We start from the raw sequence: 72,089 nt of genomic DNA, 5'->3' as shown, positions 1-72,089 counted from the left end.
TAGCAGTGATTTTGGAGTTCATGAGTTGTGCCAACGCTCCTGGCTTTACGTATGTATAATACGACGACATTGAAGATCTCAAATTCCTGCTTCTTATCTTAGATTTCATATTTCTATTTTGGAACTTGGGTTGGAATTGGAGAAGAGTGATTTTTAGATGAAGGATGGGATTGTGCTTGCGTGATAGTTGAGTCGGTGGCTAGCCTTTTAATTAGTTTTGGGCTATAAAATGCAGCGACTGATATTAGTTTCTAGCGGCTGGCCACGAATGAAGTTTGCTCTAAATGATTTGGGTCTGAACCCAACGAGTAAATTGCACGGGGCGTCCTATTTGGTTGCTCCCATTTAATCTATACCCATTTTTTAAAAAACTTTTAATTTGTACCTACTTTTTAAATAACTTCAGACTCCTTTATCCTCTTCCTTCTCCTCCTTCGTTCTTCTTCTTCTTCTTCTTCTTCTTCTTCTTCTTCTTCTTCTTCTTCTTCTTCTTCTTCTTCTTCTTCTTCTTCTTCTTCTTCTTCTTTCTTCTGCTACTGTTGGTGCTGCTATGGAACTTCAGTTCATGGGATGATTGCCATAAATATGGTAATATTTTTTTCTTTTTTGGGCAAAGGACTAACATTCTCATATAGTGCGCATAGTCTTTTTAATCTTAATCTCCTTACTAGTGCCTTTTAATTTTCTTTTAGACAGTGATATCATGATTTCTTCTCTTTTTCTTCTATTTGAGTCAAAAAAATTACTGCAAATTCTGGAGTGATTTTATTAGCAGATTCGAACTATATTGGATTTTAGATCGATAAGCAATGTTAATTAAGCATGATTTTCTCGTCAGCAGCTTTGACCACATTGGATTTTAGATTGATAGGCTTAGTTGATTTAGCATCGCCAGTTCTAGAGCTGAAGTTCGCCAGTTACAAAACAAAAACTTCAGCTCTAGAGCTGAAGTTCGCCAGTTACAAAACAAAAACTTCAGCTCTAGAGCTGAAGTTCACCAGTTACAAAACAAAGCTGAAGTTCGCCAGTTACAAAAACAAAAACTTTCGGGAGTTACAAAACAAAAACTTCAGCTCTAGAGTTGAAGTTCGCCAATTACAAAAATAAAAACTTCAGCACACTTGGTTCAGCACACTTGCTACTTCAGGCCTGTCTACTAGAATGCTGAAGTTTTGCGTGATTGCCTTTGCTACTTCAGTCCTGTATGCTGAAGTTATGCGAAAAAACGGGTACGCTTGCAATTTTTTTGGCAAAGCGGACATAAGTTAAAACGTGGCATAAAAAACGAGTATAGATGCAAATAACTAATCACAAGTTTATATATTAGTGGTTAGAAGTTCCTTTTTAGTGGAAAATTAAATGATAATTTGCAAAGATGAAGCTTAGTAAAACATTTCATCATATCGAGCAATACTCGTAATGTAAATATAAAAATAAAACATGTCAATCGAGCGCGTTTATGAATCATCACTTCATCGACAACATATTTGATAGTAAATTATGGATCAAATTTTGTATCTTGGTAATAATTTTTGTAGAAAAAGATAACGGTGATGTTCGAGCCAACTTGCGTGTTTCAATATTTCATTGGATACCTATTACGTCCCAGTATCACGTATAATCGATTTTTTTTTTGCTTAACAGTAGTGCTTAGTTAGATTTGTAAATATTGCTGATTATCAATACACATATTAATTACTTGAATGGAATACTTCGTGTATTTAACTTTTTAAAAGGGGTTGCATCTATGTTTAGTTCTCTACCTCAGATAAGTTTGTAAAATACAAAAGAAACATTTACATATATAATTATGTTTCTTTGCATAATTAATAACGAGTAAAGACGACCTAAGTGAATATTAATATTTTAATGATATTCAAAATGTGCACCGCAAATTGATTTACAACATTTTGACTGGTGAACAATTGCGTTTTGGTAATAGACATTTTTTGAAGATTAATACGGATAGTGTCATGCATTATATAGTTTAACTTGTTTTAATATCTTATTTTCAAGTTATTATTTCTTTCAATTGACTTAATAACATAAAAATTTGGGATTTTTACACAAATAAGTGGCTAAATTCATTATTTACTTTTCTAGCCAATATATATAAATTATATATAATTATTATATTTGCTGGTGGGAATGGCTATTTATGATACCAAATTAGTATCAAGTCGAGCAATTGAACAATGATTTGAAAATAAGAGAAGAGAATCAGAAGAAGAGAAATCAGATTTGTATTATGATAATTGCATAAGGTCTCTACTAAAATCACTCCACCTATACTAATTGACAATTGAAAAGAATTCAAAATAGCAAGTACATAAAGTGTGACTCTCTTAACTAACTTTCCCGTCAAACTGAAATGTGAAAGAAGAGGTCCAGCTGCCGTTTGAATTTGTCTAGTAAGTTGCCTAATCAGCTATCCACGTCACTTACATCTGATACCAAATTGGTAGATGGAACAGTGATTTGAAAATAAGAGAAGAAGAAGAAGAGGAGAGAAGAGAATCAGAAGAAGAAAAATTAAATTTATTTTATGATAATTGCATAAGGTCTGTATTACTTATACTAATTGACAATTGAAAGGAATTTAAAATAACAAGTGCATAAAGTGTGACTCTCTTAACTAACTTTTCCGCCAAACTGAAATGTAAAAGAAGAGGTCTAGCTGCCGTTTAAATTTGTCTACTCAGCTGCCTAATTAGCTATCCACGTCACTTGCAACTGCTATTTTATATCAATACCCCTCTGATGAGCAACACCCTTATCCTCGAAGGTGAAAAAAGGAAACCTGGTCTTCAAAGCAGAGACAACTTTCCATGTTGCATATGAACAATCTAGATACTTTTATTTGACCAAGCATTGGGAAACAACCTTGTTGCCCTTTTTTTAAGAGTCTTCTGGCAAGTATAGCTTCCGGGAATGGACATAAGGGATTGGAAAGATCAATGAAGAGTAGTTTATAGGCAACAGAGCCAACTCTTTCCACAATTGGATAAGGGCCAAGGTGGATTGCCTGTAGGGTTGTAGTTTAACTAAAACCCAATCGCCAATAGCAAACTGTTTATCAGTTCTATGAGCATTGGCCTGGCTTTGCATCCTCTGTTGTGCTCTAGCTAAATGAAACTTTTCTAGCTGCAATTTGAATTCCCTAAGCAAGGCAACTTCTTCAATAGAATCTAAGGAGGAATCACCGGGAAGATACGTCAGATGTAATGGAGGAGGATATCCATATAGCAACTCAAAAGGGGAAGTTTGAATGGAACTATTAGTGCTAGAATTATACCACCATTCTGCTAAGGGTAGGAAAGAGGACCAATCAGAGGGAGTGTCTCCGCAGATGCATCTTAGATAGGTCTCCAAACATCTAATCAGGACCTCTATTTGCCTATCAGTTTGAAGATGATTAGCAGTGGAAGCCTGCAATGTAACACCATGGACTGACATGAATACTTTCCCAAAAGAGCTGATGAAAATGGGATCCCTATCACTGGTGATTGTGGTAGGGAAGCCATGAAGCTTATAGATATGATCCAAGAATATAGGCACCAATGATTGTGCATAGCAAGGATGATTTAGGGCAATGAAATGACCATATTTAGTTAACTTATCCATAATGACCCAAATAACAGTTCTGCCCTTGGACTTGGGTAATCCTTCAATGAAATCCATATTAATATCAGTCCAAGGTAGGGAAGGAATAGGCAAGGGTTGAAAAAGGCCAGGATAAGCACTGGTGTCATATTTGTTCCTTTGTCAAACTGAACATTTATGTACAAAATTAGGGATATCATTCTGATCCCTTTCTAATAAAAGTTAAGCTAGGACCTTTCTGGTAGTAGTATCAATGTATGAGTGTCCTCCGGCTGGTGTAGAGTGCCATAAGGTCAAGATTTTGGTTCTCAAAATGTTGTGATTACCAATAACTAGCTTGCCCTTTCTCCTGAGTTGGTTATTAAGCTAAGTGTAATGTTTTAGGGGGTAGTCTGCAAGGTGCTGATAAGAGCTTGCAGCTCAAGATCAGTGTTCCAGCTGCCTTCAATTTCCTTCTATAAATTTTCATGTACTGCAGTTATCATTACGGTCATAAGCTCCGTACCTGGGACCCTAGATAGAGAATCAGCTGCCACATTTTCCTTGCCCTTTTTGTACTGAATTTCAAAGTCAAATGGCAGAAGTTTGGCAAGCCATCTGATTTGAGAATCAATATGCGGCTTCTGCTCCAGGAGATACTTAAGAGATTTTTTATCAGTCCCTGCAATAAAATGTTATCCTAGGAGATAGTGTGACCACTTAGTCACTAAAAAGACTAAGGCCAACAACTTCCTTTCATAAACTGAGAGAATAGTGCGCCTAGGAGCAAGTTATTTACTGATAAAGGCAATTGGGTGATCATTCTGCATAAGGATAGCCCCAATACCTGTACCACGGGCATCTGTATCTACTATAAATGGAATGCTATAGTCAGGTAAAGCCAAGACAGGAGCAGAAGTGAGAGCAATGTTCAGTTCCTTGAAAGCCTGGTCTGCAGCTTCAGACCAATGGAAATTATCCTTTTTGAGCAGCTCAGTCAAGGGTCTACTGATGAGTCCATAACTTTTAATAAACTTCATGTAGTAGCCAGCCAATCCAAGGAAACCTCTCAATTATTTAACACTGGTAGGAGTAGGCCATTGCTGCAATGCACCAATCTTTTTAAGATAAGTGGAAACACATTCAACAGAGATGAAATGGCCTAAGTATTCCACTCTAGAAACTCCAAAAGTACACTTGGACTATCTGGCCAACAAGCTGTGTTGTACCATGGTACCAAAGACCTACTGGAGATACATAACATGATCTTGCAAGTTAGAATATCATCAAAGAACACCAGGACAAATCTCTTTAAGAAATGCTGAAATAGGTGATTTATTAAGCATTGGAAGGTCGAGTAAGCATTGGTTAGCCCAAAAGGCATTACCAAGTATTCATAGTGACCCATGTGTGTTTTCAAAGTTGTTTTTAGAATGTCCTCCTTTACCATTCTAATCTAATGATAGCTAGACCTCAAGTCTATTTTAGAGAAAATTATTGCACTTGCCAATTCATCTAGTAAGTCATCTATGATTGGTATAGGAAATTTGTCCTTGATAGTATGCTGATTCAATTCCTTGTAATCTACACATAGCCTCCAGGATTCATCTTTTTTGCCTACAAGGACCACAGGGGAAGAAAAGGGATTGCTGCTGTATTGAATGATCCCTTGTTGTAGCATTTCTTGAACACGCTTTTCTATAATATTTTTTTTCATGGATGAATGCCTGTAGGGCTTGATGTTAACATATTTAGATTTTGGTTGCAAGGGTATCTAATGATCAAATGGACTCCTGATAAGAGGTAGTGAAGTAGGTTCAACAAAGATCTGGGAGTACCTTCTAAGTAGGTGCTCGTGAGGAGCTGGAATACTATGCTCGTTAGCCAAATGAAGAGCATTAAGTTGAGTTTTGTTTGTTGATGTAGGCTAAGTTGTGACCACATGTAACATGAAGAGTTGGACCTCCTCACTTTTCAGTTTACTTATTCCTTTAGAACTGAGCACCTTATATTCATCAGTGACACCTTTCAATAAATGGAACTTGCCTGGGTAGTTGAATGCCATAGTGAGCTTAGAATAATCCATAGTGACAGGCCCCAAGGTGTTCATCCATAAAGAACCCAACCAAGTCATACTTACCTACTAGAAACACAATCAAATCAGAATTGAAGGTAGTACCCTGCTGGACCAATTCAAAGTTCCTCACCACTCCCGAAGTAGCTTCCAAAGTATTGTTTCCCAGGCTCACATATCCTACCTTAGTAGGGTGAATTGTGCATCCCAATCTCTTAGGAAACTTTTCATCAATGAAGTTGTGGGTGCTTCCACCATCCAATAAAATTTGAATTAGTCGCCTATCACTGTATCCAGTCACATAGATGGTCTGAGCGTCCTGTAACCCATTAAGAGCACACAAGGAAATCATATGAGTGTCACCTTCAGAGTTGAATCATCCTTCTTTAGGTGAATCATACTCAGATTTAGACAAGTCTTCCTCCACCAGTTCTTCCTCAAGGAATTCTAAATCTATAACAAACATTTGCTTGGAAAGGTTACATTTATAACCTGGAGTATACTTTTCATCACAAAAATAGCAAAGGCCTTTAGCTCTCCTAGGTTGCATCTCAGCAGGAGATATGGTTCTTATAGTTCTAGGAATGTTGGTAGTGTTTGATGCTAGTAAGGCTAATTTGGGCATAGGAGTTGGAATAAGGTAGCTAGGTTTATGTGGAGGTGGTACATAGGTTGGTTTCTTCATAGGCAAAGGAAAGCCAGTTGAGGAATAGTGTTTGTGAGCTTTGGCATTAGCTGCTAAGGTTGCCTCAAACAATCTAGATAACCTATAAGTTTTAGAGAGTGTTTGAGGTTCATGCATATTCACAGGATTCACCAATTCTTCCTTTAAACCTCCTAGAAAGCAGGAAATAGCTTGACTAACAGATAGATCACATTAGGGGTATGCATTCGATTTATCGATTCGATTTTGACCCTCATCGATAATTACTTATCGATTATCGATTTGTACATATGCTTATCGTTATCGTTTCAATAAGGTTTCGATTTTTTCGATTTCGATTTATTGATTTTTGGGGCTTATCGATTCGGTTATCGATTACACCAATAAGAAAATTTGCGGGATTCTACGGAAAGTATATTGCTATAAACACGCCTAACTAATATGGACAAAAAGAAGCTAAAATAAGACGAACACCGTTTATAACATAAAACTTATGTCAACAAGAACATGCAACGAAACTAAAGTAAGGTATCAAATGTATGCCACTAACACTCCAACGGTATAAAAAAATAAAAATACATCATTACGGCTAATTCTATTTTCCATTAATTTGAACTTCATTCCCTTGAGATTTAAATATGATCATTCCTTAAATGTGGTAGATGAAATAATAGGGTTAGGGACTTAGGGTAAAGGAAAGGGTATTATAGAATAAGGGTAAAAAAAAATTTAGTATATCTTATCGATTTATCGATAAACCGATAACCGAAGAGGACAAAATCGAAATCGAAATCGATAACTCGATAAGAAAAATTTCGAAATCAAAATCGAAATCGATAAATCGATAAACTGATATCAATAAACCGATAACAAATAAGCGATTCGATTTATCGATAAACCGATTCGAATGCACACCCCTAGATCACATGAGCAAGCAATCGTGCAAAAGCTAGTTGGAATTCCCTCACAGATCCAATTTGCTTTAACTGTTTTAGTTCTAACATTGGATTTGCAAATTCTTCACTGAATGTTTCCACTAAAGCAGCCAAATATTCCTCCCAATTAGGTGAAATTACCGAGTCTCTACATTTGTGATATGATTGGTACTAAACTAATGCCTCATCATCAAAATTCATTGCAACCAAGTCGACCTTTAGGTTATTAGGTGTATTATCAACAGTAAAGTATTGTTCACTCTATACAACTATGTTTTTAGATTTTTTCCATTGAATCGAGAAAATAACATATTATTTTCATGACCATTGAAATTAGTGCAGTAAGGGTTAGGACCTAAGGTACCTTTTGAGCTCCCTGATCTCTGTTATTGGAAGTTGGTGCATTCTCTCGAGGTTGTTGCAGTAACTGCACTCCATCAATGGAGCTTTTGAGTGCTGACCATCTGAATCATCTCTATGTGCCTGCGATCCATGTAATCCCTTAAATCCTGTGTTTTTTGATCAATTATAGCTCGCAAATCCACCTGTTGTGCTGCCAGGACTTCATTCAGCTCTTGTAAATCAAATATTGGATTCTTACTGACAACATCTACTACTTTGCGAGGACCCATTGCTTACGCAAGCTCTAATACCAATTGATACCAAATTGGTATCAAGTCGAGCAATGGAACAGTGATTTAAAAATAAGAGAAGAAGAAAGAAGAGCATCAGAAGAAGAGAAATCAGATTTGTATTATGATAACTGCATAAGGTCTCTATTACAATCACCCTACTTATACTAATTGAAAATTAAAAGGAATTCAAAATAACAAGTGCATAAAATGTGACTCTCTTAACTAACTTTCCCGCCAAACTGAAATGTGAAAGAAGAGGTCTATATGCCGTTTGAATTGTCGAGCCAACTGCCTAATAAGCCATCCACGTCACTTGCAGTTCTTATTTGTGTATCAATTTATGTTAATTCTGTAAGTACGTAATTTTTGACCCATCACGTTTTTGAGTTATTTTTAGTGTTTAAAATATTTATTTAACTTAATTTTAATTTTTATGGAGTTTTAGTCAATTTTTTACTTCAAATTACAATTTAAAAATACAAAAAATATTTCATCTTTAGTTTAAGGTCAAGTAGTATATTTATATTTATAGTATTTTACCATGACTTTAGCCTATTTTCTCTACTTTTTACTTTATTATAAAATTTGAAAATACAAAAATAGTTTTAATTTTAATATTTAATTTTATTTTAGTAGTTTATTTTAATTAATTTAGAGTGATTTTTATATTTTTATAAATACATTATGTTATTTTAGTCTTCTTAACACAAATTTAAACCCAACAAGAAATGGGCCCAACCCAATTTTCCTAAATCCAAGCCCAAATCCCCCCTACATCTTCTCATTCTTGAAGGGGAGGGACGGAAAAAGAAAAGAAAAAGGAAAAAAGGACATGAAAGACGGAAAAAAAAGGAAAAAAAATGAAAAGCAAAGAACGCCCAGCGACGGAGGGTGGAGATCCCCTCTAGTGATAATTTGTCCATTATTGGTCAATACACTTACTGATTTGTGCCATGTGTCTACCCAATCAATTCATGACTAAGATTAAATAGGTCACTAAACAACTAAAAATAGTAATGCAATTTCATATAAATAAAATAACAAAAAGTTTAATGCTAACGGTGTCAGTCTAGTTTCACCTTACTTGCACTTTTCTCTCACTCAATACAACATGCAGGCCCCACCATGATGTCATAACTAGTAAAATGATCTCCATAAAATAAGTGTAAGAAAAGTAAAAAAAATTAAAGTGGCAGGAATTCATCTTACCAGTTATTTAACCGCCAAAAAACAGTCCATCATCTCATTCCTTTTATAAAAGATTATGAATAAGAAATCAAAGATCTGCATTTATCTTTCTAACTAATTATATATTGTAGATTTATAAGAATATTGCTTTCTATTCTTTTCCTAAGAAACCAAAAGCGCCATTGTTATTAAGATCAACTTCGTAGCAGTTGAAGAATTTTTGAAAGACAAGGTTCTACTCTTTTTTTTTACTAGACTTATTTAGTCTTATTAAATTTGATTAATTAAGGTACTGTACTTATTTTATATTCTTTGGAAGATGCATTACATCTGTTCTAGTATAATATTTTTTCCTTTACATATTAGAATTCAAATGCAACACGTTTAAATAATTTTTTTAAATAAATTTATAACAAGTTTATATATTTCTAGTTAAACTATTCAAAACTTAATGATATTTCTATGTTTTGTATTCTTTTTCTTTTGAAGTATAATGGACAATTGTGGAGAAAGCAAGTGTGAAGCTACTGCCGAAGAAGTTTTAAAAATAATTTTCAAGGGTCAATAGATCGTGAGCCTGCACTTGGTCTTGAGTTTGACGATGATGAGAGTGCATTTAATTATTACAATGAGTATGCAAGAAGGATTGGTTTTAGTGTTCGCAAAGAGTACGTGAACATAAATAAGAAATTGGGTTATGTAACATCACAAAAGCTTACATGTTTCAAGGAGGGTTTCCGTGGAGATGATAAACGAAAATATCAAGCTAAAAATCCACAAAAAGAGACTAGAACAAGATGTCAAGCTCATATTGTTGTTACTCGCGAATCTGTTAGAAAGTACCATATTACTAAGGTTGAGTTAGAACATAACCATCCTCTCGTTTCATCGACAATGATTCACATGTTGCCATCACACAGAAATTTGAACGACGTACAAACTCATGAAATCGATTTGGCGGAGGATGCTGGATTATTTTCTAAAGGAACTTTTGATTTTATGAGTCTTCAAGCTGGTGGCCGAGCAAATTTGGGCTATACTAAGTTAAATCATAAGAACTACCTTCGAACCAAAAGGCAAAAAGCTATGGGACAAGGAGAAGCAGGCAAATTACTTGTTCAAATTGCCTAATAATTTTTTATTTAGTCTTTGGAATGTGATTTTCTCATATTAAAAATAGCACATACATACTTATTTTTGGTATTTTCTTCCGGGAGTACTATTAGAATATTTTGAGAAAAAAAGAGTTGAAGATCCATCTTTCTTTTTTGCGGTACAGTTGGATGTTAATGATATGATCACAAACATATTTTGGGCAGATTCTAAGATGATAATAGATTATGAGATTTTTGGAGATGTGCTTTCATTTGATAGTACGTACCAGACAAATAAAGAGCATAGACCTTTGGATAGTTTCGTTGGATTTAATAACCATAGAAAAATGATTATTTTTGGAGGTGCACTAATGTATGATGAGATTTCAGAATCTTTTCAGTGGTTGTTCGAAACATTTCTTAGAGCAATGTCTGGAAAAACACCAAAAACTCTTTTTACAGATCAACATGCTGCTATGAGTAAGGCCATCTCATTCGCCATTCCTGTAGTTCATCATAGGTTGTGTGTTTGGCACATGGAACAAAATGCTGCAAAACACCTCAATCAAGTTTAGAAAAGTACGCTTCTTTCCGTGGTGATTTTAGAAAATGCATTTACGAGTATAAGGATGAAGGAGAATTTATAAATGCTTGGACTGCTATGCTTGATGAATATAATCTTCATGAAAATGAATGGTTGCAAGGAATATATGCTTTGAGAGAAAAATTATTTGCAACATATAGAAAGCAAACCTTTTCCGGTGGCATGAGTAGCACACAATTAAATGAGAGTTTGAATAGTGAATTAAAGAATTATTTGCAGTCTGATTATAATTTGGTATAGTTTTTTAAACATTATGATAGAGCAATTGAGGACAAAAGATATAATGAGCTGCAAGATACATGTGATGCATCACAACGGTTGCCAGTATTAAAAGCAAAGGTGCTAATTTTGTTTCATGCTAGAGAGGTATATACACCAAATATGTTTTCGAAGTTTCAAGATGAATATATGAAGTCTTTAATAATTAAAGAGAATGGATGTGAGGAAAATAACTTTCCCATCATGTATAAGGTTAGCAAGTATGGGCACACTCGAGAGCATATTGTCAAGGTGACAGAGGCAGATCATATATCTTGTACTTGAATGAAGTATGAGTCTATGGGTATACTTTGTTGTCATATAATAAGAATTCTTGATGTGATAAGAGAAGTGGATAAAATTCTATATGAGTATATTTTGAAAAGATGGACAAAAACTGCAAAAGCCGTAAATATTAAAGAAATTGATGGGCAAGATATAGAGATCAAGGATTCAAAGCTAATCGTTGTAAATCGTTATAGAATCATTTGTCCTATATTTGTTAGAATGACAGCTAAAGCTTCTGAAACAGATGAAGGCTATAAGCTAGCGGCAACATGTGCAAATGAGTTAAGTGCAAGATTGAAACAAATTATGGAGGTGACATCTCCATCTCTCCATACTACTGGTTTAATGAGAGATTTACCAGAAGAAAATAATGACAGAGATCTCCTCTCACGAGCCAAAAGTTTTAAAAAGAAAGATAACACAAAACATCTGAAAAAGAGGATCAAAACTTCTCTTGAAGTGAACTCAAAGAGTAAGAAAGCTCGAGGAAAGAAGTCAGATTCTATTAATCAAGATGGATCTACAGTTAATGATAGAACTAAAATTGATTAACGAAATTGTATCAACCAGGTATATCATATTTTATTTCAGTTCATAATTCGAATATTTGATATTTACCAACTATTATAATGTTACACAATTATAATATTTCTTATATTTATTCGTAGGATTTAACAAGAGATGAAAACTTTTTTTACAATTCTAATTTAAGTGTCTCTCAAAGTATGGCCTGTGCCAACTTATCCCAGCACTCCAAGTTTTCAAGGAGGGTTTCCGTGGAGATGATAAACGAAAATATCAAGCTAAAAATTTACGAAAAGAGACTAGAACAGGATGTCAAGCTCATATTGTTGTTACTCGCCAATCTGTTGGAAAGTACCATATTATTAAGGTTGAGTTAGAACATAACCATCCTCTCGTTCCACCGACAATGATTCACATGTTGCCATCTCACAGAAATTTAAACGACGTACAAACTCATGAAATCGATTTGGCGGAGGATGCTGGATTATTTTCTAAAGGAACTATTGATTTTATGAGTCTTCAAGCTGGTGGCCAAGAAAATTTGGGCTATACTAAGTTAGATCATAAGAACTACCTTCGAACCAAAAGGCAAAAAGCTATGGGACAAGGAGAAGCAGGTAAATTACTTGATCAAATTGCCTAATAATTTTTTATTTAGTCTTTGGAATGTGATTTTCTCATATTAAAAATAGCACATACATACTTATTTTTGGTATTTTCTTCCAGGAGTACTATTAGAATATTTTGAGAAAAAAAGAGTTGAAGATCCATCTTTCTTTTTTGCGGTACAGTTGGATGCTAGTGATATGATCACGAACATATTTTGGACAGATTCTAAGTTGATAACAGATTATGAGATTTTTGGAGATGTGCTTTCATTTGATACTACGTACCAGACAAATAAAGAGCATAGACCTTTGGATAGTTTCGTTGGATTTAATAACCATAGAAAAATGATTATTTTTGGAGGTACACTGATGTATGATGAGATTTCAGAATCTTTTCAGTGGTTGTTCGAAATATTTCTTAGAGCAATGTCTGGAAAAACACCAAAAACTCTTTTTACAGATCAACATGCTGCTATGAGTAAGGCCATCTCATTCGCCATGCCTGTAGTTCATCATAGGTTGTGTGTTTGGCACATGAAACAAAATGCTGCAAAACACCTCAATCAAGTTTAGAAAAGTTACGCTTCTTTCTGTGGTGATTTTAGAAAATGCATTTACGAGTATAAGGATGAAGGAGAATTTTTAAATGCTTGGAATGCTATGCTTGATGAATATAATCTTCATGAAAATGAATGGTTTCAAGGAATATACGCTTTGAGAGAAAAATTATTTGCAACATATAGAAAGCAAACCTTTTCCGGTGGCATGAATAGCACACAATTAAGTGAGAGTTTGAATAGTGAATTAAAGGATTATTTGCAGTCTGATTATAATTTGGTACAGTTTTTTAAGCATTATGATAGAGCAATTGAAGATAAAAGATATAATGAGCTGCAAGATACATGTGATGCATCACAACGGTTGCCAGTACTAAAAGCAAAGGTGCTAATTTTGTTTCATGCTAGAGAGGTATATACACCAAATATGTTTTCGAAGTTTCAAGATGAATATATGATGTCTTTAATAATTAAAGAGAATGGATGTGAGGAAAATAACTTTCCCATCATGTATAAGGTTAGCAAGTATGGGCACACTCGAGAGCATATTGTCAAGGTGACAGAGGCAGATCATATATCTTGTACTTGAATGAAGTTTGAGTCTATGGGTATACTTTGTTGTCATATAATAAGAATTCTTGATGTGATAAGAGAAGTGGATAAAATTCTATATGAGTATATTTTGAAAAGATGGACAAAAACTGCAAAAGCCGTAAATATTAAAGAAATTGATGGGCAAGATATAGAGATAAAGGATTCAAAGCTAATCATTGTAAATCGTTATAGAATCATTTGTCCTATATTTGTTAGAATGACAGCTAAAGCTTCTGAAACAGATGAAGGCTATAAGCTAGCGGCAACATGTGCAAATGAGTTAAGTGCAAGATTGAAACAAATTATGGAGGTGACATCTCCATCTCTCCATCTCTCCATACTACTGGTTTAACGAGAGATTTACCAGAAGAAAATAATGACAGAGATCTCCTCTCACGAGCCAAAAGTTTTAAAAAGAAAGATAACACAAAACATTTGAAAAAGAAGATCAAAACTTCTCTTGAAGCGAACTCAAAGAGTAAGAAAGCTCGAGGAAAGAAGTCAGATTCTATTAATCAAGATGGATCTACAGTTAATGATAGAACTAAAATTGATTAACGAAATTGTATCAACCAGGTATATCATATTTTATTTCAGTTCATAATTCGAATATTTGATATTTACCAACTATTATAATGTTACACAATTATAATATTTCTTATATTTATTCGTAGGATTCAACAAGAGATGAAAACTTTTTTTACAATTCTAATTTAAGTGCCTCTCAAAGTATGGCCTGTGCCAACTTATCCCAGTACTCCAAGTTTTCAAGGAGGGTTTCCGTGGAGATGATAAACGAAAATATCAAGCTAAAAATTTACGAAAAAAGACTAGAACAGGATGTCAAGCTCATATTGTTGTTACTCGCCAATCTGTTGGAAAGTACCATATTATTAAGGTTGAGTTAGAACATAACTATCCTCTCGTTCCACCGACAATGATTCACATGTTGCCATCTCACAGAAATTTAAACGACGTACAAACTCATGAAATCGATTTGGCGAAGGATGCTGGATTATTTTTTAAAGGAACTTTTGATTATATGAATCTTCAAGCTGGTGGTCAAGCAAATTTGGGCTATACTAAGTTAGATCATAAGAACTACCTTCGAACCAAAAGGCAAAAAGCTATGGGACAAGGAGAAGCAGGTAAATTACTTGATCAAATTGCCTAATAATTTTTTATTTAGTCTTTGGAATGTGATTTTCTCATATTAAAAATAGCACATACATACTTATTTTTGGTATTTTCTTCCAGGAGTACTATTAGAATATTTTGAGAAAAAAAGAGTTGAAGATCCATCTTTCTTTTTTGCGGTACAGTTGGATGTTAATGATATGATCACGAACATATTTTGGGCAGATTCTAAGTTGATAACAGATTATGAGATTTTTGGAGATGTGATTTCATTTGATACTACGTACCAGACAAATAAAGAGCATAGACCTTTGGATAGTTTCGTTGGATTTAATAACCGTAGAAAAATGATTATTTTTGGAGGTGCACTGATGTATGATGAGATTTCAGAATTTTTCAGTGGTTGTTCGAAACATTTCTTAGAGCAATGTCTGGAAAAACACCAAAAACTCTTTTTACAGATCAACATGCTGCTATGAGTAAGGCCATCTCATTCGCCATGCCTGTAGTTCATCATAGGTTGTGTGTTTGGTACATGGAACAAAATGCTGCAAAAACACCTCAATCAAGTTTAGAAAAGGTACGCTTCTTTCCGTGGTGATTTTAGAAAATGCATTTACGAGTATAAGGATGAAGGAGAATTTATAAATGCTTGGACTGCTATGCTTGATGAATATAATCTTCATGAAAATGAATGGTTGCAAGGAATATATGCTTTGAGAGAAAAATTATTTGCAACATATAGAAAGCAAACCTTTTCCGGTGGCATGAGTAGCACACAATTAAATGAGAGTTTGAATAGTGAATTAAAGAATTATTTGCAGTCTGATTATAATTTGGTACAGTTTTTTAAGCATTATAATAGAGCAATTGAGGACAAAAGATATAATGAGCTGCAAGATACATGTGATGCATCACAACGGTTGCCAGTATTAAAAGCAAAGGTGCCAATTTTGTTTCATGCTAGAGAGGTATATACACCAAATATTTTTTCGAAGTTTCAAGATGAATATATGAAATCTTTAATAATTAAAGAGAATAGATGTGAGGAAAATAACTTTCCCATCATGTATAAGGTTAGCAAGTATGGGCACACTCGAGAGCATATTGTCATGGTGACAGAGGCAGATCATATATCTTGTACTTGCATGAAGTTTGAGTCTATGGGTAAAATTTGTTGCCATACAATAAAAATTCTTGATGTGACAAGAGGAGTGAATAAAATTCCAGATGAGTATATTTTGAAAAGATGGACAAAAACTGCAAAAACCGTAAATATTAAAGAAATTGATGGGCAAGATATACAGATCAAGGATTCAAAGCTAATCGTTGTGAATCGTTATATAATCCTTTGTCCTATATTTGTTAAAATGATAGCTAAATCTTCTGAAACATATGAAGGCTATAAGCTAGCGGCAACATGTGTAAATGAGTTAAGTGCAAGATTGAAACAAATTATGGAGGTGACAGCTCCATCTCTCCATACTACTGGTTTAACGAGAGATTTACCAGAAGAAAATATTGATAGAGATCTCCTCTCACGAGCCAAAAGTTTTAAAAAGAAAGATAATACAAAACGTCTGAAAAAGAGGATCAAAACTTCTCTTGAAGAGAACTCAAAGAGTAAAAAAGCTTGAGGAAAGAAGTCAGATTCTATTAATCAAGATGGATCTACAGTTAATGATATAACTAAAATTGATTAACGAAATTGTATCAACCAGGTATATCATATTTTATTTCAGTTCATAATTCGAATATTTTATATTAACCAACTATTATAATGTTACACAATTATAATATTTCTTATATTTATTCGTAGGATTCAACAAGAGATGAGAATTTCTTTTACAATTCTAATTTAAGTGCCTCTCAAAGTATGGCTTGTGCCAACTTATCCCAGCATTCCGAGTTTTCAAGGAGGGTTTCCGTGGAGATGATAAACGAAAACATCAAGCTAAAAATTCACGAAAAGAGACTAGAAGAGGATATCAAGCTCATATTGTTGTTACTCGCCAATCTGTTGGAAAGTACCATATTACTAAGGTTGAGTTAGAACATAACCATCCTCTCGTTCCACCGACAATGATTCACATGTTGCCATCTCACAGAAATTTGAACGACGTACAAACTCATGAAATCGATTTGGCGGAGGATGCTGGATTATTTTCTAAAGGAACTTTTGATTTTATGAGTCTTCAAGCTGGTGGTCAAGCAAATTTGGGCTATACTAAGTTAGATCATAAGAACTACCTTCGAACCAAAAGGCAAAAAGCTATGGGACAAGGAGAAGCAGGTAAATTACTTGTTCAAATTGCCTAATAATTTTTTATTTAGTCTTTGGAATGTGATTTTCTCATATTAAAAATAGCACATACATACTTATTTTGGATATTTTCTTCCGGGAGTACTATTAGAATATTTTGAGAAAAAAAGAGTTGAAGATCCATCTTTCTTTTTTGTGGTACAGTTGGATGTTAATGATATGATCACACACATATTTTGGGCAGATTCTAAGATGATAATAGATTATGAGATTTTTGGAGATGTGCTTTCATTTGATACTACGTACCAGACAAATAAAGAGCATAGACCTTTGGCTAGTTTCGTTGGATTTAATAACCATAGAAAAATTATTATTTTTGGAGGTGCACTGATGTATGATGATACTTCAGAATCTTTTCAGTGGTTGTTCGAAACATTTCTTAGAGCAATGTCTGGAAAAACACCAAAAACTATTTTTACAGATCAGGATGCTGCTATGAGTAAGGCCATCTTATTCGTCATGCCTGAAGTTTATTATAGGTTGTGTGTTTGGCACATAGAACAAAATGCTGTAAAACACCTCAATCAAGTTTATAAAAGGTACGCTTCTTTCCATGGTGATTTTAGAAAATGCATTTACGAGTATGAGGATGAAGGAGAATTTATAAATGTTTGGACTGCTATGCTTGATGAATATAATCTTCATGAAAATGAATGGTTGCAAGGAATATATGCTTTGAGAGAAAAATTATTTGCAACATATAGAAAGCAAACCTTTTCCGGTTGCATGAATAGCACACAATTAAGTGAGAGTTTGAATAGTGAATTAAAGGATTATTTGCAGTCTGATTATAATTTGGTACAGTTTTTTAAACATTATGATAGAGCAATTGAGGACAAAAGATATAAAGAGCTGCAAGATACATGTGATGCATCACAACGGTTGCCATTATAAAAAGCAAAGGTGCCAATTTTGTTTCATGCTAGAGAGGTATATACACCAAATATTTTTTCGAAGTTTCAAGATGAATATATGAAGTCTTTAATAATTAAAGAGATTGGATGTGAGGAAAATCATTTTCCCATCATGTATTAGGTTAGCAAGTATGTGCACACTCGAGAGCATATTGTTAAGGTGACAGAGGCAGATCATATATCTTGTACTTGCATGAAGTTTGAGTCTATGGGTATACTTTGTTGTAATACAGTAAGAATTCTTGATGTGATAAGAGAAATGGATAAAATTCCACATGAGTATATTTTGAAAAGATGGACAAAAATTGCAAAAGTCGTAAATATTAAAGAAATTGATGGGCAAGATATAGAGATCAAAGATTCACGTTGTGAATCGTTATAGAATCCTTTGTCCTATATTTGTTAGAATGACAGCTAAAGCTTCTGAAACAGATGAAGGCTATAAGCTAGCAGCAACATGTGTAAATGAGTTAAGTGCAAGATTGAAACAAATTATGGAGGTGACAGCTCCATCTCTCCATACTACTAGTTCAACGAGAGATTTGCCAGAAGAAAATAATGACAGAGATCTCCTCTCATGAGCCAAAAGTTTTAAAAAGAAAGATAACACAAAACGTTTGAAAAAGAGGATCAAAACTTCTCTTGAAGCGAACTCAAAGAGTAAGAAAGCTCGAGGAAAGAAGTCAGATTCTATTAATCAAGATGGATCTACAGTTAATGATAGAACTAAAATTGATTAACGAAATTGTATCAACCAGGTATATCATATTTTATTTCAGTTCATAATTCGAATATTTGATATTGACCAACTATTATAATGTTACACAATTATAATATTTCTTATATTTATTCGTAGGATTCAACAAGAGATGAGAACTTTTTTTACAATTCTAATTTAAATGCCTCTCAAAGTATGGCATGTGCCAACTTATCCCAGCATTCCGAGTTTTCACTTTCGACGGCATCTTATAGCTTTACTCAAATGCTAACGGTAATATTAACACACTTTTTTTGGTAATTTTTTTTATCAAAGATATATATATATATATATATATATATATATATAATTGACTTAGTTTATATTATTGGTGTTGGAACTTTCTTATTTTGATGCTCTTGCACATACACAAAATTCTTGTTCTCTTCCTCATGATCAAGTTTATATTAAAAGAAGCTTTTATATTTATTTTTAACACAGTATTATTTTATTGACGTATATAATTTATCATTATTTGGCAGGCAAGCTTTTTCGAGAGTCAAGGGGCACAAGAGTTTCGTGATAATAATTTACTGTGATCTATGTTAATTTTATTTCTAATTGATTTTTATTATTTTATTTAAGAAACTGGACATATTATTTAAGTACTTCCATAGCTTCTTTGGACTTTAGAAGTAATTGGATAATTATAAAAGGTTGTTTATTGCATTTTAACAACTTCAGTTAAATCTATTATTCAAATGCTTTTGTGTCAACATGAAAGAGATAATTTTTTATTGTGTTATTTGTCAAGTCTCTTTTAAGAAGAATAAAATAAATAGAAAAGGCCAATTCCAAAAGTTAAGAAATCACTTGTAGCAGTTAAAATGGATTCGGAAACATCATTTTACTAGTTATGACATCAGTGGGGCCTCATGTTGTGTTGAGCGAGAGAAAAGTGCAAGTAAGGTGAAACTAGACTAACATCGTTAGCATTAAACTTTTTGTTATTTTATTTATATAAAATTGCATTACCATTTTTAGTTGTTTAGTGACCTATTTAATCGCAGCCTTGAAAAATCAAGAAGTGTATTGAACAATAATGGATAAATTATCAATAGAGGGGATCTCCACCCAGCGAAGGGAACCCCCCCTTCACCTTCTGATCGCCGCCGGACAACCACACTCCTTCCTCTCCATCGCCTAAGCTTCAGCCCAACGACCCCAACAACAACAACAACAACCCAGTATAATCCTACAAGTGGGGTCTGGGGAGGGTAATATGTACGCAGACTTTACCCCTACCCCGAAGGGTAGAGAGGCTGTTTCCGGGAGACCTCGGCTCAAAAAAAAAAAAAAAAAAATCAGCACCCACCCTAGCTCCCAACGACATCATCCGCCCCTCCCTTCCCTGAAGACGAAGCTTTGATCTCTCTTTCTCTACTCGAAGAACGGCATCAAGCAGAAATTTTTGAAGAAAAAATTGGTTGAAATTTTCGATATTCTTTCTTCTGTTTTTTTTTTCCGCTTAAAATTCCACACAAAAAAATCAGTTCTATTTAGTTTCAATTGTTCCTTCAAAAACTCAGAAAATACAAGAAAACATTCCATTTTTTTCTGGATTTTTGCTCGAAATGGAGTAAAGCCGAGGGGGTGTCAAATTTTGGAGTCGCCGTTCGTGTTTCCGGTCGTGGCTCATTGTTTTTGTTTAAAGATCCTGTTGAATTCCTCCATTCCGGATTCGCTCGATTTCGCTCGACTCAGTGCTGTTAATCGCTGAAATTTCCTTATCGGAGAGCTAATCTCAGGTCATATTAATCTCCCCTGCTTTAGTTTTTTTTGTGTTGATTTGAGTATTGAAGCTTTCTTTAATTCACACTTGTTTTTCATATCGTGTGCTATCATGGTTAGTGCTTTTATGTTTCCAGTGGTTGGCTTCACTTAGTCGTCTTAAATTGATTTAATTATATCATCCTTGTGCCCTACTGAGTTAGATTAATGAATGTTGTGATAGGAAGTTCATTGAGCTCAATTTGCTATTTTGTCTCATGCTATCATTTTATTAGTGTCTTCTATTTGCTAGCACGTAATATTACATGTATTTCTCTTCTTGAACGCCTATTCTGGATATTTTATCATTTGAGATTGGTTTTGCCCGGTTTGAAATTTGTTTGAATGATTATGGGGTCGTGGGGAGTGGCAGAAAGGCAGAAGCCCATTAGCAATTAATTTGTTCCATGTTTTAGGTATCGGGCTCGGCCTAATAAAAATGAAAAGTTAAAAACAAAATATGAGCATGAATTGAATTGTTCTTTTATTTAGTTCTTTTTATTTACTTTATGATGATATTATTCGTTAGGAGCATGTTTAGGCCGACAATATCTGGGTAGGCAATTTTAGGACGTTTAATTAGTTTTGAGGCGAGAGGTCGTTCCTTTAGTTAAATTTATCCGGGAATGCCCCGAAGGACTTGTTGATATTTTATTCCGGGGAATGCCCCGTGGTATTCTGTAATAGGAGGCCAAAGTAGAATTTGTAGTATTCTATTCTTATTTTTATTTTTTTATTAGGTGGGAACGATCTCGGGCCTCTTTTGTGTTTATTTTCCTATTTCTGTGCTTTCAGCTCAATTTGAATATCTCAAAAGCTGACTAGATCATGTACGCAACCGTGATTTTCAAGGGACTCGGGGAATGCCTAATACCTTCTCCCCAAGTCAAATGAATTCCCTTACCTAGAATCTCGGGTGCAAACTAGTTTAAGAGTCAAATGTGTTTTGAAGGGAAATTGTTATTTTAAAATGGTGACCTGGCACACCTAAACCAAATGTCAGGTGGCGAATCTGAAAAATCCTTCGAAACGCAATCTTTGTCACTTTCAAAATTCAAAACTCTTTTGAGCTTTAAAAATCACTTTTTATATTTTAAAGCGGTTAGTGAGATTAAAAAAAGGGTGTGACTGCTTTGACGACTCTGTTGGGGACCCCATTTTGCAAAACAGTCGAGGTGGCCAAAAGCGGCTAGACCTGCAAATTCAACAAGGGTGGACCTTAAAATTAGGAGCAAGCTGATTGTGGATTCAAGACTCTCTAGACACGGTTCAACAAGCCACTTTGCAAAATGGCCGATTGTCGCGCCCTCTTTTTCCCTCTTATGCAATCGGGAGATCAGGTTATGACATTTTTGGGTGTAGGACAACTCGTTCCTTTTGGGAACTGGGTTTTGCATTTGAAGAGTCGCCACCTAATGATTTAAGGTGCATTATGACACCTACAAGGGTTCACTTCTAAGTTTGTTTGATAACCAGAGATAGGGTAAGAGCTTGAAATTATCCCAAGGGGAAAGTGTTAGGCACCCCTCAGGATCCACTAGTGTGGTTCCCGGCCAGACAGTTCTGTGAATTTGTGCAATTTAGCAAATAGTCAAGTATATACTCAAATAGTAGGGGATTTAAATTTAAACACAAAAGAGTTCGAAAGAACAATTAAAGAAGAGTTTTAAAAAGAAATTTGCAAACAAAAGAGGAAGGGGGTCCTAGGTTTATATTTAATATGGATCACATCAATGCGATATCCGGTATAACACTCCTCAAAAGAGGGAATACACGTGGTATTAGCGCATTGGTCATCATATCCATATCTACCCTTCCCACCCCGTCAAGGTATTAAAGCGCGGATTGGTCTCGATCTCTATTGCATGCTATTACCCGTCCCATTCCTATCAGTCCCTGAGGAACTTAGGACTGCTATTCCTAAAGGAGATGGATATTAGGCTGACTTGGATTTCAAAAGGTAAAAATCTAAGGCGACATACAAAACACATAATACTGCACGTTAGGGGAAGCATGTAAACAAATAAAAGGCTCATGTATACCTCCTCAAACAAACACATAAATAGCATGGCTTGAACATATATTTAGGGTTTGAAATTTAAAATACTAAGGCAAAAGGCAGCCAATAGGATATTTGCATTTCCTCCCATATAGTGCCTTATAAGGTGTCATCTGAATATCGGCGTGATTGTGAGCACGTGATTTTTGTTTCGCACGACAATCGCTCCAAAAGAAATAAAAAATAATAATAATTGGCCCCGCTGTACAAATTTTGGATTTTTACATGGCACTTTGTTGGTTATTTGCGATTTTTGCCCATTTTTACTTTATTAAAACAAAATACAAAAACAAATGTACATGTCATGCATAATCTGAACCGTAACATGGTTGTTAAATAGAAAAGCATAAACATGCATCTTTGTCCGTGATTTTGTTTTGTTTGATTTTACCTGTCTTGAAATATCTTAGTGTGTGTGCAAATAATTGTGTTGAGTGTGTATTTAATTTTTAATTTGATTTTTGCTTAGTTTTTGTTTTTAAAAAAATAAAAAAAATAAAAAAGAAGAAAAAAAAAAGATCAGCAATTATTCCGGATTGGGCCAATTTATTAAAATTGGCCCAAACAAACAACGTTCAAACCAGGCCTGCCTGGTCCAGTCCAGCTGATGCCTAGAGAGTCCAAACGACGTCGTATTGACACAGGTTGATCTGGGCCGTTGATCTCAGATTGATCAACGGCCAAGATCACATTTCCCATACCCACGAACAGAACCTGACCCGTTTCCACCCGGACCAACCCAAACCCTTTACCCTCGAAACGACACTGTTCCACTTAAGCCATCAGATCCAGACCGTAGATCTAGATTGATCTAACGGTTGAGATCCGCCTACCCACTAACTATATAAGCCCATAATCTTACCCTGCCCCCCTATCCGAACCCCAGCCTCGTCGTCTTCACCAGAACCCCTAAACCCTAGAGCCGCCCCTGTACTCTTCACCATGAAAACCGGCGGCACGGACGCCGGTGACCTCCACTTGAACACCATAGAACCCCCTCACCACCCTGAATATGGACCTGTTGACCGTTTAGGTCGAATCATCCTCTAGGTCCTCGAATCTTCATTTGAAGATTCGAGTCAAAACTCGATTTACACCAACCGACCCCAGCTTCACACCAGACACTCCCCAGACCCTCCTCGTGACCAAACCATACTTGGTTTGGTCCGAATCTGATCAGGGAAGCATGAATCCCAGATCTGAGTTTTGGAACTTTGTAGTTCTTCGTCACTGTTTCAACCGAAGAGATTAAGGTCTAATGGACTTTAATCAAAGTGTTTCTCATCTGAGAAACACTTCGATTAAAGTCCGTTCAGCCTTAAGAAAGGTCTGTTCGAATCCAAGTCAAGACTTTTGATTTTTCGAGTTTTAAGGTGAGTCTGCTTTTTTTTCTTTACTTGTTTTAGTCAGTGTGATTTATTTTTAAAAGCTGTTCATGATTATTGAAATCTGTTGTCCTTGACTTTCATCAACTGTGCCTTGACCACTTTGCCTGAACTTCTGTTGTTTGATTAAGCCCTTCCATTTGTTCTGATAATGTGTGTGTAAGTGTTGTGCAAGTAGCTGATTTTCAAATTTGGACTGACTAGTTGACTCCTCGAGTGCAATTCTGTTTAGTCAGTATAATTCGAATCATGCATCGATACTGTTTAAATGTCTGATTTTTGGCTACGATTGTGTATGTTAATGCTAATATAGTCGAGTCGACATGTGTCGTCAATTAGTTTCAACTGCCTGAACAAAATAAATCGATTTGCTTCTGTTGAACATTTGCCTGAATCAATTAGGAACCAAGTTCAGTTACTTATAGTTGTTAATATGATTTCAGAAACCTAAGGCTTGATCTGTAATTGAAATCTGAGTTGATGGCATGTGCACTTGTGCACAGCATGTGCATGGTGCACAGCCTGTTTCCTGCATAAAAGGGTTTTTGAGTTAAAAATGGTTTGACAGCATATGCTGTCAGATATATTCTACTGCCCATACTTTGCTTTAGTTTAAAAGTATTAAACCTTTTAAAAGTTAAGTCTGCCAGGGAATGTTGATGGGGGTTAATACTTAAATAACTAATTGGAATCTGAAAATGTGAAGGCACATGTGAGGGTACTGTGATATTCTAAAACAGGCTGTTAAAAGGGGTAGTGTTAAGGCTTATAAAGGGGGACAGACATCTGAAAAAAAAAAGGGACAGAGGATTGGAGAGGATAAAAATACACACACTGTGAGGGATTTTAAAAAAAAAAAAAAGTTGAAATACATACAGATATATATACATACAGACAGAGCATATAGGGAGAGACACTGAGAGGGAACATCTGAGAGTTCAATTTCTGAAAACAGGAACTGGAAAAGATTTCTTTTAGTAACTTCAGTATAATTTCAAAACTGAAGATTGGTTTTAGATTTTGGAAAGAAATGAGATAGAGGGTGGATATACAGAAAGCAGAAACTGTCTTTTCTTCCTGTTGTTTGTTCGATTCCCAGTCTGTTTACCCTGTTTCAAATAAGTGCTGATTTCCTCTCAAGTATCAGTTAGGATTTTGTTGTTTGGTTCTTATTGGTTTGCTCTCTTTTGGAATTGGACCACTTGAATTCTGAGCCCACTCCTCTGCTTTTGCTGTCATTTTGTTGCCTCTTCCCATTGGCCATAACTGCATCTTGCTTTGGGATTTTTGTTACCTGCTGTTACTGCTGCTGCACTTGTTGTCATTGTTACTCTGCTGATTGCCCTCTTCTTCAATTGTCAAATATTTCCAGGTACACAACCTCTGAACCATGTATTGTTGAAGGTTTGAAGTTGAAGCAGAAATAAAGAAATGAACATCTGTTTATGTTATAACATTGGTGTTGAAAATAGGTTGAATGTTAGTTGGGCCTATATTTGTTTAATTGCAAACTGCAAACATTCTGTATAAACTAACATACATTCTGTTTGAGATGAACTATTAGATAGCATTGTTCAATAATAATGACAGTATGACATAGACAGTATGTTTGATTTAGTATACATTCAGTTCAGTATAACACTCTGTTTGACTTAGTTATGACTGTATAACATAGAGTCATTGGCAAGCACTTGTATGTATTTTGCCTAGACCACTGAATTGACAAATCGGTGGTACTAGGTCTGGGATAAATGTATCCCAAACAAACTCTCATGCAGTCACGTTAAGAGTCTGGCTATGAATGCCAGCTCTCCTGTCAGATTATTTGTTCCAATATAGGTTCGATATCGGGTCTCGGTATAGATTCCTTGTTTCGAAATAATGTGATGATTGTTGAGGAAAACTAATAGTCATTTTGAGTTCAATTAGTAGTAATTTTCCTAATAAACAGCCAATTTCGTTTATCAATTTCAAATAGGTTAGAGTTTAAAATAAAACTTGGAGGTCGTTAAATATAACTCAGTATATGTTGTTAGTTTGCTTGCAATCTCACTTAGCAAATTAATAGGCGTATTCACTCGATGAAGACAAAGCATGAGGTAACTCTCACCTCATAAACAATCAATCAGGTAATCAAACAAATTTAGGTTCGGCAAACATAATAAAGATTCAGTTTGTATTTGTTCAAACAAGCAAAGTTCGGTATCATCTTTCTTTTTAAAGACAAACGTAGTAGAAATGTAGTCACTGTAGGATACCCTTCTAAAATAATGAGACGAGCCTCGCCAAATAAAATGCAAATTGCGGGGCCCTCAATAATTGATCATGATAAATACTTAGAATTGGGGATGGACTGTTTAGTGAATTCCACTGCCTTCCCCAAAGATAATAACGCGTTAGATTCTTTAGGCGCGACTTTAAGTAAATTATATTCTTAAATTCGGGTGCGCATTGATGTGACCCGAATCCAAATCTCAACGGAGTCGAAATGTGTTGACAACCACGGGTGCATTGATTGTGACATGGTTCGAGATGCATTTTCACGACGTTGCAATTCTATAAAAATAAATGATAATAATAAAAGCGGTTTAAACTTAATAAAAGCACGTAAGTCATAACATGTATTTAAATCAGATATTTAGCCATTATAACAATTTAAGCGACCGTGCTAGAACCACAGGATTCGAGGGTGCCTAACACCTTCCCTCGGGTCAACAGAATTCCTTACTTAGAATTTCTGGTTCGCAGACTTCATTTGGAAAAGTCGAAAATTTCCTCGATTTGGGATTCAAGATAAACCGGTGACTTGGGACACCAAAAGCCAAACCTTTCCCAAGTGGCGACTCTGAATTAAATAAATAATCTCATTTCGAATATTGTCACTTAAATTGGAAAAACCCACCCGCGCATCTTACCCTTCGGGGCCGGGCGCGCAAAAAGGAGGTGTAACAGCTCTGGCGACTCCGCTGGGGATTTAACCCAGAACCACTGGTTCAGGGTTCAAGAATTCGAGCTTAGAATAATTATTATATTTGGCTTTATTATCTGATCTTTATTACATGTTTTTGCACAACGTGCTAAATGTTGTCTTTTACCGCTTTGATATTATCTGAACTGTATATAAACTGTGCCGAAACCCTTCTCTTCTTACCTCCGGGGAGAAGCTCGCTGGTCGAGACTCCCTATTCTGTTAGTGTCAATACTTGAAATAAGAAAGAGGTCGGACAAGTTACAAAGCCGGACGATCTCGCGGGTCCCCGGTACGTAGCCCCTCCTCGACTCGAGTTGTCCGCTACGGGTACACAGTCTAGAACAAATACCCAGGTTACGAACCTAGAATAACTTGACTTCATGCCGGATCCCTAGTAGGAACGCTTATTTGCATCATGTTGCATTTGACTTAGGGGACTCAACACAGGGGTTGGGTCCGTCTAGGACAGGCAACCTGAAATGAAAAGACCATCATGCTGCATTCCTATCTGTGTTGTGCATTTATTTGCTTCGGTTCCGCATGTCGACCGGTTCCTAAAAAAAGAGGGGGAAAATAGCAGCGTAGGGGAGATAATTACTTATTTTGGAAAATAAAACCAATGTCCAAGTAGTGTCAAAACCTCGCCGGAATTTTTCTAAAAAAATATTGTCTTTTTTATTGAGAGTTAAAAAAAAATATAAAAATTTTCTTTTATCACTTTCAAAATCAAAAAAAAGAGAAGGTATTTATTTTAAAAGTAAAAAAAAAACGGAAAATTCATAATTCAAAAAATGTGTTGTTTCTTTCGTAGTACCCCTTTTATGAATTCAGACTAATAGTCCAAATTTTTCCTAAAAAAAATAATAATTAGTAATGTATATTTTCTTTAATCTTTATCTCTTTTCAAAAATAAAAAAATAAAAATACGTATTCTTGATTTTTAGGTTTATTTGATTTTCTCTATTCACGATAGCCCGAACTACGCCGGTTTGATTCTCACCGGATGTGAGATACGTAGGCAACCCTCGTCGGGTTCAACCCCATTTTGCTAAAATAGCCAAAATCAATAAATGAATAAAAAAAATGTGTGTCAATTTTTTAAAGAGTCATAAATAAGTCAGGTGACGTTGTTTTGTCATAAATAGCCGAATGTTCCCAAAAGGGACGCCGGAAGGCTGACTTTGCATAAACAGCCACCTTTGGGTCTTGTTTAGCATTTTTATCTAATAGACCCACACAGCCTTAAAATCTTCGTCCCCGAAGTGTTTAAGGGCCGTGTTCAAAACTTGATCTCCTCTGTAAAAATATTTTTGAGTCAGTCATTTTTGTTAAAATCACTTTAATAAATGTGCAGGATGAGCACGATGCAAAATAAACATTTTTCAATAATGACCAAAATCCCTGTCAAGTTACGGCTATGGTGGAATGATCTAGGTGTTGAAGGACAAAATGAGGTTAAGAAATATCTGAAAGGTCTTGTGGGTCTGTTGGAAAACCAACCTCGGGGAGATATCATAAGGGCTTTGATCACCTACTGGGACCCGGCGTACAATGTTTTCCATTTCTCTGATTTTGAACTCACCCCGACTTTGGAAGAAATGGCCGGATACATCGGGAATACCGAACTTCCTTTGAAGGAAAAATACTTGGTCGCCCCAAGAGTCGTCACGGTACATCGGTTCCTAGATTCATTGAAGATACCTAGAACAGTCCACAACCCGGATCTGGCAGCCGGATTTTGTACTCCATGCTTCATATATGATAGGTACGGTCATGAGGGGGGATTCAATAATCCAATCAACAAACTGTGCAGCAAAGGAGTTCGTCAGAAGTGGGACAAGCACAGACGGGTAGCTTTCATGGTGATGTTCCTAGGCCTTCTGGTATTTCCAAGGAAAGACGGAAACATTGATCTGAAGATATCCGGGGTCGTCAGCACTTTACTCACGCAAAGTGACAGTACTCTAGCGCCTATGGTGGTATCTGACATCTTTCGAGCTCTTACAGCTTGTAAAGCTGGGGGAGATTTCTTCGAAGGTTGCAACTTGCTCCTACAACTATGGATGACCGAGCACCTCTGCCGTCATTCCGGGATTTTGAGCCATGGTTCCCCGGAAAAGACCTGCATAGAAGAATCTTACACGAGAACCAAAGAGATCAGTTTGCCCAAAGGAGTCCTGGCATGGACCTCGTTCTTTCAAGCTCTTACTGCCAGCCAAATACAATGGACGTTGGGATGGTTGCCTGTTGATGAGATCCTGTATATGTCTGCAGCTAAAACTCATTTCTTACTAATGGGGCTTAAGAGCATTCAACCTTACGCACCCTGCCGAGTTTTGAGACAGTTCGGAAGATGCCAAACAGTACCTCATGAGGAAGATCTTAGCACTCAAGCAATTGAGATAAGTCCTAACGGACAATTCCCAGAAGCAAAGATTCGCCAAATCTGGAGTGAGTGTCAATATTTGAAATCAGATACTCGCGTACGGGATCGAGCCAAAGGAGAGACGGCGCCAGGTTACCTTGCATGGTATAGAAGGGAATTTGAGCATGAAAGGCCGGCTAAGAAACCCCACATCCGGAATTTTACCGAATCATCACAAAGGCAGTGGGATTGGTTAGCAAAGGAAAGAGGCTATTGCGCCGAAATCAGCAGGTTAAAGCAACAAGTGGAAAGCTTGAAATATGAACACAACATGCAAGTTGCTACCGATCTAGGAGAGCGGAACAGGTTAATTCAAGAAAATGAAATGCTCAGAGCCCAGATCAAACAGATAAGGGTGGATGCGGATAAACAACCAAGGCATCGATCAGACGAGCAACTGATAAAAAGGCTAAAAGTTGAAATCAGGGAATGGCAAGATGGTTTGGAGAAATCTGAAAACATCATAGCAGAGCTCAGGGCACAGTGGGATACAAGAGCAGATAAGCATCGTCGATACCTGAATCAATTGGAAGGCGACTACGAGAAAACTATTGCTAAAATGAAGAGAGAGATGGCTACACTTGAGATCAAAGCAGCTAATCAGGCCAAGGATTTCCAAATTGAGAGCAGATACTGGTACGACTCAATAGCCCAGATGAAGTTGGAAGTACGGCGACTGAAGCATCAGCATGAACAGGATGTTCAAGTCTTCAAGATATGTAGCGATCAGATAAAACGCCTACTCATAGAGAAAAAGAAAACCCGAGATAGGATCAAGGCCATTGCCCATGCCATCACCAGACGATGTCTACGATGTGAGAACATGTCCAGCGTTACCGTCCTCTCAGCAGTAATGGGTTATGTCAAGCAGACTATGCACGAGCTGGAGCAACTTGAGAGGGATCTCACGCCTAGGACCGCGGCGAGGCCGAACGATGCCCTGCGGACACCAATTTTCAAAACCATAATGCATTCATAGGTCAAATCTGTATCTTAGCATCTTCTGCTTGTTTTTCCCATCCGGGTGATTTTTAGTCTATTTGTGAATCTAGGTCTATTTTCAAAGTTCGTTTTTCTTTTGCAAATGTAGTTTGTAATAGAACATTTTCAACAATAAAGAGGTTGTTTCTTTTACGATCATTTGGGTTTTTCGAACTACGTAATGATCTGATTCACGTAGGCATCGTGATACGTAGGCAATCCTCATCGGATCCGGTCGCATTTCTTTTACTGCAAAAACAAAATAAATAAAAATAAAAGAAAAACAAAAAAAAAAGAGAAAAACTAATAAGAGGAAAATACCGGAACGACGCATGCTCTCGTAGCAAACATATAGTAATCCACTTAACTGTATAGGTGCATCATGCCCAACGTGAGATTAACTATCTGTTATTTGCTACAAATTAACCGTGCGTTTGTCGTTGAGTATTTCCAGGGTTTTGGAAGACGGTTGGTTTGGTGAAAGTCTGGTCTCGCATTCATACTTCACGAGGTCAAGGAGAAGTGTTCAACTACCTATTGTTAGGACCAGAAGCAGTACTCACACTTACTTTACCAGGTCAAAAGGAAGTGTGGAAATGTCTTCAGAAATTCCATTGCAAACGATCCCTGTTTCCGAGGAAAGCTCGATCTCAGCCGTCCTCACACCTGAGTCCGCAACTGCGGAGGAAAATAGAATCCTACGGCTCCGCATGTTGGAAATGCTGGACGACTGGAACAATGGGAAAGAGTCGCCAAGTGTCGTCCCCAGATTCCCTGAATTATTCTCCAGGTCAAGCGGGACTTCTAATGTCCCCATAAATTATCCTGCTACCCCATTCGGGTACCCAGCCACCTCGGCCTTCTCTACTGGATCGCCTTCTGAGCCTCATCCCCGAATGTCGGCCACTGATGCAAGCATGAACATCTTTACTGCATCGCCTTGCCCGGTTACAGCACAGCCTACCACATACAAGCCAAGCTTTGACTCATCCTCTTTTACATTCCAAGCACCATCGTTCTCAATGGAACCAACTAGGTTCGCTACCAGTACTAATCCTCTACCACCTCAGTGCGATCTTGCACCAGGGCAGGATCAGAACCCCAGAATTGCAGAACAAAATGAGATTTCCAAGAGAATGAGAAGCCTTGAACAAAGTTTGAAGAATATGCAAGGATTGAGCGGACAAAAGAGCATCTCTTACGCCGACCTGTGCATGTTCCCTCACGTGCACCTGCCAACGGGTTTCAAGACCCCTAAGTTCGAGAAATATGATGGGCACGGTGACCCCATTGCGCATCTTAAGAAATACTGCAACCAATTGCGGGGAGCCGGCGGAAAAGAAGAACTGCTAATGGCATATTTTGGGGAAAGTCTAGTAGGGATAGCTTCGGAATGGTATATGGATCAGGAAATGTCCCGATGGCATATATGGGATGATCTTGCCAGATATTTTGTAAAACAATTCCAGTATAACATCGACATTGCGCCAAACCGAAACTCTCTGTCGAATTTGAAGAAGAAACCTTCGGAAAGCTTCAGAGAATATGCTATCAAGTGGCGTGAACAGGCGTCGAGAGTGAAGCCTCCCATGGATGAAGTGGAAATGGTCACTACCTTTCTCCAGGCTCAAGAGTCTGACTATTTCCAAAACATGATGTCGGCCATGGGTAAGCCATTCGCGGAAGCGATCAAGATAGGAGAGATGGTAGAAAATGGGCTGAAAACAGGTAGGATTCTGAGTCAAGCAGCCATAAGGGCGACCTCCCAGGCCGTCCAAGGCGGGTCCGGAGGAACGACAAGGGAGAAGAAGAAGGAAGAAACGACTATGGCAGCCTCTGAAGCAAGGGAGTATCGTCATCCCAGGCCCCATTTTCCGGAAAGAGCCCCACAACACTACTACCCCCACTCAAATTTGGCGTATGCTCATCAACCTTATATGGTCATGAATGCCCAGCCTTATAACCACCCACCACAACAAGCCAACCGAGGCCCAGCTCCACCTCCCAGAAATCAGTCTCCTTACCGCAACCACTATAACCCACAACCCCCGCAGAATAACTTTCGCCCTCAGGAGCCACCTCGAAGGCGAACTTTCACGCCCATCGGTGAACAATACTCTACTTTGTTCCCGAAGCTAGTCCAGTTGGGTTTCTTACAACCAATCCCTCAAACGAGGCAAAACCCAACATCACCTTCTTACAAAGCCGGAGTCAGATGCGCCTATCATTCAGGGGCCGAGGGACATGATACAAATGACTGCTGGTCGTTGAAAAGAGTGGTCGAAAATTTGATAGAGCAAGGGAAAATAGTGCTAAGGGACGAGGAAATCCCGAACGTAACTAACAATCCATTACCTGCTCACAATAATGGGCCGCTGATCGGAATGATTTGTGAAGACAAAGAGTTCGATCCTGCTTTGAAATCTATGTTTCAGAGTCGCCACCTGGGAATTTTAAGGCGTCCCAAGTCACCAATTTTAATCCCTGAATCGAGGAGAATATGACTCTGTTTATTATTCTGCGAACCAGAAATCCGGATAAGGAATTCTGTTAACCCGGGAGAAGGTGTTAGGCATTCCCGAGTTCCGTGGTTCTAGCACGGTCGCTCAACTGTTATATTTGGCTTGATTATTTTGATTTATTAAATACATTTTTATTGCATGATTTTATTGTTACCGCTTCTATTTAAATTGTTTATAATTAAAGACCCTTCTTCGAATCGAATCACGCGTACGTGTATTCGTTTTTAATATTTTTTAACGTGAAAATCGTGTCACGCGTACGTATACACAATGATATTGATAATATAATTTATTTATTTATTTTTTCGAAATTTTTATTTATTTATAAAAATAGACTTAAGTTCGAAATTGTGCTTAAAATAAAATTAAGAATGTCCGTCGCTCTTGTATCATTAAATATTGAACCGCACATCTCGAGTTATATGAAATTAATAATGATATTCTCCGAGAAATCCCTTTTATTAAATATTCGATCGAAGTTGCACGAACGCATAATCCGAATTGCCTTTAGAAATATAATTAGGTTACGCGAACGTATCCCTAATCACAAAAATATTCTTGATGGTAGTATAAATTTGTTTACAAATTGTTTATTATATCCACTTATTTTTATATGAAAGCCATAGAGAAACATTGATTTAGACGTCTCTATATTTCTTGAAAAAACATTCAAAAGTTATTATGTGTTCACCGCAAATCTTATTTTACGCATATGAATTATATTCCTCCAAGCCATTTAAATTTTAAAGAATTAATGATATGAAAAAGAAACAAACAACAGGTAACTAAAAAATACTATCATTTTTTATCGTGGATACAACATTAATATATCAAAAAATCGAATCGCATATAAAAATGGAAAAAGAATTAATTTGATAAACAAATTAATAGTTCCTGAAGAAATTTCATTGTTTCATTTAAGGCGAACTCTTCTTCTATATATCTTTTACATAAAATGCCACGATTCGTTTATAAATCCTATGTCCTTCTTATGTATTTGTTTTAGTCCAAAGTTGCAATGGTTTGGTTAATGTTTGCAATGGAAGATAAGAGTCAAGTTGATAAGAAAGAGAACTATTATACAAATTGATTCAATAAAATTACATCACATGCAATATAGTTATACATTTGAACCATTCCTAATATTGTATCAACTCATCTTCCACATATGATTATATATATACTCATCATCATGCTATATATGAACATACAACTTATATCAATCTAAAAATCAGATTTTTTACAAGATATACTAATAATGTAATTTATTGATACTTCCATTCTACTTTGCATTTAGCTAACAATATTACGGGATGTAATTAATGGCCCATTTTATGCCATGTTCGCTACCTTGATATTTTAATCATGACTTCACTTAATGAAAATTCCGAAATAGATGATATTATTACAACACTTAAACGAATTTTAAGAGGTAACAACTATCTTATATTCATTACGCCAAACGTACTACTATATTAATCAACTGAAACAAAACCAAATTTTAACTACTAAACTTGAATGAATGGAAAACAGAATTATAATTCCCGAACATCATTAATTTGTCATGTTGAAGCTTTTCGTGACATGAATTTACAGATATGTACCTGATATTGGAAGCAAAAGAAAATGATGATGAGAATCAGCAGCAATAATAACAGTACAATAGCAACAACTGCCCAACAATAGTAACAACCCAGTAACAGACCGGTGGAGTAGTAATCCCAAAAACAAAAGCTTTAAGCTTTAAATGAAACAACAACCATTAATACTAATTTCAAACAAAGAAAGAAAGCAGTAGATTTTTTAGCTTTTATTTTTATTTTTGAAAGCTTAAATATTTTTCGGAATTTTTCTCTCTTCTATTCTCTGTCCGTTTTTTTCTCTCTATCTGTATTCTTGTTCTCTCTGTGTTGTCTTGTGTTCAAGACTTCACATATATATAATCTCATCCCATAAATCTTTTAATCAATTAAATCAATACTTTTTCTCTACCCAACCCATTATCTTTCCACTCATCCCCATTACATTAAATAAACATATCACACCACCCCATTATATTTTGTCCCCCATGCTTTATTTAAAATAATGCAAGATTCCCCTTTAATTTAAATCTTGTCCCCCCTTTATATTAAATAATCATATCACAACCCACCCCATTTCATTTTGTCCCCCATGCTTCAAATAAACAATTTCAAAATGTACAATTCCTAAACTACCCCTTCCGACCTTACTGAAATTACCAAACTACCCCTGAACGTACTACAAATTTACCAAACTACCCATCAGCTATAACACATCAATTAATCAAACTTAACCAAAATATAGACAATATGATCAATTTCTAACAATGTTCAAACAACAATATGAACATGGATGAACATCATAACAACAATATCACATGAACACGATTTTAACAACATTTCAACAACAAATCACATGAACACGAATTGAACAACAAAGAACAACTAAAATTTGATTGAACAATATTTTAGCAACAAACAATCCTATTTTCGGATTCAACAATAACAACAATCAAAGTATGAAGATTTCTAAATTCAATCATATTGAACTTAAAATCAACTCTAACAACATTACAACAAACAATTCTTATATTAAACTTAAAACAAGATTATGAGAACAATTCAAGCAATAATCATAAATGGTAAACAAGAAATCAAACTATACAAAATTCGGATTCAAGATCATCCAAACAAAGTATGAACATGAATGAATCTATTTTAAGACAACAAACATGACGGATTAAACGATTAAAACAATATATTCCTTTAATACAACTAAATTCTTTAAAGACAAATAACAAGATTGACGAATAAACAATTATGAACTTAAACTTGAACTTAACAATATTAACAATTTCCAACAATACATAAACACATGAAACAAATTGAAGAAATAGTTAATTAAATTTCAATTTGAATCTAACAAACATCAAACTAACAAATATTCACTTAAACAATAATACAAACATGAAATGAATATGAAAACAACTAATTAAACTTCTATTTTGAAATCTGAAAATTAATTTAACAAACAACATGAACATGAACAAAACCAAAAAATCAAATATCCAACCATAGACATGAATAAAACAAACATTCGCCGATTTTAGATTCGAAAAATATCAAAACAAAATACGGACAAAAATAAAAATTCAAAAACTACTAACCAGATTGATGAAATATGTACGGACTGTTTCGACAAGCATCGAATGGAAATAAATCTGTCCGGACTCAACAACAAACAACGACGAGCTCGAACAAGGATCGACGACATCGAACCTAATTAGTTAACGCCGGAACAGTAGTTATGAGACAGAAGCAGCTGGAGGTGCGCTTGGTTTGTTCGCGCGAAGAAGATGAGGGCAGCAACAATGGCGGGAACCAGCTGGAACGAAGGAGGGGAAGTAACCAGGGACATTGCTTCCATGACTGCTTGGAGCTTCCATGACCGCTTCCATGACTGCTTGGAGCTGGTTATGGCGACGAGGTCTGTTTGGGTTTGCTTGGAGGTGGACGATGGCGGACAGCAGTAGTCCATGGAGGGACTGAGGTTACAGCAGACGGAGGAGCTGGAGAAGATGAAGCAACAGCTGGTTGACGCAGCATCAACGGAGGTCGTTAATGGCGGACGTCTGGTGTGGTCATTCATGGTGAAGCAGCAACGACTGGCGTAGTTGCTCATTAATGGCGGACGTCAAGATGGCGACGATGAGGGTGGTCTGGGTGGACGAAAAAGAAAGGTAAAGGCAGCCATGGGAGGTCTTCATTTTTGGTGATGGAGAAGAAGAAAAACCAAGGTTGGGGGGCGGATAGTTTTAGGTCTTTTTTAGGGTTTTTGCTTTTTTTATTTTTTTTTGTTTTGTGTTGTTTGTAAGATAATAGGGGTGTTGGGTTATGGACTGGGTCGACCCAGTTCGAAATGGACTGGGTTGTAGGGAAGATTGGGCCATTTTTTGGGCCTATGGCTTGAAATTGAAGAAGAGGCCCAATTCCGACTTTCTTTATATTTTCGCTCTTTTTCTTCTTTTATTTTTCTAAAACTAAATTATAAAAATACTTAAACTATTATTAAGAACTAAATTAAGTTATAAAAGCGCAAATTAACTTCCAATAACAATTAACGCACAATTAAGTGTTAATTAAGCATAAAATTGTATATTTGGACATTAAATGCTAAAAATGCAAACGATGCCTATTTTTGTAATTTTAATTTTTTATAAACAAACTTAATTACTAACAATTGTAGAATTAAATCCTACATGCAAAATGCGACGTATTTTTGTATTTTTTATTAATTTAACAAATAAGCAAACACAGACAAATACAAATAATTATCCAAAAATATTACAAAAACACTCAAAATTGCACATCAAGAAAAATCATTTTATTTTGCATTTTTTTGGGAGTATTTCTCATATAGGGCAAAAATCACATGCTTACAGCTGCCCCTCTTTGCCCGAAGACACGAAGGGTTTTCGTGCAAAGATAAAGCGAGCGATTTTTGCCCATTCGAGTACTCCGTTGAAGCATTTTTTGAAAAAGATTTGACCGAACCTTTGCTTCAAAGGTTTCCTACATATCCTGGGCTAAATAGGAATCAGGTCAATGTAGTTCGGAAAAGTTTGGTAGCTGGGACTACCGTTGGACTGCACTGTTACTGTTGTTGCATGCTATTACTACTGCTTACCGATCTCCTTGTTACAACGTGCTTAAAAGAAAACAAGAAGCTAGGCTAGAGTACAATTTGTTTTTGTTGCCTTGCTTCCTTGTCTGCTTGCATTTCTTCCGGTACTTTTCTTCTTTTGACACATGCACTTGAGTTTGTGTTGTGACCTCTTGTTGCAACCTTCTGCTTCCCGGTGCCGGGGAATTTTATTGTTTCCTGCTGGGGATTCCTATTGTAACCCTCTGTTTTATTGTTCTCTGACTTGATCTTGAAATGTATGCCTCTGTTATCTGGGCGGGCTCCCAACTTCAATACTTGAAAATTAAAGACTTGAAATGTATGCCTCTGTTATCTGGGCGGGCTCCCAAGTTCAATGCTTGAAAATTAAAGACTGAAATGTATGCCTCTGTTCTAGGGGCGGGCTCCCAACTTAAACAACAAAAATGAATGCCATTCCTCTCTTCAGGCGGGCTCCTGACTTCAACAACAACTTTGAAAATAATTCGCCATTCCTCTCTTCAGGCGGGCTCCTGACTTCAAATCACACATCGCCATTCCTTTCTTTAGGTTGGCAAGATTTCAACAACTTTTTTTTAAAAAAAACTGCTTTTCCTCTCTTCAGGCGAGCTCCTGACTTCAACAACTTTTAAAAATAAAATCCTATTCGAGGGCGGATGAACCCGAAATATCCTATTCGAGGGAGGATGAACCCGAAATATCCTATTCGAGGGCGGATGAACCCAAATATCCTATTCGAGGGCGGATGAACCCAAAATATCCTATTCGAGGGCGGATGAACCCAAAATATCCTATTCGAGGGCGGATGAACCCAAAATATCCTATTCGAGGGCGGATGAACCCAAATATCCTATTCGAGGGCGGATGAACCCAAAATATCCTATTCGAGGGCGGATGAACCCAACAATATCCTATTCGAGGGCGGATGAACCCAAATATCCTATTCGAGGGTGGATTAACCCAAAATATCCTATTCGAGGGCGGATGAACCCAAAATATCCTATTCGAGGGCGGATGAACCCAAAATATCCTATTCGAGGGCGGATGAACCCAAAATATCCTATTCGAGGGCGGATGAACCCAAAAATATCCTATTCGAGGGCGGATGAACCCAAAATATCCTATTCGAGGGCGGATGAACCCAAAATATCCTATTCGAGGGCGGATGAACCCAAAATATCCTATTCGAGGGCGGATGAACCCAAAATATCCTATTCGAGGGCGGATGAACCCAAAATATCCTATTTGAGGGCGGATGAACCCAAAATATCCTATTCGAGGGCGGATGAACCCAAAATATCCTATTCGAGGGCGGATGAACCCAAAATATCCTATTCGAGGGCGGATGAACCCAAAATATCCTATTCGAGGGCGGATGAACCCAAAATATCCTATTCGAGGGCGGATGAACCCAAATATCCTATTCGAGGGCGGATGAACCCAAAATATCCTATTCGAGGGTGGATGAACCCAAAATATCCTATTCGAGGGCGGATGAACCCAAAATATCCTATTCGAGGGCGGATAAACCCAAAATATCCTATTCGAGGGCAGATGAACCCAAAATATCCTATTCGAGGGCGGATGAACCCAAAATATCCTATTCGAGGGTGGATGAACCCAAATATCCTATTCGAGGGCGGATGATCCCATTTTCAACATCTTGGAATTGTCTTACCTCCGACTGTTTTTCTCCAAATCTTGTTGTCTTGCTATCTCTTAAAACTTGAATTGATTTCCTCGTTCTTCCGAGAAAATTTTCGACCATGGCGGAAAATCTTCTGCCCTAGTTTTGATGCTTTTCCTTGTTCTCCAGGTGGACGCCTGACTTCTGATATTTCAACTCTTCTTCTTTGTTCTCCAGGTGGATTCCTGATTGCTATTTCAACTGTCCTTCCTTGTTCTCCAGGTGAACGCCTGATTTCTGATAATTCAACTGTTTTCCCTTGTTCTCCAGGTGGGCGCCTGATTTCTTCTTCGATTTTTCATCCTCATTCTCCAGGTGGAAGCCTGACTTCTTTTCCAATTTTTTCATTTTTTTCTATTTATTATTATCCTAGGAGAAAATACATCAGACTAGGATTTGATATCTTATCTTAGGAGAAAGATTCATCTGACTAAGATTTTATCTTGGGAGAAAAATTTCATCAAACCAAGATTTTGACTCTAGGAGATAAATCGTCAGACTAGGTCCATTTGTTGTGATCTTAGGAGAAAGATTCATCCGACTAAGATTTTATCTTGGGAGAACAATTTCATCAGACCAAGATTTTGACTCTAGGAGATAAATCGTCAGACTAGGTCCATTTTGTTGTGATCTTAGGAGAAAGATTCATCCGACTAAGATTTTATCTTGGGAGAACAATTTCATCAGACCAAGATTTTGACTCTAGGAGATAAATCGTCAGACTAGGTCCATTTTGTTGTGATCTTAGGAGAAAGATTCATCCGACTAAGATTTTATCTTGGGAGAACAATTTCATCAGACCAAGATTTTGACCTCTAGGAGATAAATCGTCAGACTAGGTCCATTTTGTTGTGATCTTAGGAGAAAGATTCATCCAACTAAGATTTTATCTTGGGAGAACAATTTCATCAGACCAAGATTTTGACTCTAGGAGATAAATCGTCAGACTAGGTCCATTTGTTGTAATCTTAGGAGAAAGATTCATCCGACTAAGATTTTATCTTGGGAGAACAATTTTATCAGACCAAGATTTTGACTCTAGGAGATAAATCGTCAGACTAGGTCCATTTGTTGTGATCTTAGGAGAAAGATTCATCCGACTAAGATTTTATCTTATCTTGGGAGAAAAATTTCATCGGACCAAGATTGTATCGGGAGGTAAATTCATCAGACTAGGACTTTTTATCCTAGGAGAAAAATGTAGTAAAGATTAATGATTTGAGAAACTTACCTTCGTAATTTCTTCTTTTCTTTTCTCCTTCCTTCGCGCTGCTTTGTTCTTGCTTGCTGGGGATAATACCACTGCGGTAGTTTTCTTTCTTCCCCTCCTTCAAATTCAATTTTTTTTTCTCTTTTTTTTCAGAATTTATTTTCTCTCAACACTGCTGGGGATAAAAGTGTTATCTTTTTGGGATAACGTTGCTGGGGAATTTTTTCCCTTCAAATCGATGCTTCATTCTTCTGGAAGCTCCTAGGGATGATAATGGCTTTTGTTTTTCTGAGCACAAATGTCATCCCTTTGTTCTGTCTGCTGGGGATCAATTTCCTCCATTGGAAACTTATTATAATGGGGCAACACTGGTTCAAAGACCACTTCCCTTGAGACTGGTGTTATTTTTTATTCTTCCTCAAATGGTACCTGACTTCCAGAAAATTTTCCAAATGAAAGGAAAATTTTCTGCCCCAGTTTTACAGTCTCCCTTGTGGCATGCATTTCTGTCATCAATGCCATTTCTTTTACCTGTTTCAAAACAAAATTTGTTAGCTTAAAGCGTGGTAGTTGGTTGTGATACTCCACTGGGACGGCTTTTCCCTTTTTCCTTCCTTGCTCTGCATTCCACAAGGGACGATATTATTTGCTGGGGATAATCCTTTTCTGCTGGGGATATCCCTCTTGACACTCGTTGATCTTTTTTTCAATTCCCTTTTGCTAGGGATATCTTTTTGACACTGGCCTCGCGCTTGTTCCTTGCTTACTATACCATTTGTATGTACTAGTCAGATCTTATCTTGGAAAGCTGATGGCCTATTTTGAAGTCATTTCCCACTGGTTCTGACCAAACAGACTCTACTGGGGAAATTTCTATGAAAGGAAAAGACAAAAGGGAACAGAATAAAAGACAACGGAAAAAGATGACTCTTTAACAAAAGAAAAAAAACTATCAAACGCAAATACCGACTCTAATGGTCATGACATGCACATGTGGCCTATCCTCTGCCGTCAATCGTCTTTCAAGACCTTCAATTGGCAATTCCTCATCTGATTCCCAATCTTATTCGACTTGTAGTGCCCGAAGGGTTTTCACTATCAAGCCTCTCTCATTTTGGTTTTTCTCTCAGCTTTCATCGCCTTATGGTGTCCGTGAAGATTTTCACCGATAAGACTCTCTCATTTATATCACTTTCCAGTTGGGGATTTGGAGTGTTGCCGGTATGACTCTCTCTGCTGGAGATTAGAGTCCTTTCTGTTGTGGAACAGAATGTTATGTTCGCCGGTAAGACTCTCATTTGTCTGACTTGGCATCTTTTGCAGACTGGTCAGAAGGTCTTTCTTTGGACCGTAATGTGGGTTTTTTGGATAGGCTTAAAAAGAAAGGGTATTAAAGTCTCAAAAACAAAATAAATTTGGGGTTTTAAAATTACAACCTTCGGAACCAATTTTGCTTACAACGAGTACAACTCTTGCCCCAGTTTCTTGCTTGGGGATTATTTATTTATTATTTTTATTTTTAAATTTTTTTGGTTACACTATGCATACTACGCACATTATGCGCACTATGCACCCTATGACCGAGCCGTGAAGCGCCTACGTATCCTCTTTGAGGAATCAGGTCAAACGTAGTTCCCAATTCCTCTTTTTCATTTGACTTTCTTTTGTTTTTTTTCATTTTTCTTTTTCTTTTTCGTTTTTTTTTTATTTTTTCTTTACCTTCCAGGCTCGTATTTCCTAGTCATTGCTATTGATTCCGAACGAGGGGTATGAAAGAAAATAAATAAGGCTCAAAAGGGGTAACAAAGGATAAAGTGTTTAGGTAGCAGAACAAAATGCCTTCGTCATTCCAGTCTTCAAAACATGCCGAGTGCAAACAACACTATTGAACATAGATTTATAGTCTCTTCCGATGGTGCTGGATTTGACAATTATGTTAAACACTTGCTTTTTCATTTGTCATTTCTAAAGCACCGTTGGGCGACACTCTCATTCTCATGAACGACTCTCATGCCAATTTGGCGAATCTTGCATTTAACGGTTTTCTTTAAGTTTTACTTGCCCCAGTTCCACATGACTCGGGCTTCAAATAATCTCAAACCGTTCTTATTTCCCTTAAATGCTTTGATCACCTCTCCAGGGTTTTATGATTAACTTTAAAGACTAGGCCCAAACTGTGTGCGCATGTCATGTCCCTAGAATCGGCATTGAACGAAAATGACAAAAGGACTAAATAAAAAGATGACTGGAAATAATAAAAGACCGGCTTTTGTATTAGACTTCCGGCGAAATGGTTAGAAAAACAAACAAAACAACCAGATTAAAATCTTAACACAACATCAACGAGACTTAAACAAACTGATACGACAAAAATGGAAAGATAAGAAGGTTTGACACAAGACAATATTCGGATTACAACCCTAAGAATAATCCGGACAACAGAAATGACAACAAAATAAGCCACCACAAGCTTCTCTCTTGTTAACCAAGGAACGGAGTGTCCTCCCATTTTATCAAAGTTGGCATCTTTAGCCACTGAGCTTTGCAGTATTGTCCAGACCATTTCCAACTTCGATATCATTATCATCGGTTAGCGGCTTTTCGGGATGACTCTAAAATCCCATGTTACCAGGCATCCTCCCCATAAAGTGTGCATCATGATGTGCAGGTAAAGGATTCTGCGCGATATTCTGGGTGTCATTACCTTGGATTACAATCAGATTTTCCTGGATCATCCTTTCTATTTCTTTTTTCAAATCCCGACAACTTTCAACATTGTGCCCCTGGGCATTGGAATGGTATTCACATCTTTTAGAAGGGTCAAAGCTTCTTGCACGTGTGTCCAGATGATTTGGAGGAATAGATGCAATCATGTCGTGATGCTTTAACCTCTCAAATAAGCTTTCATAGGACTCTCCTATTGGTGTAAAATTATCTTTCAACCTTCGTTCCCCTTTATACTTCTGGCTTGGATGTGGGTTATAGGGCACCTGAAAGTTATGTGGAGGCTTCTGGAGATTTTGTGATGCTCGTGCTCGCCTTCTGGGGCGTTTTTGTGGCCGGGCAACATACTGAGGTGGAACAATAGAGTGTTGTGGGTTCTGAGGGGGATAATATTGCTCAGGGGATTCATAGATAACTTTAGGAGGCTGCTCATACCTTCGAGATGTTCTCCTAGGACCTCTTCTTGACCCTGATGTCATCATGATTTCTTCAATCTTCTCATTTGTGTCGCAAAAATTATCAGACTCAACCCGGACAGCATGAGTTGCAGCTTTAAAAACTGCTTGACTTATAATTTTTCCTGTCTTAAGACCATTCTCTATTATTTCTCCCATTTTGATTGCTTCTGAAAAGGATTTGCCAACTGCGGACATCATGTTCTGAAAGTAATCTGGCTCTTGCGCTTGAAGGAAGACAGTTATTAGCTCGTGGTCATCCATGGGTGGCTTAACTCGAGCTGCTTGCTCTCTCCATTTAATGGCATATTCCCTGAAACTTTCACTTGGTTTCTTCTTCAGGTTTGAAAGGGAAATGCGGTCTGGGGCAATGTCGATGTTGTATTGGAACTGTTTGACAAATGCTTGTGCCATGTCGTCCCAGACATACCAGCGAGACGTGTCTTGATCCATAAACCATTCGGAAGCTACTCCCGTAAGGCTTTCCACAAAATAAGCCATCAACAATTCTTCATTTCTTCCCGCACCTCTCATTTGATTGCAATACATTTTCAGGTGGGCAATGGGATCTCCATGTCCATCGTACTTTTCAAATTTGGGAGTCTTGAAACCAGGCGGAAAGTGGACATCGGGGAACATACATAGATCTTTGAAGGCAACACTCTTTTGGCCAGACAACCCTTGCCTGTTTTTCAACCATTGTTCTAAGTTTTTCACCCTTTGGGTTAATTCTTCTTGTACCATCTTTCGGGCAGGCTCTTCAATCTTTGAAGGAAGATCTAACGAGTACGGGTGGTACTTAGGAGAGTGGTACTGCTCTTGTTGTGTCGCAAATTGTGACTCATGACGAGGCTGTCCTTGCCCACAGGCCCATGCTTGACACACTCCGGTCATTTGCTGTTTCAGTATTCTATTTTTTTCCGGCACAGTAGACTCTTGTTGAACCCTCTGAACAAACCGACCAACTCAACTTTCTTCACAATTCAAAATAAAACATGTTAGAATGGACTCAGTCGGTTCTTATTACTAGCAACATCTTTTTTTTTCTTTTTTTTTCCGATTTTTTTTCATTCATTTTTTCATTATTTGTTGTGGTCGAATATTATGGAGATTGCCTACGTATCATGACCCCGCATGAATCAGACCTTGCGTAGTTCGGACCAATAAAAGATAAACAATATTAATCATTTTTTTTCAATTTTCATATTAAAATAAACTGGGTTTTAAAGGTTTGAAGATGACCTACAAACTCGAAAATCAAACAACCCACATATTCTAATTAAAGATTTATAACCTCGAAACAAAAAGGTCAGCTTCCTTTCCCCGTTTGACAAATGCAACCAAATGGCTATTTTTGCAAATGTGGCCCCTTCCAAATCTCACATGAATTTTAAGGCCGGGGAGGATTATTTTGACACTTTACAAACTTGTTCGTTCTTTTACGAAAATAGCCTTTCGACAACTGAAAGATACTCTAAGGCTATTTTGGCAAGAACGGTTTAAGACACTGTCGAAGCTAGCTCGGCTTATTTTTGACTAAAAAAAAATTCACCTGACCGTTGACTCTTTTTTTTTCTTTTCAAATTACAATAAAAACCAGGTGTTGCAACACGGCCTTTCAGCGCCTCGGGGACGAAGATTTTTTAAGGCTGTGTGGGTCAACTGAACCAAATTTTAAAAAATGACCCAAAGGTGGCTGTTTATGCAAAGTCAGCCTTCCGGCGTCCCTTTCGGGAACATTCGGCTATGTCTTGATAAAACAGCGTCACCCGACTTCTTTATGACAAAACTAAAATTTGACATATATTTTTTTTGGCTATATTTGTTTTAGCAAAAAGTGGAGGCTGGACACTACCCGACTTATTTATGAAAAAATTAAAATTTTGACATGTTTTTTATTTATTTATTGGTTTTTGGCTATTTTAGCAAAAATGGGGGTTGGACCCGATGAGGGTTGCCTACGTATCTCACATCCGGTGAGAATCAAACCGGCGTAGTTCGGGCATCGTGAATAAGTAAATGAACTAATATTTTTTTTTATTGGAACTGTGAAAGAACTGCTCAAAGGAAGTATATATATATTTTTTTGATTGATTTCTTTTTGAAAGAAAAACTCGTAAAAATTCCTTTTCTTTTGATTTGAACTTTGAGAATTTCAAAAGGAAGTTTTTTTTTTTTTGAATTTCCATTTGTCTTTTTTTTTATTCTAAAAAAAATATTTTTGGAATTTTTCTTTTGATAAAAGAAATGCTTCTAAAAAATATTTTTTGAATTTTGAATTTTCTTTTCAATTTTGAAAGAGGAATCAAAATATTTTCGGATTTTTTTTCTTAAAAGAAAACATTTTTATTATTTTTGTTTTATCAACAATGGAAAATAAAGATATTTATATTATTTTTTGCAAGACATATTTTTTGGAATTTTATTTTAAATTTTCTTGGCAAGAAAAATACTCTTTGCAACAAATAAAGATATATATATCTTTTGGAAATAAAATATATATATATATATATATATATATATATATATATATATATATATATATATATATATATATATATATATATATATATATATATATATATATATATAAAGACCTTTTTTTTTATTTTTTTTTTATTTTTTGCATTTTCATAAGCAAATAAAATAAAATAAAAACCATTTTAAAAATAAGACTCTTTTTTTTTATTTTCATTTTCTATTTTTCCTTTGCTTTTAATAAAACAAACTAATAAAACATTTTTTTTTCATTTTCTCAAAATTTCGGCAGAGTTTTGACAGTTATTTGGGCATTGGCTTTTTTTCAAAAATAAACAGTCAATTCCCTAACAGCTATTTTTTTTTTCAATTTTAAAATATTATTCATCATATTCAAAAGTCAGTCAACACACAAATCCGGATCAAATAAATGCGCAAGTAGCAGCAAGTAAGATGCATCAGGATGGTCATTTTTTTGGTACACCTGTCCTAGACAGACCCAACCCCTGTGTTGAGTCTCCAAAGTCAAATGCACTTGATGCAAATAATCGCTCCTACTAGGGATCCGGCATGAAGCTGAGTTATTCTAAGTGAAAAACTTGAGGCATATTGATCTAGCCCTGGCTTACCCAAACAGACAGTTTGAGCCGAAACGGGGGCAACGTACTGGGAGCACGAAAGTCTACCCGGCCTAGTTACTTGTCCCAACTTCGTCTTATTTGGTATGACTTTAACAGAAAGGTGGGCCACGCGCACGTGTGCACCATAAATTTAGAAGACTCAGAAAGAAGGGGGTTTCGTAGCAGTTGTATATATTCATAATTCAAATAATATTAAAGCGGTAAAAGTGTCATTTAGCACATTGGGCATATATAAAAAAAAATCAGATAATAAATAAAGCCAACTATAACAGTTATTTTAAGCTCGAATTCTTAAACCCTGAACCAGTGGTTCTGGGTTTTAGTCCCCAGCAGAGTCGCCAGAGCTGTCGCACCTCCTTTTTCCCGCGCCCGCGAGGGTGCAAGGGAGTTTTCTCCAATTAAAGGACAGTCGAAACGGGATTTGTTTGTTTGTTTCAGAGTCGCCACCTGGGAATTTTAAGGCGTCCCAAGTCACCAATTTTAATCCCTGAATCGAGGAGAATATAACTCTGTTTATTATTCTGCGAACCAGAAATCCGGATAAGGAATTCTGTTAACCCGGGAGAAGGTGTTAGGCATTCCCGAGTTCCGTGGTTCTAGCACGGTCGCTCAACTGTTATATTTGGCTTGATTATTTTGATTTATTAAATACATTTTTATTGCATGATTTTATTGTTACCGCTTCTATTTAAATTGTTTATAATTAAAGACCCTTCTTCGAATCGAATCACGCGTACGTGTATTCGTTTTTAATATTTTTTAACGTGAAAATCGTGTCACGCGTACGTATACACAATGATATTGATAATATAATTTATTTATTTATTTTTTCGAAATTTTTATTTATTTATAAAAATAGACTTAAGTTCGAAATTGTGCTTAAAATAAAATTAAGAATGTCCGTCGCTCTTGTATCATTAAATATTGAACCGCACATCTCGAGTTATATGAAATTAATAATGATATTCTCCGAGAAATCCCTTTTATTAAATATTCGATCGAAGTTGCGCGAACGCATAATCCGAATTGCCTTTAGAAATATAATTAGGTTACGCGAACGTATCCCTAATCACAAAAATATTCTTGATGGTAGTATAAATTTGTTTACAAATTGTTTATTATATCCACTTATTTTTATATGAAAGCCATAGAGAAACATTGATTTAGACGTCTCTATATTTCTTGAAAAAACATTCAAAAGTTATTATGTGTTCACCGCAAATCTTATTTTACGCATATGAATTATATTCCTCCAAGCCATTTAAATTTTAAAGAATTAATGATATGAAAAAGAAACAAACAACAGGTAACTAAAAAATACTATCATTTTTTATCGTGGATACAACATTAATATATCAAAAAATCGAATCGCATATAAAAATGGAAAAAGAATTAATTTGATAAACAAATTAATAGTTCCTGAAGAATTTTCATTGTTTCATTTAAGGCGAACTCTTCTTCTATATATCTTTTACATAAAATGTCACGATTCGTTTATAAATCCTATGTCCTTCTTATGTATTTGTTTTAGTCCAAAGTTGCAATGGTTTGGTTAATGTTTGCAATGGAAGATAAGAGTCAAGTTGATAAGAAAGAGAACTATTATACAAATTGATTCAATAAAATTACATCACATGCAATATAGTTATACGTTTGAACCATTCCTAATATTGTATCAACTCACCTTCCACATATGATTATATATATACTCATCATCATGCTATATATGAACATACAACTTATATCAATCTAAAAAATCAGATTTTTTACAAGATATACTAATAATGTAATTTATTGATACTTCCATTCTACTTTGCATTTAGCTAACAATATTACGGGATGTAATTAATGGCCCATTTTATGCCATGTTCGCTACCTTGATATTTTAATCATGACTTCACTTAATGAAAATTCCGAAATAGATGATATTATTACAACACTTAAACGAATTTTAAGAGGTAACAATTATCTTATATTCATTACGCCAAACGTACTACTATATTAATCAACTGAAACAAAACCAAATTTTAACTACTAAACTTGAATGAATGGAAAACAGAATTATAATTCCCGAACATCATTAATTTGTCATGTTGAAGCTTTTCGTGACATGAATTTACAGATATGTACCTGATATTGGAAGCAAAAGAAAATGATGATGAGAATCAGCAGCAATAATAACAGTACAATAGCAACAACTGCCCAACAATAGTAACAACCCAGTAACAGACCGGTGGAGTAGTAATCCCAAAAACAAAAGCTTTAAGCTTTAAATGAAACAACAACCATTAATACTAATTTCAAACAAAGAAAGAAAGCAGTAGATTTTTTAGCTTTTATTTTTATTTTTGAAAGCTTAAATATTTTTCGGAATTTTTCTCTCTTCTATTCTCTGTCCGTTTTTTTCTCTCTATCTGTATTCTTGTTCTCTCTGTGTTGTCTTGTGTTCAAGACTTCACATATATATAATCCCATCCCATAAATCTTTTAATCAATTAAATCAATACTTTTTCTCTACCCAACCCATTATCTTTCCACTCATCCCCATTACATTAAATAAACATATCACACCACCCCATTATATTTTGTCCCCCATGCTTTATTTAAAATAATGCAAGATTCCCCTTTAATTTAAATCTTGTCCCCCCTTTATATTAAATAATCATATCACAACCCACCCCATTTCATTTTGTCCCCCATGCTTCAAATAAACAATTTCAAAATGTACAATTCCTAAACTACCCCTTCCGACCTTACTGAAATTACCAAACTACCCCTGAACGTACTACAAATTTACCAAACTACCCATCAACTATAACACATCAATTAATCAAACTTAACCAAAATATAGACAATATGATCAATTTCTAACAATGTTCAAACAACAATATGAACATGGATGAACATCATAACAACAATATCACATGAACACGATTTTAACAACATTTCAACAACAAATCACACGAACACGAATTAAACAACAAAGAACAACTAAAATTTGATTGAACAATATTTTAGCAACAAACAATCCTATTTTCGGATTCAACAACAACAACAATCAAAGTATGAAGATTTCTAAATTCAATCATATTGAACTTAAAATCAACTCTAACAACATTACAACAAACAATTCTTATATTAAACTTAAAACAAGATTATGAGAACAATTCAAGCAATAATCATAAATGGTAAACAAGAAATCAAACTATACAAAATTCGGATTCAAGATCATCCAAACAAAGTATGAACATGAATGAATCTATTTTAAGACAACAAACATGACGGATTAAACGATTAAAACAATATATTCCTTTAATACAACTAAATTCTTTAAAGACAAATAACAAGATTGACGAATAAACAATTATGAACTTAAACTTGAACTTAACAATATTAACAATTTCCAACAATACATAAACACATGAAACAAATTGAAGAAATAGTTAATTAAATTTCAATTTGAATCTAACAAACATCAAACTAACAAATATTCACTTAAACAATAATACAAACATGAAATGAATATGAAAACAACTAATTAAACTTCTATTTTGAAATCTGAAAATTAATTTAACAAACAACATGAACATGAACAAAACCAAAAAATCAAATATCCAACCATAGACATGAATAAAACAAACATTCGCCGATTTTAGATTCGAAAAATATCAAAACAAAATACGGACAAAAATAAAAATTCAAAAACTACTAACCGGATTGATGAAATATGTACGGACTGTTTCGACAAGCATCGAATGGAAATAAATCTGTCCGGACTCAACAACAAACAACGACGAGCTCGAACAAGGATCGACGACATCGAACCTAATTAGTTGACGCCGGAACAGTAGTTATGAGACAGAAGCAGCTGGAGGTGCGCTTGGTTTGTTCGCGCGAAGAAGATGAGGGCAACAACAATGGCGGGAACCAGCTGGAACGAAGGAGGGGAAGTAACCAGGGACATTGCTTCCATGACTGCTTGGAGCTTCCATGACCGCTTCCATGACTGCTTGGAGCTGGTTATGGCGACGAGGTCTGTTTGGGTTTGCTTGGAGGTGGACGATGGCGGACAGCAGTAGTCCATGGAGGGACTGAGGTTACAGCAGACGGAGGAGCTGGAGAAGATGAAGCAACAGCTGGTTGACGCAGCATCAACGGAGGTCGTTAATGGCGGACGTCTGGTGTGGTCATTCATGGTGAAGCAGCAACGACTGGCGTAGTTGCTCATTAATGGCGGACGTCAAGATGGCGACGATGAGGGTGGTCTGGGTGGACGAAAAAGAAAGGTAAAGGCAGCCATGGGAGGTCTTCATTTTTGGTGATGGAGAAGAAGAAAAACCAAGGTTGGGGGGCGGATAGTTTTAGGTCTTTTTTAGGGTTTTTGCTTTTTTTATTTTTTTGTTTTGTGTTGTTTGTAAGATAATAGGGGTGTTGGGTTATGGACTGGGTCGACCCAGTTCGAAATGGACTGGGTTGTAGGGAAGATTGGGCCATTTTTTGGGCCTATGGCTTGAAATTGAAGAAGAGGCCCAATTCCGACTTTCTTTATATTTTCGCTCTTTTTCTTCTTTTATTTTTCTAAAACTAAATTATAAAAATACTTAAACTATTATTAAGAACTAAATTAAGTTATAAAAGCGCAAATTAACTTCCAATAACAATTAACGCACAATTAAGTGTTAATTAAGCATAAAATTGTATATTTGGACATTAAATGCTAAAAATGCAAACGATGCCTATTTTTTGTAATTTTCATTTTTTATAAACAAACTTAATTACTAACAATTGTAGAATTAAATCCTACATGCAAAATGCGACGTATTTTTGTATTTTTTATTAATTTAACAAATAAGCAAACACAGACAAATACAAATAATTATCCAAAAATATCACAAAAACACTCAAAATTGCACATCAAGAAAAATCATTTTATTTTGCATTTTTTTGGGAGTATTTCTCATATAGGGCAAAAATCACATGCTTACACCTGCTCACAATAATGGGCCGCTGATCGGAATGATTTGTGAAGACAAAGAGTTCGATCCTGCTTTGAAAGCTATAATTGCCATTGTCGACACGGGAAAGAGGCCCGAAATGGACCAGAAACCAGAAAAGGGGGAAGAGGTCAAGCCTGAAAAGAAGGTAGAGAAGAAAGTGGTACCTGTAAAAAATGAAGTTCTTTACATACCACGAGGTCGAGCTGAGAAGACGCAGAACTTCGGGATCAAAAAGACAAAACCTATGTACGTGCCAAAAGGGGCCTATGTGGTCCGGGGGATGATTCAACCACCTCGGCTGAATGAGCCAGTGGTTATCGGACGCGTGCCACAAAAGCCAATGACCAACCCGTCCACAGTGCCGTGGAATTATCAAAAGACTTTGGTGATGTACAAAGGTAAAGAGGTCATGGGAGAACTTCCAGAAAATACTTTCATTGGAAGGTATTCAAATACCCAAGAACTGAACAACGCCACACAAAGGCGCTTCCCTCCAAAGAAGCCCGTGAGTGCTGAAGAAGCGGAGGTGTTCTTCCAACAAATGAAAATGCCGGATTACGAAGTGATAGATCAGCTGCGCAAGTACCCTGAGCAAGTATCCATGCTGTCATTATTGATGAGGTCAACTGAGCATCAAAAGATCCTATTGAAAACCCTGAATGAAGCATATGTACCAGTTGAAACCTCGGTGGAACAACTAGAGCGGATGACAGAAAGATTCTTCGCTGTCAACCAAATCTCTTTCAGCAAAAACGATTTACCCCCGGAAGGAGCAGCACACAACAAGGCCTTGCATTTAACAGTTAAATGCGAGGACTACTATGTCAAGCGGGTAATGTTGGATGGAGGCTCAGGCGTTGACATTTTCCCGCTCTCCACGCTGCAAAGAATGGAAATTGGGGCCGAAAGAATCCGACCCAACAATGTCTGCGTAAGAGCTTTCGACGTCATCAAGAGAGACACCATGGGAGAAATAGACCTGTTGTTGGTCATAGGACCAGTCGAATTTCGAGTAACCTTCCAGGTGATCGACATGGACACATCCTACAATTTTCTCCTTGGCAGACCTTGGATCCATGCGGCAGGAGCCGTGCCTTCCACTCTTCACCAGATGGTGAAGTTCGAGTACGAAGACCGAGAGATCGTGGTCCATGGGGAAGATGAGCATGCCATTTATCGAGACCCATCCATCCCGTATCTTGAACCGAGAGAAGGGAGCGAACATACGGTCTATCAAGCTTTCGAGATTGTACTGGCAGAGCAACACGAAGAGGGAATACCTTGCCCCCAGCCTTTATTGTCTAACGCCTCGGTCATGGTGGCCAAAGAGATGATCCGGCATGGATTTAGGCCAGGGAAGGGACTTGGACGAACCCTTCAGGGAATAACAGAACCCATTACTTTGCCAGTCATCAAGAAACCTTTTGGACTAGGTTTCAAACCTACTCCAGCAGACGAAGAATGGGCAAAGAAAAGGAAAAATGAGGGTTGGAAGTTACCTCAACCACTGCCGGATTTATATGCAACTTTCATCAGGCCGAAGTACGTTGAAGAAGATGATGAGGTCTTCACAGCTGAGGAAATCGAGGAGATATGTGGGGCAATGAGGGAAATGCTCTACGAGGTCCACATGGTTCAACCAGGTGAAGGCACAAGCACTGCTGAGATGATGTACATGGGGCCAAACGCCAAACTCCAAAACTGGGAGGCCACGCCATTCCCGACTAGACGGAAGTCCGGGTAGACCTGTCCTGCCACCTTTCCTGTGTCACAAGTTATCTCCAGGACATAACTTGAACGTTTTCTTCTGTTTGTTGTTTTGAATCCCTAGTTGTAAACATTGTTGTCTTCCAAATTTCCAAAGAAAATAAAAAAAAATCATCATTGCTTTCCCATTCTTTCTTTTGTTCTAATTTTTTGTTATTTTGCCTTTTATCTTTCTTTTCAGTCCTAATAATGCGACTTTAAATATGACATGCTTGCGGACTTCACGCCCAGATCACAATGAGCTATTTAACTGTGAATTAATGAACCCAGAACCAGAATATGATGCGGAAGAGGCTTTTAGGGAGATAAACCGAGAGTTGGAATATTTCGAGAATAAACCTAAGCCAAATCTGAATGACACTGAACCGGTAAACTTAGGAACCCCGGAAGAAATCCGGGAGACCAAGATAAGCATTCACACAGACAAGAAAACGCGAGAGGCGATAATTCAACTTCTTTTTGAATTTAAAGACGTGTTTGCTTGGTCATATGATGACATGCCGGGGCTAGGTGTTGATCTAGTGGTTCATAAATTGCCGATTCATCCTGACTGTCTCCCAGTTCAACAAAAGCAACGAAAGTTCAAAACTGAGGTCAGTGACAAGATTAAAGAGGAGATCACCAAACAATTGAAAACGGGAGTGATTCGGGTAGTCCAGTATACAACTTGGTTGTCAAATGTGGTTCCAGTACCGAAAAAGGACGGGAAAACTCGGGTATGTGTAGATTACCGAGATCTGAACAGAGCAAGTCCTAAAGATAATTTCCCGCTGCCCAACATCCACATCCTCGTTGATAATTGTGCCAAACACGAGATACAGTCTTTTGTAGATTGTTACGCTGGGTATCATCAGGTACTGATGGATGAAGAGGATGCCGAGAAAACTGCTTTCACCACGCCTTGGGGCACCTACTGTTATCGGGTTATGCCATTCGGTTTGAAGAATGCGGGGGCTACTTACATGAGGGCTATGACTGCCATTTTCCATGACATGATGCATCAGGAAATAGAGGTGTACGTGGATGACGTGATAGTCAAGTCCAGGACGCAGGATAATCACATCCAAGACTTGAGGAAATTCTTCAAGAGGCTAAGGAAGTATGACTTGAAGCTAAACCCAGCCAAATGTGCTTTCGGAGTTCCGTCGGGCAAACTTTTGGGCTTCATTGTAAGTAGGAGAGGTATCGAGCTAGATCCAACCAAGATAAAATCCATCAGAGATCTGCCTCCCCCAAGAATAAAGAAAGACGTGATGAGTCTTTTGGGCAGGTTGAACTACATCAGTCGGTTTATTGCCCAGCTGACAAGCACGTGTGAGCCCATATTCAAGCTGTTAAGGAAAGATGCGGCGATTAAGTGGACAACTGAGTGTCAAGAAGCCTTTGATAAAGTCAAAGAATACCTTTCGAATCCCCCGGTCTTGGTCCCTCCAGAACCGGGAAGGCCACTTTTCTTATATCTAACAGTCTTGGAGAACTCTTTCGGCTGCGTCCTCGGGCAACACGACGTAACCGGAAAGAAGGAGAAAACAATCTACTACTTGAGTAAGAAATTCACCGGCTACGAGGCCAAATACACACTGTTGGAAAGGACATGTTGCGCTCTCGCATGGGTTGCTCAAAAGCTGAGACATTATCTCCAAGCCCACACTACGTTCCTCATAAGCAGGTTGGATCCTTTGAAGTATATATTTCAGAAACCAATGCCTACTGGGAGATTGGCTAAATGGCAAATCTTGCTTACGGAATTCGACATAGTTTATGTCACTCGCACGGCAATGAAAGCCCAGGCGTTAGCGGATCATTTGGCGGAAAATCCGGTCGATGAGGAATACCAGCCATTGGATACTTACTTTCCAGATGAAGAAGTAAACACCGTAGAAGTGATCTCGGAGGAAGCTCATGTTTGGAAGATGTTCTTTGACGGAGCCATGAATGCCAAGGGTGTGGGGATTGGGGCAATTTTGATCTCGCCTTCCGGTCAGCATTATCCCGCCACAGCTAGACTGCGTTTCTTTTGCACAAATAATACAGCTGAGTATGAAGCTTGCATCATGGGCATGCATATGGCAATCGATCAGGATGTCGAAGACTTACTGATTATGGGAGATTCTGACCTGATCATCCGACAAGCCCAAGGTGAATGGGAAACTCGGGATGTCAAACTTATCCCATACCGACAACATGTGGAGGACCTCAGCAAGCGCTTTACATCAATAGAGTTCAGGTATATTCCGAGGTGTCACAATGAACTGGCAGATGCACTTGCTACTTTGGCTTCAATGCTACCATACCCGGGCAACGCCCACGTCGATCCTTTGGAAATCCAAATCAAGGAAATACACGGTTACTGCAATGTAATCGAGGCAGGATCAAATACGCAGCCTTGGTACCATGACATCAGGAAATTCCTGAAGACGCAAGAATACCCCGAGCATGCTACTGGAGATCAGAAGAGGACCATTAGGCGACATGCAAGTGGTTTCTTTCTAAGCGGTGAATTGTTATATAAGAGGACCCCGGACCTCAATCTCCTAAGATGTGTCGATATCGAGGAATCGAGAAAGATCATGCACGAAGTACACGCAGGTGTGTGCGGACCTCACATGAACGGGTATGTCTTAGCAAAGAAAATCCTTCGAGCAGGTTATTACTGGATGACCATGGAAAAGGATTGCTTTAGCTTCGTTCGGAAATGTCATCAGTGTCAGGTGCACGGTGATTTGATTCATGCACCTCCCACGGAACTGCATCCCATGTCCGCACCTTGGCCATTTGTCGCTTGGGGCATGGACGTCATTGGACCAATTGAACCAAAGGCCTCGAATGGACACAGGTTTATACTGGTTGCCATAGACTACTTCACAAAATGGGTAGAGGCTATCACCCTCAAGTCGGTCACTAAGAAAGCTGTGGTGGATTTTGTACACTCAAATATTATCTGTCGCTTCGGTATTCCTGCGACTATCATTACAGATAACGCAGCAAACTTGAACAGTCACTTGATGGGAGACGTATGCGAGCAATTCAAGATAACGCATAGGAATTCCACTCCTTATCGGCCAAAAGCCAATGGCGCTGTGGAAGCGACAAACAAAAACATCAAGAAGATTTTGAGGAAGACCATCCAAAGTTCCCGACAGTGGCATGAGCAGTTACCATTTGCATTATTGGGGTACCGCACTACGGTACGCACATCGGTGGGAGCGACTCCTTATCTTTTGGTTTATGGGACTGAGGCTGTAATACCGGCAGAGGTAGAAATTCCTTCGCTTCGAATCATTGTCGAAGCAGAAATCGAGGACAGCGAGTGGGTCAAGACTCGGTTAGAGCAATTGACGTTGATTGATGAAAAGCGGATGACCGCAGTTTGTCACGGACAGTTATACCAACGAAGTATGGCCCGTGCTTACAACAAGAAAGTCCGACCCCGGAATTTCGAAGTAGGACAATTGGTACTGAGGCGTATTCTGCCGCATCATGAGGAAGCAAAAGGGAAGTTTGCTCCGAATTGGAAAGGCCCATACATCGTAAGGAAGATATTGCCAAGAGGAGCATTGTATCTAGGTGATATCGAAGGAAATGACCCCGACACAGCAGTAAATGCAGATGCAGTCAAGAGGTACTACGTCTAAATCATACTCCAGTGGTCCTGACACGTTTGAAAATGGCGAAGGTTTTATTCCCCACTACTCCCCAAACACTACCCAATTCTCTCTACCAACTTTTGAGCCGCTTACAAAAAAGAGAGAGAAGAAAACAAAACAAAACATTGATTGAGGCCTGAACTACGTTTGACTTGATTCCGAAAGGATACGTAGGCAGCCTCTCCCTGAGGTTCAGTCACACCAACAATAAAATCCCATTCACCCTGAAATTGAAACCGGGGAACGTCGAGCAGTTTAGAAGTTAGTATCATCTACCTCTCTTTACCAAGCACAAGCCTTCAAATCAATTACCGAATATGGTGGGGAACCAATAAGCATCACAAATGGAAACCGACACACTCTGAATTGAGAGAAATAAAATGAGAGAGTCTCGGCGGTGAAAACCTTCGGGCACCCCGAGGCGACGGGAGTAGAGAAACCAAAATGAGAGAGCTTGTTTAGTAAAAACTCGCAAAGAGTGCTATCAAGCGATGACAGGAAGAGAAATAAGAGAGGTCAGCCAGCGAAAACCCGCAAAGGGCGCTGTTGGCCGAAAAAGAATGACGCCACCCCAAGAAAGTTTCGGCAGAGTGCCACCGGTTTGGAATCACAGATCCGTTCTGGTTCAGGAAAACACAAGCTCTTAGAAGGTCAGACGTCCAGTCCAAAGAGCATGTCATGTCATTTAAAGCCAGCGTTATCTTCCTCAGATAAGTCTTTCTCGTCCCGAAAAGGGTATTCCTTTTCTGATTTGTTTTCCCCTTTCTTTGTTTCTTTTCGAATCCCTTTTGCATTTTTAACCCCGAGTTCAGGACACATCGGAAAGGACAGGTGGCATGGTTTGTTTGCACGGAATCCCGTCTCATGAAGGAAAGCGCCTCATCTCGTTGGTATGATTACCCAAGCATGATGAATCATGACGTTTGATGGTGTTTCAGAGTAAAGAGGAAAGAGAGATCTTGAAATCTTCCCCAGCAAGTCCGCCTTCGGACAAATCCCCACAGAGTCTCCCCCGTACAAATCCCCACAGAGTTTCTCCTTTTGTACAATCTCCCACAAAGTCTCCCCAGTATGAAAAAAAAAGAAAAAAAGAGAAAAAATCCCCGTTGGAATTTCATCAGCACATCCCCAGCGAGTCCTTTTGTAAATATTCCCCAACAAGCTTACCCCAACAAACCCTGGGAAACTCGTTTTGAAACAAAAACCCAGCATACCCCATTGTACAGAATCCGCACAAAAAAATCCACTTTGTAAATATTCCCCCCACAAGAGCTTCCTTTTGTACAAATTCCCACAGAACACCCCCAATAAAATCCCGTTGAGAACCTTCAATCAAAACGGGACAAAAAGAAAAAAAGAGAGGCCTTACGAGGCAAATCATCGCAGAATCTAGAAATACAAGCCTGAACAGTCTGGAAGGGTTTCGCCATTCGAATCAAATTAATGGCGGAACTTCACGACATAAATAAAGACGCAAGAAAGCAACTGGGAACGATCAAGGTCACCAAACCGACCGTCATTTCCGAACTAACAAACGATTCTTTGTTTGAAAGGATTGAAACAGGTCTAATCCAAGACAACCGTGCAAGAAGCAGGTGTCGCCCAAAGAAGAAGGTACACGGGTACAGGAAGTACTTCAGCAATGATGAATTCACTCGAAAGGTAAGCTTCCACGAAACTCCCTTTTATCTTCTATTAAAACAAGAAAACTCAAAAATAGATCGTGTAGTATTCTCGAGCTTTATCCCCAGCCAGTCAGCATTAGGGTTTTAAACCCTAAACTGAACTTTTTTCATTCAGCCAGCATTAGGGTTTTAAACCCTAAACTGAGCTTTTTCATGCAATCAGCATTAGGGTTTTAAACCCTAAACTGAATTTTTCCTTTCAGCCAGCATTAGGGTTTTAAACCTTAAACTAAGCTTTTTCATGCAATCAGCATTAGGGTTTTAAACCCTAAACTGAATTTTTCTTTTAGTCAGCATTAGGGTTTTAAACCCTAAACTGAACTTTTTTCCATTCAGCCAGCATTAGGATTTTAAACCCTAAACTGAGCTTTTTCATGCAATCAGCATTAGGGTTTTAAACCCTAAACTGAATTTTCCTTTTAGTCAGCATTAGGGTTTTAAACCCTAAACTGAACTTTTTACTTTTTCAGCCAGCATTAGGGTTTTAAACCCTAAACTGAGCTTTTCCATGCAATCAGCATTAGGGTTTTAAACCCTAAACTGAGTTTTCCTTTTAGTCAGCATTAGAGTTTTAAACCCTAAACTGAATTTTCCTTTTAGTCAGCATTAGAGTTTTAAACCCTAAACTGAATTTTCCTTTTAGTCAGCATTAGGGTTTTAAACCCTAAACTGAGCTTTTCCATGTAATCAGCATTAGGGTTTTAAAACCCTAAACTGAATTTTCCCTTTAGTCAGCATTAGGGCTTTAAACCCTAAACTGGACTTTTTCCTTTCAGCCAGCATTAGGGTTTTAAACCCTAAACTGAGCTTTTCCATGCAATCAGCATTAGGGTTTTAAACCCTAAGCTGAATTTTTCCTTTAGTCAGCATTAGGGTTTTAAACCCTAAACTGAACTTTTTTCCATTCAGCCAGCATTAGGGTTTTAAACCCTAAACTGAGCTTTTTCATGCAATCAGCATTAGGGTTTTAAACCCTAAACTGAATTTTCCTTTTAGTCAGCATTAGGGTTTTAAACCCTAAACTGAACTTTTTCCTTTTCAGCCAGCATTAGGGTTTTAAACCCTAAACTGAGCTTTTCCATGCAATCAGCATTAGGGTTTTAAACCCTAAACTGAGTTTTCCTTTTAGTCAGCATTAGGGTTTTAAACCCTAAACTGAACTTTTTCCTTTTCAGCCAGCATTAGGGTTTTAAACCCTAAACTGAGCTTTTCCATGTAATCAGCATTAGGGTTTTAAAACCCTAAACTGAATTTTCCCTTTAGTCAGCATTAGGGCTTTAAACCCTAAACTGAACTTTTTCCTTTCAGCCAGCATTAGGGTTTTAAACCCTAAACTGAGCTTTTCCATGCAATCAGCATTAGGGTTTTAAACCCTAAACTGAATTTTTCCTTTAGTCAGCATTAGGGTTTTAAACCCTAAACTGAACTTTTTTCCATTCAGCCAGCATTAGGGTTTTAAACCCTAAACTGAGCTTTTCCATGCAATCAGCATTAGGGTTTTAAACCCTAAACTGAATTTTCCCTTTAGTCAGCATTAGGGTTTTAAACCCTAAACTGAGCTTTTCCATGAAATCAGCATTAGGGTTTTAAACCCTAAACTGAGTTTTCCTTTTAGTCAGCATTAGGGTTTTAAACCCTAAACTGAACTTTTTCCTTTTCAGCCAGCATTAGGGTTTTAAACCCTAAACTGAGCTTTTCCATGCAATCAGCATTAGGGTTTTAAACCCTAAACTGAATTTTTCTTTTAGTCAGCATTAGGTTTTTAAACCCTAAACTGAACTTTTCCCTTTCAGCCAGCATTGGGGTTTTAATCCCTAAACTGAGTTTTTCCATGCAATCAGCATTAGGGTTTTAAACCTTAAACTGAATTTTTCTTTTAGTCAGCATTAGGGTTTTAAACCCTAAACTGAGCTTTTTCATGCAATCAGCATTAGGGTTTTAAACCCTAAACTGAGTTTTCCTTTTAGTCAGCATTAGGGTTTTAAACCCTAAACTGAACTTTTTCCTTTTCAGCCAGCATTAGGGTTTTCAACCCTAAACTGAGCTTTTCCATGCAATCAGCATTAGGATTTTAAAACCCTAAACTGAATTTTCCTTTTAGTCAGCATTAGGGTTTTGAACCCTAAACTGAACTTTTTCCTTTCAGCCAGCATTAGGGTTTTAAACCCTAAACTGAGCTTTTCCATGCTATCAGCATTAGGGTTTTAAACCCTAAACTGAATTCTTCCTTTGTTCGGCGTTAGGGTTTTAAACCCTAAACTGAACCTTTCCCCAGCTAGTCGGTATTAGGGCTCCAACCATGAACTGAGCATGCATATCCTCTTTCATCAATTTTATGAACTTCCTGGCGAATAATTAACGAGATTTTCCTAGTGAAACTAGGGCAGAAAATTTCGTTCGTTTGTTTTTCTCCCGCAGGTTTGACCTCGAGCCACATGGATCGAAATGACCCACGAGATGACTCCCAGTTCGGAATCAAAGAAGAAAAAGAAAAAAAAAAGAAAAAAAAAGAAGATGTCCCGAGATATCGGAGTAAATGGAAGGCAGATTGACTCCAACATTTGATTAAGGTCCTGAACCCTGCCGATCGCGTCTCACTCAGTATCCCAGAGGTTAAACAAGTCGCCGCAACTCGCAAGCATCAAGATTCAGATCGGAGTCTACAAGCAGAATCAGCTAAAACCCAAGATCAAGTCGTAAAAGAATCATAGATAGGAATCTTGTAACTAGCAGTTGACATGCATATAAGTAGTTAGTTCAGTTTCCAATTTTCGTTTGGTTGTAATAAGGCGGTCAGTGACGCAGCAGTGACAACAGCAACAGTAGTAGCAGCAAGCATTGCAATCCCATGGTAGTCCCAGCTACCAAAACCTCTCGAACTACATTGACCTGATTCCTGTTTAGCCCAGGATATGTAGGAAATCTTTGAAGCAAGATTCGGTCAGATCTTTCAAAAACATGCTTCATACGGAGTGGTCCATAGGCAAAAATCGCTCATACACGCTCACTTTATCTTTGCACGGAAACTCTTCGTGTTTCCGAACAAAGAGGGGCAGCTGTGAGCACGTGATTTTTGTTTCGCACGACAATCGCTCCAAAAGAAATAAAAAATAATAATAATTGGCCCCGCTGTACAAATTTTGGATTTTTACATGGCACTTTGTTGGTTATTTGCGATTTTTGCCCATTTTTACTTTATTATAACAAAATACAAAAACAAATGTACGTGTCATGCATAATCTGAACCGTAACATGGTTGTTAAATAGAAAAGCATAAACATGCATCTTTGTCCGTGATTTTGTTTTGTTTGATTTTACCTGTCTTGAAATATCTTAGTGTGTGTGCGAATAATTGTGTTGAGTGTGTATTTAATTTTTAATTTGATTTTTGCTTAGTTTTTTGTTTTTAAAAAAATAAAAAAAAAATAAATAAATAAAAAGATCAGCAATTATTCCGGATTGGGCCAATTTATTAAAATTGGCCCAAACAAACAACGTTCAAACCAGGCCTGCCTGGTCCAGTCCAGCTGATGCCCAGAGAGTCCAAACGACGTCGTATTGACACAGGTTGATCTGGGCCGTTGATCTCAGATTGATCAACGGCCAAGATCACATTTCCCATACCCACGAACAGAACCCGACCCGTTTTCACCCGGACCAACCCAAACCCTTTACCCTCGAAACGACACTGTTCCACTTAAGCCATCAGATCCAGACCGAAGATCTAGATTGATCTAACGGTTGAGATCCGCCTACCCACTAACTATATAAACCCATAATCTTACCCTGCCCCCCCCTATCCGAACCCCAGCCTCGTCGTCTTCACCAGAACCCCCAAACCCTAGAGCCGCCCCTGTACTCTTCACCATGAAAACCGGCGGCACGGACGTCGGTGACCTCCACCTGAACACCATAGAACCCCCTCACCACCCTGAACATAGACCTGTTGATCGTTTAGGTCGAATTATCCTCTAGGTCCTCGAATCTTCATTTGAAGATTCGAGTCAAAACTTGATTTACACCAACCGACCCCAGCTTCACACCAGACACTCCCCAGACCCTCCTCGTGACCAAACCATACTTGGTTTGGTCCGAATCTGATCAGGGAAGCATGAATCTCAGATCTGAGTTTTGGAACTTTGTAGTTCTTCGTCACTGGTTCTACCGAAGAGATTAAGGTCTAATGGACTTTAATCAAAGTGTTTCTCATCTGAGAAACACTTCGATTAAAGTCCGTTCAGCCTTAAGAAAAGTCTGTTCGAATCCAAGTCAAGACTTTTGATTTTTCGAGTTTTAAGGTGAGTCTGCTTTTTTTCTTTACTTGTTTTAGTCCGTGTGATTTGTTTTTAAAAGCTGTTCAGGATTATTGAAATCTGTTGTCCTTGACTTTCATCAACTGTGCCTTGACCACTTTGCCTGAACTTCTGTTGTTTGATTAAGCCCTTCCATTTGTTCTGATAATGTGTGTGTAAGTGTTGTGCAAGTAGCTGATTTTCAAATTTGGACTGACTAGTTGACTCCTCGAGTGCAATTCTGTTTAGTCAGTATAATTCGAATCATGCATCGATACTGTTTAAATGTCTGATTTTTGGCTACGATTGTGTATGTTAATGCTAATATAGTCGAGTCGACATGTGTCGTCAATTAGTTTCAACTGCCTGAACAAAATAAATCGATTTGCTTCTGTTGAACATTTGCCTGAATCAATTAGGAACCAAGTTCAGTTACTTATAGTTGTTAATATGATTTCAGAAACCTAAGGCTTGATCTGTAATTGAAATCTGAGTTGATGGCATGTGCACTTGTGCACAGCATGTGCATGGTGCACAGCCTGTTTCCTGCATAAAAGGGTTTTTGAGTTAAAAATGGTTTGACAGCATATGCTGTCAGATATATTCTACTGCCCATACCTTGCTTTAGTTTAAAAGTATTAAACCTTTTAAAAGTTAAGTCTGCCAAGGAATGTTGATGGGGGTTAATACTTAAATAACTAATTGGAATCTGAAAATGTGAAGGCACATGGGAGGGTACTGTGATATTCTAAAACAGGCTGTTAAAAGAGGTAGTGTTAAGGCTTATAAAGGGGGACAGACATCTGGAAAAAAAAAGGGGACAGAGGATTGGAGAGGATAAAAATACACACACTGTGAGGGATTTTAAAAAAAAAAAAAAGTTGAAATACATACAGATATATATACATACAGACAGAGCATATAGGGAGAGACACTGAGAGGGAACATCTGAGAGTTCAATTTCTGAAAACAGGAACTGGAAAAGATTTCTTTTAGTAACTTCAGTATAATTTCAAAACTGAAGATTGGTTTTAGATTTTGGAAAGAAAGGAGATAGAGGGTGGATATACAGAAAGCAGAAACTGTCTTTTCTTCCTGTTGTTTGTTCGATTCCCAGTCTGTTTACCCTGTTTCAAATAAGTGCTGATTTCCTCTCAAGTATCAGTTAGGATTTTGTTGTTTGGTTCTTATTGGTTTGCTCTCTTTTGGAATTGGACCACTTGAATTCTGAGCCCACTCCTCTGCTTTTGCTGTCATTTTGTTGCCTCTTCCCATTGGCCATAACTGCATCTTGCTTTGGGATTTTTGTTACCTGCTGTTACTGCTGCTGCACTTGTTGTCATTGTTACTCTGCTGATTGCCTTCTTCTTCAATTGTCAAATATTTCCAGGTACACAACCTCTGAACCATGTATTGTTGAAGGTTTGAAGTTGAAGCAGAAATAAAGAAATGAACATCTGTTTATGTTATAACATTGGTGTTGAAAATAGGTTGAATGTTAGTTGGGCCTATATTTGTTTAATTGCAAACTGCAAACATTCTGTATAAACTAACATACATTCTGTTTGAGATGAACTATTAGATAGCATTGTTCAATAATAATGACAGTATGACATAGACAGTATGTTTGATTTAGTATACATTCAGTTCAGTATAACACTCTGTTTGACTTAGTTATGACTGTATAACATAGAGTCATTGGCAAGCACTTGTATGTATTTTGCCTAGACCACTGAATTGACAAATCGGTGGTACTAGGTCTGGGATAAATGTATCCCAAACAAACTCTCATGCAGTCACGTTAAGAGTCTGGCTATGAATGCCAGCTCTTCTGTCAGATTATTTGTTCCAATATAGGTTCGATATCGGGTCTCGGTATAGATTCCTTGTTTCGAAATAATGTGATGATTGTTGAGGAAAACTAATAGTCATTTTGAGTTCAATTAGTAGTAATTTTCCTAATAAACAGCCAATTTCGTTTATCAATTTCAAATAGGTTAGAGTTTAAAATAAAACTTGGAGGTCGTTAAATATAACTCAGTATATGTTGTTAGTTTGCTTGCAATCTCACTTAGCAAATTAATAGGCGTATTCACTCGATGAAGACAAAGCATGAGGTAACTCTCACCTCATAAACAATCAATCAGGTAATCAAACAAATTTAGGTTCGGCAAACATAATAAAGATTCAGTCTGTATTTGTTCAAACAAGCAAAGTTCGGTATCATCTTTCTTTTTAAAGACAAACGTAGTAGAAATGTAGTCACTGTAGGATACCCTTCTAAAATAATGAGACGAGCCTCGCCAAATAAAATGCAAATTGCGGGGCCCTCAATAATTGATCATGATAAATACTTAGAATTGGGGATGGACTGTTTAGTGAATTCCACTGCCTTCCCCAAAGATAATAACGCGTTAGATTCTTTAGGCGCGACTTTAAGTAAATTATATTCTTAAATTCGGGTGCGCATTGATGTGACCCGAATCCAAATCTCAACGGAGTCGAAATGTGTTGACAACCACGGGTGCATTGATTGTGACATGGTTCGAGATGCATTTTCACGACGTTGCAATTCTATAAAAATAAATGATAATAATAAAAGCGGTTTAAACTTAATAAAAGCACGTAAGTCATAACATGTATTTAAATCAGATATTTAGCCATTATAACAATTTAAGCGACCGCGCTAGAACCACGGGATTCGAGGGTGCCTAACACCTTCCCTCGGGTCAACAGAATTCCTTACTTAGAATTTCTGGTTCGCAGACTTCATTTGGAAAAGTCGAAAATTTCCTCGATTTGGGATTCAAGATAAACCGGTGACTTGGGACACCAAAAGCCAAACCTTTCCCAAGTGGCGACTCTGAATTAAATAAATAATCCCATTTCGAATATTGTCACTTAAATTGGAAAAACCCACCCGCGCATCTTACCCTTCGGGGCCGGGCGCGCAAAAAGGAGGTGTGACACTACTTAACAGAGGCGGATTTTATTTTTTTTATTATCACCTAAAGCTTGCCTAAGCGTTTGGGGTGAGATCCTATGAACATGGTATCTATTATTGATTCAGCGTGTGGCAAAGTAATAATAGTTTTAAAAGAACGATTTGGAAATCTTATAGGCATGCTCTCTAAACTGCGTTAAATAAAGGAGTAAGGTCGTTAAAAACTGGTTCAAAGTCGAACTGATTTTAAATAGTTTCAGATCCTATAGGCAGGATATCTAGTATTGCTCTTTTTATTCCTATAGACATGATTTCTAAAAAAAGGTACTGGTTCTTAACCTTATGGACATGATATCTGATTTTAACCATTTAGATCCTAAGAACATGGTGTCTAAATGCGACAATAACATGCAGAATTTAAGCAAGTCCTATAGGCAGGTTCCCTAGATGTAGAACATGCAGAATTTTAGTGAAAATAGGTCTTATAGACATGGTATTTAAATGCAGAATTAAACATGCATAATTTAAACAAACAGATCTTATAGGCATGATACCTAAGTGCAGGGTTAAACATGCAGAATTTAAAACAACAGATCTTATAGGCATGATTTCTACCTTTAAGCATGCATAATTACCCAGCCCTTTTCACTAGTCAACCCCAATGTTTATTACAAATTATTACAAACTGAATAATGAATTACATCAAGGAAATATAAAAGAAAAGTTACAACCAGAGGAAGCCTGATTCTTGACTTCCTCTCTGAGTTGTGGAATAAAACACCTCAAATGCCATTGTCTCAAAGCCTTTCTCAGACTTGAGTGTGTCAAAGTTCCCTAAGGGTCTCAAGGGGACCCCGAGCAGTACTCACACCTAAGTTGCATAACCAAATAGAGATGAGTGCAGCATGAAAGGGCCAGCCCTTATGTGTCCAAGTTCAGAGGGAGCTCATAAGTCCCAAGGCAAGGCTCACATAAGAGGGGCAGAACTTAAGTCTAAGAATATGGTGGAAGTGCATGAGTAGAGATTTAAAACTGAGTGGAGAATGTATAGGGGAGAGGGGTAGTTTGGAAAGCAGTAGTAGTAAAAGCTAAAATTATACAACATCAGTAATAGCACAAAGGGGGCAGGGGTCTGAGAATACATTGCATGTGGCTTATGACCCTAAGAGGAGTCAAAAATCTGGACATTCCCAGCAATAAGTGATGCTGGTATGCCCATAAACCAGCCAGAGGATACACATATAAAGAGGATATGAAGTATGTGATCAGAGATGGTCAGGTTTGGGTAGTGCACATCAATATCTAATGCTGGCATGCCCTCAAACCAACCAAGGAATACAAACATATAGGAGATATGGGGGGTTTGGGGTTCATAAGTGACTGTAGAGTTCATACATAGGGGAAACATAAATTCAGAAAAGGAAGGGGCAGATTACAACATGTTTAACAATGCAACTTGATTAAAACAAAAACAGAAATAGGCAAGAGTGAGGGAATAACAAAGAAAACATGTTGTTGTTGATGCTGGAAAGTTAAGTAGAACATACCAGTAAGAAGCAAATGCAGAAAGAAAAGTGAGCAAGTTCCCACAGCCTAGCCTTGCTTTCAGCCGGCTAGACAAGGCAGCAACACAAGCAGTAATAGAGGAAAAGAGAGAGAGAGTTTGAGTGAAGTGTGTGTTCTGAACTCAAGTAGTTTGTGTCTTTGAAAGAAAAGAAGGTGGGTATTTATAGTTTTGAAAACATGTGAGGAATACAGTAATAAGTAAAGTCTTAACACAAATATAGAAACAATCACCAGTCAGAATCAATTACACAAGTGATTCCCTTTAATTAAGGAATCACTGTTTAACGGGTAGTAACAGGTTCAAATAAGGAAAGAAATCAGTTTGATTATTGCCATATAAGGGATAGTAAAAGCATGCAGTGAACAATCAAGTCTGAGTACAAAAATATGCTTATTTTGGAAAAGATTCAGCAAGGTAAAACATTACAATAAAGGGAAAGGAATCAATTAATTTTAAACAGGCGAGTGAAATCAGGGCTCACATAAGAAAAGCTTTTGAAATCAGTCATCGGTCACAAAATCAAGGTCAATCAAGGAAGAAACATGCTTTTGTACTTCAGTATATAAATAGAGTGAACAGAAACATCAGACATGCGAGGCCAAGCACATTGGCAAAAGAAACAACATACAAGAGTAACAGAAATAAACATAGGATTCAGTAGATAGTCAGGGCTCACACATATATCCAAAGTGAAGAAGAGAGTCACAACAAGTAAAGGACTCACAGTAACAAGTGAGGAAACCTTTTGAGAAATCAGAGTTTCAACAATGGTCGAGTTTAAAAGATAGTAAAACTCAGAATCAGATGAATCACATAAAGAAAAAGAGAGTCTGAAACAAGGAACCTTAAATCGAGTCAAGTATTCAAACAAACAATTTCAGACCCAAAGACCTAGGGTTTTCAATAATAATCGAGTTTAAAAGATGGTAAAACAAATAAGAACGAGGAACTTAATCGAACCAGTATACAAAACAAACAGTTTCAAAGCTCGAAGGAGACCAAAAAGAATTAGGGTTTTCAACATGTTGACTTAGATAGAAGAACAACATGAGCTAAACTTAGCAAAATCACAAACACGTTAAAAATCGGAGAAGAGATCTTTTGAAAAATTTAAAGGAAAACCTTAACGAAAAGTCGTTTTGAAAGGAAAGTTGAAGAACTTTCGAGAAAAACACTTAAAACATTCATAGCAAGTACAGATCTAAAGTAGATCTGAAAGAAAAAATCAAAAGATCTTAAAGGTTAGGGTTTTAGAAACCCCATAAAAGGTAAGAAAGACCTTGAAAGTTTCCGATCTAACCAGGAAATTCAAGGATCTGCCTTGAAAGGCCATGAATGACCGCAGAAAGGTCGTGGATGGCCGGAGAAAAGCCATGAACAAAAGTCGAGCAAGGACTGGACCAAATTCCTTCGAGGACTGGCCATGAAACCATAGAGACCAACACCCAAGAGCCGTGGGAGGCTGATGCATGTCTCAAATGACCACGAGGGTCCATGGATTAAGAAGGTATTAGGGTGGGGTGAGAGGGCGGCGGCTAAGGTTTATGAGAGTTTCAGAGAGAGTTGAGAGCGAAGGGGGATTCAAGGGCGGCGGTAGGTGAGAAATGAGATAGGTTTAGGGGTCGTTTGGGGTTAAAAAAGGAAAGGGGGAATGGTGGTCGTTGATCTAAATGATCAACGGCCAGGATTAAAGGGGTTAGGTGGGAGACCGGGTTGGGTCGTGTAAATTGGGTTAGGGGGTCGGTTTTGAGTGGGAATTGGGCCGAAAAAATTGGGTTCAAATTGGGGTCAAATTAGGCTATAATTGAAATAAAATTGGGCTATCATTTAAATAACCATTTCCCCCTTTTAAAATTATAAAAATAGTAAAATTAATTTTTGAAAATAAATTGAAAGTACTAAAATGATTTATAACATATAATTATCAATTTAAAAATACTGGACTTAATTTTCATGAATATAAACGCAATTAAATCCTAAAAGAGGCTAATATTGCAATTATGCAATTTAGCTTTAAAAATACTAAATAAATTTGTAAAAATATGCAAAAAGTTCCGTTAGCTATATCTTAGCATGAATATAAAATTCCAATAAAGGAATTACCAAAATAATAATTTTAGAAATAATTATTGGTTTTTTAAGGATAAAAGAGGGAAATAAATTGATTTAAAACCCTTTAAAAAATTAAGGAAGAATAATAAAACATTTGGACATACTTATGTATGCATACATATGCTATTTTGAAGGTATTTTGCATATTAAAAAATATATAGGGAAAAATTGGGTATCAACACCGATGTGGCCAAAAGTGGCTAGACATGCAAGATTTGACTCTGACACCCGAAGCCAAGAACTTAAGACTCACTGAGAAGACCGGACCCTATGTGTGATGCCTACGTATTCCATCCCGAAAGACGAGAATCAGGTATGCGTAATTCGGGAAGATTGGATATGAGAGAGAATTAAAAAAAAAGAATCAAATTCTCTTGTTTTAGAAACTGGGGCAAAGTTTTTAAAATGGATTCCAAAAGTTGTAACTAAATTAACCATGTTGTCTTAGTTATTTTGAGTCTTTATGATATCCTTTCTTTCTAACCCTGTCCACAAGTCACATTACAGTCCAAAAAAAGACCTTCCAAATAATCTTTGAGAGTGCCGAGTTAGACATGCCAGGAGCATATAATATTTTTTCCATGGTTAATGCCTTGTCATCTACAGAACCGGAAGAAATAAGAAGAAAAGAACAAAATGTGAGTCTTATTGGTGAAAACCCTCACGGGCACTATAAGGCGATGGTTAGTTGAGAGAAAGAACAAATTGGAAGAGGCTTGATGGTGAAAACCCTTCGGGGAACCACAAGTCGAATAAAGATTGTGAATCTAATAGGACAATTGGAACATTGAAGCCAGTTTCACAGCTTGAAGGTATAACAAGAGTTGAAGATTAGACTTGTTGGACAGATCAGGTCGCTCAATCCAAAATGCATGTCATGATCATTAGAGTTGGTATCCATATCAGATAAGTTTCTACTTTGTAGTTTTCCTGTTAGATATCATCTCTTTCCACGGTCCCCTTACTATGTTCCTCTTGTTTTGTTTAAGTCCTCTTTTTGAGACTGTTTGGTCAGAACAAGTAAGAAATGACTTCAAAATTTGCTACCAGCTTTCGAATTGCACAAAGCGGAGTCTGGCTAACACATCAAAGTGCATAAGTCAGGAAAGAGCAGGATGGGCACTAAGTTGGTGACAACTAACGTATTTTGGGATTCATGTGAAATGCAAAGTTTCGGCACATGTCAATTCATGAGCGCAATGCAACAAATAGGGGTATTTGGGCTTGAACTGATCAAAGGTGTTCTTTGTGATAAGATTTGATAGAAAAATGGTTAGCCAATAACAAGCAAGATCTTCCATATTAAAATCAAAGTTATCATGGCAAGTGAAGGAGCAATCGCCCTCAAGATCAAGGCCACAAACCAACCACCATGTTTTAGACTCACAAGTTTCCTTTGTTTGAAATAGGGTCGAAGTCTATGTCCAAATCAAAGCTCGAAATCTTGAATTTTTCAGGTGATGTGCCCATATTTTATTAGCACAAAGGTTGTTTGACGGGGTTTTACTTGCTAAGCATTCCCCTAGTTGAGAAGATCATTACCTCCCAAAAATTTTCCCTATTTGAGAAAACCATTACCTCCTAGGCATTTTTCCTAGTTTAGAAGAACCATACCTTCTAGGCATTCTCCCTAGTCGGAAGAGTCTTTAGTTTTTCTTAAGATTTAGGGGTCCCACTTGAAAAATAGGGTCAGTTTTATTTTCTTAAGTGATTAATCTTTAGTTTTCCTTGAGTTTAGTGGTCCGGCCTGGAGAATATGGTCAATTTTTAGTTTTCTTAAGTTGTTAATCTTTAGCATTCCTTTAGTTCAGGAGTCCCGCCCGGAGAATAGGGTCAGTGTTTAGTTTCCTTAAGTTAGTCTAATTTTTCTTGAGTTCAGGGGTCCTACCTAGAGAATATGGTTGGCTTTTAATTTTCTTAAGTTGTTAGTCTTTGGCATTCCTTAAGTTCAGGGGTCCCGCCTGGAGAATAGGGTCAATTTTAATTTCCTTAAGTTATTAATCTTTAGCATTCCTTAAGTTCAGGGGGTCCCGCTTGGATAGTAGGGTCAATTTAATTTTCTTAAGTTGTTAATCTTTAGTTTTTCTTAGTTCAAGGGTCCCGCCGGTAGAATAGGGTCAGTTTTAATTTCCTTAAGTTGGTAATCTTTAGATTATCTTGAGTTCAGGGGTCCCGCCTAAAGAATAGGGTCAATTTTTAGTTTTCTTAAGTTGTTAATTTTTAGTTTTCCTTGAGTTTAGGGGTCCCGCCCGGAGAATAGGGTCGACTTTTAGCTTCCTTAAGTCTTAATCTCTAGTTTTTCTTAAGTTCAGGGGTCTCGCCCGGAGAA

At 37.2% G+C, this 72,089-nt stretch overlaps 2 protein-coding genes and 2 long non-coding RNA genes across 4 annotated transcripts; 3 read left to right on the top strand and 1 right to left on the bottom strand.

The window, feature by feature from the left end:
• Positions 1-8,154: 8,154 nt before the first annotated feature.
• LOC107831365 (protein FAR1-RELATED SEQUENCE 5-like) lies at positions 8,155-11,319 on the top strand. The gene is made up of 4 exons (XM_016659131.2): positions 8,155-8,245; positions 9,638-10,183; positions 10,398-10,678; positions 11,017-11,319. Exons 1-4 carry the CDS (start codon positions 8,155-8,157, stop codon positions 11,317-11,319), a joined length of 1,221 nt encoding a protein of 406 aa, XP_016514617.2.
• A 2,297-nt stretch (positions 11,320-13,616) lies between these two features.
• On the top strand, positions 13,617-18,561 carry LOC142175153 (uncharacterized). The gene is made up of 8 exons (XM_075241731.1): positions 13,617-13,916; positions 14,325-14,754; positions 14,864-15,116; positions 15,167-15,323; positions 15,373-16,366; positions 16,644-17,036; positions 17,251-17,947; positions 18,387-18,561. Exons 1-8 carry the CDS (start codon positions 13,617-13,619, stop codon positions 18,559-18,561), a joined length of 3,399 nt encoding a protein of 1,132 aa, XP_075097832.1.
• A 1,229-nt stretch (positions 18,562-19,790) lies between these two features.
• On the top strand, positions 19,791-25,606 carry LOC142175436 (uncharacterized). The gene is made up of 2 exons (XR_012704481.1): positions 19,791-20,485; positions 25,324-25,606. It is a non-coding gene; the product is annotated as an uncharacterized LOC142175436 (long non-coding RNA).
• Positions 25,607-48,332: 22,726 nt separating this feature from the next.
• Positions 48,333-51,115, bottom strand: LOC142175457 (uncharacterized). The gene is made up of 2 exons (XR_012704517.1): positions 50,463-51,115; positions 48,333-48,879 (listed from the first exon to the last, which is right to left on the bottom strand). It is a non-coding gene; the product is annotated as an uncharacterized LOC142175457 (long non-coding RNA).
• Positions 51,116-72,089: the final 20,974 nt, after the last annotated feature.

This window comes from Nicotiana tabacum, chromosome 21 (assembly GCF_000715075.1).
Source record: "Nicotiana tabacum cultivar K326 chromosome 21, ASM71507v2, whole genome shotgun sequence".
NCBI classification, from domain to species: Eukaryota; Viridiplantae; Streptophyta; class Magnoliopsida; order Solanales; family Solanaceae; genus Nicotiana; species Nicotiana tabacum.
Note: the sequence above shows the minus strand (reverse complement) of the source record. Positions and strands in the feature narration are given on the sequence as shown.

Excerpts from the sequence above, each read along its gene's own strand:
- LOC107831365 (XM_016659131.2), top strand. The coding sequence starts at position 8,155 with ATGCCGTTTGAATTGTCGAGCCAACTGCCTAATAAGCCATCCACGTCA. Across the intron at positions 10,184-10,397 it reads TATGGGACAAGGAGAAGCAG|ATTCTAAGATGATAATAGAT; the intron begins GCAAATTACTTG and ends TATTTTGGGCAG. Across the intron at positions 10,679-11,016 it reads CCATCTCATTCGCCATTCCT|TTTTTTAAACATTATGATAG; the intron begins GTAGTTCATCAT and ends AATTTGGTATAG.
- LOC142175153 (XM_075241731.1), top strand. The coding sequence starts at position 13,617 with ATGGGTATACTTTGTTGTCATATAATAAGAATTCTTGATGTGATAAGA. Across the intron at positions 13,917-14,324 it reads GATTGAAACAAATTATGGAG|TGCCTCTCAAAGTATGGCCT; the intron begins GTGACATCTCCA and ends TTCTAATTTAAG. Across the intron at positions 15,117-15,166 it reads ATTTTTGGAGGTGCACTGAT|AGCAATGTCTGGAAAAACAC; the intron begins GTATGATGAGAT and ends AACATTTCTTAG.